A 72,089-nucleotide genomic window follows, 5' to 3' on the forward strand; every position below is an offset into this window, starting at 1 on the left:
CAAAGTCTATTCCTAGGGAGCTATCAAACCTGTGTGGGATGGGACTTTGGGCAGCCGAACTGGCAGGTGGGGCAGCTCCCACTCCCTCGCCACGTAAATCTGGAGGAGCCCAGGTTTTCTCACATGCCAAGGTCCAGCAGCTTTCTAGGGTGGGGTAGGGTAGGTGCCTCCAGGGAATGCTCCATCCCCTGAACATCTGGATGGCAAAGAACTTGGCACAATCCTTGCCTCCCCAGGGAGGCTTGACATCCAGTAAACCAACTGGTTTGACAAGCAATTAAACCTGCCTTAACACAACGAAAGGCGTTAGCAGGACACTGTCTTACTTGGCCATAGCATTAAGGTTCATAGAAAGAATGGAGAATCGTAGCACCCTGGAAGTGCACAGCATCTCTCATATCCAATTTATCTAGGAGTTTCTCCTGTAATATATTTTGTTCAATGTGTTATTTATTTATTTAAGACAAGGTCTCACTCTGTTGCCCAGGCTGGAGTGAAATGGTGTGATCATGGTTCACTGCAGCCTTGACCCTCTGGGCTCGAGTGATCCTCCTGCCTCAGCCTCCCCAGTAGCTAGGACTACAGGCATTTGCCACTATGTCTGGCATTTTTTTTTTTTTCGTAGAAATGTGGTCTCACCCAGACTGATCTTGAGCTCCTGGACTCAAGTGATCCTCCCACCTCAGCCTCCCAAATTGCTGGGATTACAGGTTTGAGCCACCAGGCCTGGCCTTGGTCAACTCAGTTTATGCTTAGAGACCTCTGAGGGTAGGACAGTTAACCTATTGTAGGTAGAAAGGTTCCGATTTTCAGAAATTTATTTCTTTATTTCCTTCTGATTCTGTCCCTATCATGGAATGTACTATTGAGCCAGTTTGGCAATTTCTCTCATACTAGGTCTGACTTTAAGGCTGGGCTGACCATAGAGGAGGAAGACAAGATGATCACCTCTGTTGCACTGGAACATCAACTTCTGTTAATACATTCCAAATCTGTGTTAACATCTTCATCAGCCAGATATCACCTTTGCTTTATATTGACCATTCTTGTTGATTAGGACACTGCTGGCTTTTTTTTTTTTTTTTTTTTTTTAGCTCTTGTATGTTCCTGTTTAGTCTTTTTTTCTCCAACCTATTTTGTGTTTTCAGTTTTTTCTTCTAAATCAAAGTGGGGGTGTTTTGCATCTATTTTTGAATCAGTTTTAAGGAGATGTTGCCATTATTCCAGTCTGCTAAATATGATCAGACCCTGGTCCTTTCATCATTTTGATTGCCTTATGGTCTTCCTGCCATCCACGAATTTGTCTACCCAACACAACGCTGCCACCTTGGGGATCACATTTCAACATGAGTTTGGGTGGGAACCAACCATATTCACACATAGCAATGGGTCACGTTTCAACTCCTTTTGGGGAATTGTGAAATTTGAGGTGGGTTAATGTAGAAACCAGATAAGTAACTAAAGCCCCCATATGGAGAACCCACTCCTTGGGATAACCCAGAGCCTCCTTTCATGAGAAATTCCGCCTGGCTTGGTAATGGACTCATCTAAGTACTAGCCAAGGGTGAGTGGGTTTTCTGTGCATTTGCTCCAGATGCTCACACCAGGTCTTTGGTGTAACTGTGAAGTGCATGGGAGGGGTGTTTCAGACTCCTATCTTCTTTCCTCCAAAGTCAAACAGAGGGTGGGTTCAAAACTTTGCCCTAACCTAGGGGTCTACATGAGAGAAGCTTTTCAAGAGCCTTTGGAAGCAAGCCAAAGAGGAAGAGCACCAAAGGGGCTCTTTCCTGCCTAAATCTATGCAAATTGGTGGTTTGCCCTCCAAACATGAGTGTTTATCTCAGTTTCCTTTTTCAACTGATTGAGAGATTGGAAGAAGCAGAGAAGTGGTGACCCCACCTGCACTCTGCCCCTTCGAACTGCTTTGCTCCTCCAAAACCTGGAATTTTGACTCCATCACCTCTTTTCAAAGGAGGAACTCAAAAGCCCTGGTCTGCTTTGCTCCTTGCCCAATCCTCAGAATGCCCTCCCTGCATGCTGTTCCCAGACCTTTTTTTGCGCTGAAGTTGATTTCTGGTAACCAACTGAAGTTCTCTTGGAAGTAAAAATCAGAGGCCACTCTCCTTAACCCCTCTGGAAATGAAACACAGCTAAATACATTGATGCTCACCTGAATTTCATTTCTATCATCGAAGGTGGGGAGCACAGAGTCAGAATGTTAACGTCTGCAAAGTTTGGGTGAACACCAGGTACAACTGTTTTGTTACAGACAAGCAACTGGGTCCAGAAGAGAACAAGGAATTTGCCTCGAATGATCTAGATGACCACTCAAAGGGCTTATTTTGAAGGTTGCAGAGTCATAAGAGTTGGAATAATCATTCCAAAGCTCAGAAAGCTTGCTGCACAGGCCAGATGATTGTGCAGCAGCTGCAGTGCATTCTAGCTTTCTCAGGCACTTTACATACGTTATCTGCATCTTCACAAAAATATCTAAGGCCACAGTGGTTTCTCATTCTCTCTTTTTTTTTTAAAGAAGTTACTGACCTAGTTAACGAATCTGATGAAATCTAAAACTCTTTCCCTCATAAAAATTCATATATATAGACAATAATATTCAATTTTAAGGGCATCTTAAGGTGCCTTTAAGGATTCATGGACTCCAGGCTACAAGTCCCTACTTTAAGTTCAGTATTATTATTTTTCATGTAGAAAATGAGTAAACTGAGGCTCAGAGAAGTTACATGCTATACCCATGCACAGTATGGCAATGTGTGCCCTGAAACAGATTGACTGGGCTTCAAAGAACTATTGCTTTCTTGCCCAGAATACACTGAGATGAAATGTCACAGATGCCAGAAGGCAAATATTCACTCATTCTTTACTCGACTAATATTTTTTTTAAAAGACATCTACTAAGTGTCTGGCATTGTATAAGAGATGGCCCTTTGAAGCTTACACAATGTCTTGCACAGCTGATAGCCAGGTTACGTATCTTCAAGAGACAGCTTTCAACTGGGAGCATATGGCCTGCTTTCCCACAATTTGTACCTTCAGTAAGAGTGGACATACAGTAGTCCATAGTGAAGGAGATAGGGGTGGTTCCCCTACCAAGGACTTTATTGTCTGAAAAGAAGTAGCCAAGGAACAAAATCAGCCAGTACCCAGAAGCATCCCTTCTAAGCTGACATGCAAGGAATTGAGATCACAGGGGGATGATTAACAACTGATTTTTTAAGAGTAAAAATTTAGGTTTTTGTCTCAGAGTAGTGTCATGGTTAAACAGTATCTCTCTTGTACCTTGGTGAGAGGTGATGGGTCTGGGGACCACATCTTACCTGGTTGATCCTTTCCTGCTACTCTCTGGGGTATCCAAGTGACATGTGGTTGAAGTAAAGAGCAAAGAGCCAGCAATGGGATTGGAGGTCCCCACGAGGAGCCTGAGTCTGGTAAGAGAGATACTGTCTAGAACAGAGCAAGTAACCCAGTCTGGTTTGTACAGGTGATGGGATGGAATGGCCAGATTCCTCTCCTTGCTCCATTTATTGCCCAACTCAGTGACCTCTGGCCAGTCTCTATAGCAGCCTGGGCTTCTGTATCTGATCTTATTATATCTTTCCTGATTTCTGGTAACCAGGCTTTTCTCTACCTTTCTTCTGAGTCACTGAGTTTCTCTTTTGGGTCTCTGCATTGGCCCTAGGATGACCTAAAATCTAGAGCTCTTATAGAGAGAATGCAACTCTAGTTTACTCTAGTTAGTTGAGCTCTGCCCTAGTATTCATGAAGATAAAGCTTAGGAAATCATCCACCTTGGTGAAATACCATAAGGAGTTGTGGAATGGTATGGAGCAGAGTAGGGGGTGGGTATAAGGGCACACTAGGACAATTAACTGATAATGTCTAAGCAAGGAGACTGTAGGGGTGAAGTACTGGATTGTTGCAATAGTGGTTGCGGTTCTGGCCATTACTTTCAATGGCAAAAACTGCAATTACTTTTGTACCAATGTAGTAATTCCAAGTATTTCCATTCTAAGGGATCATTTGATGAGGTTCCAACCTTCTTGCACATTAAGGGCCTTGCATTCTCGTCCTGCCTCAGCCACTACGTCTGTGTGATATTGAACATGTCACTTCTCCATCTGGGGATTCCGTTTCTTCATCTACACCATGAATGGGACCTTAGGATTTACTCAGCCTGCTTTCTGCCCTAAAAATCTAGACTTCTCTTTGAGACTTGAGAGACAAAGCATCCAAAATGACTTTCTTAGTTTGAGGTATAATTTGCATACAATGACATGCTGTTCAGTGTGCTGTTGACTCAAATTTCGACAAACACATATACTTGTGTAACCTCATTTACCAACCAGGACACAGAATGTTTCCCTCACCACAAAAAGTTCCCTTATGCCAATTTCCAGTCAGTTCTCCACCCCAGAAGCAACCACTGAATTGATTTCTACCACTGTAGGCAAGTCTTCTATGAAATTCTAAAATTTTATATAATGACATTGTACACTATGTTCTTCTGTGTTGTCTGATTCTTTCACTCTGTATATCATTTCTGAGATTCACATATGTTGTTTTATGTATATAATTTATTCCTTTTTTGCAGAGTAATATTCCGTTGTATAAATATATCACAGTTTGTCTATTTTTCTGTTGATGAACATTTGGCTTCTTTCCAGTGTTTGCCTGTTATGGGATAAGCTGCTATGAACATTCTTTCATAAGATTTTTTTTTAGACCTACATGTTTTCATTTCTCTTGGATAAATAGAGTAGAGAGTAGAATTGCTGAGAGTAGAATTGCTAGGTCATTAGGTGGATATATGTTTAACTGTTTGAGAAACTACTCAGCAATTTTCCTAGGTGATTTTACCATTTACACTCTCACCAACAATGTATGAGAGTTCTAGTGGCTCCATGTCTTCTCCATCATTTGATGCTGTCATTATTTTTCTTTTTAGCCATTCTAGTGATTTTCTCATGGTTCACAATAATTTCTATGTGCATTTGCATTTCTTCTGCTTCCATTTACTACTGAATCAAAAGCACATTAGTATCGAAATCATCTAAAAGAATCAAAGAGACTATAAATGCTTGTTGAATACTGCATTCTTTTGCCAATGTGTGGTGTGCCAAACCATGCCTCATTTAATGAATCCATTCATTCCAGATAATTCCACTCCATTTCTTTTTGCAAATATGTACTACTTGCCAAATACGTATAAGCCTCTGGTACTAGATTCCTGTCAGTATGATAAGGAAGAGTAAGACTTGTTTTGTGCCTTCAGGAGCCTTAGAGAAGAGGTAAACCCTAATATTAGGTTGGTGCAAAAGTAATTGCAGTTTTTGCCATTAAAAGTAATGGTAAAAAACTGCAATGATTTTTGCACTGACCTTTAATATCAAAGACGTTGTATTGTGACTACAGTGAAACCTGAAGGGTGTTCTCCAATTAAAGAGGCGAGTATTGGGAGAGTTCTGAACGGGGGTAAAGAATTCCTGCCACCACAATCAAGGAAAGAGACAGATGTGATTTTGAAAACTTGCATGTAAAGCAGTATTAGTGAATCCTGGTTTAGAGGCACCAGAAAAAGGTAAAACAGGGAGGTTAAAATCTGAATGCATCTCCCCATTTTCTCAACTTGGCAGGCAGTGGGCATCCTTAAGACATGGCATACTTCGTTTCACTAGTGGAGATTGGGGCAGCCAGTCCAGTGAGTTTCAGGATTGCACCAACAGGCTGGTGCCTGGGAGATGTGCAGGAGCTGGCTTGTAAAATGGGCAATGGTGTCCCAGGGGTTGAGTGTAGAACATGAAGAGACAGGAAGTGGTGGTGAGGCTTTCTCTCCAAAGCCTTGGCCTGAAAAGCACATTCACTATCTGCGGGAGGAATGCCTGGGTTGTCTTTGAGGCATACCTCACAATACCCAATTGGAGGTTTCTGTTCTAGGTGAGGTCAAGTGTTTTCTTAGGCCCCGGAAGAGTCATAGTTTTTGGAGCACAGTGAAGAGCCCATTACGACTGGGGAAGTGCTAGATAAGGTTTCTTTCTCTGTCCTGGCTGGAGTCACCCTAGTAGAAAAACCTAACAGAGTGGGCCTTTCGGAAAGAACATTACATTCTCTTCCTGTTTTCATGATAACTGAGAATGGTGAGCAGAGGCAACCGCCTATTCCTTCATTACCATCTTCACCTCTATTAAGTACTGTATGCAGTACATGTACAAACTGCTGGGGATATGGAGATGAAAGTTGTGGCCCTTAAGTTTAAAGTTTAGTCATACAGAAAGATAAAATGATTATTGGAATACAGGGAAAGAAAGCACTACAACATTGTATTAGGTCATTTTTGCATTGCTATGAGGAAATACCAAAGGAATTTGAGGAATACTTGGCAATTTATAAAGGAAAGATTTAATTGACTTACAGTTCTGCGTGGCTAGGGAGACCTCAGGAAACTTACTATCATGGTGGAAGGGGAAGCAAACACATCCTTCTTCACATGGCGGCAGGAGAGAAACAGCATGGGGGGACCACCCCCATGATCTAATCACCTCCCATGAGGTCCCTCCCCTAATACGTGGGAATTACAATTTGGATTACAATTCAAGATGAGATTTGGGTGGAGACACAGAGCCAGACCATATCACATATACTTGGAACTTGGGCAGGGACACCTAATCTAACTTGTAGGTATCAGGGAATATCTCTCCCAATAAATTCTTCTTAAACTTAGATGAGAAGATGGGAAAGGTTAGCTAGTAAAGGGAGAAGTGCATGCCTATACTTGGAAGAAAAAGAAATCCTTGCATTATCAGGGTATGAGCTAGAGTGGTTCACTGGGGCTAGAACATAGACTGTGAGGGGGATGCAGAAGTTTGAAAATCCTGATCCTTTGGAGCCACTGAGCTGGGTAGTCACACTTGTCAGTTTCTCTGAGTTTCTTTTGGGATAGCTGTGTATGTGTTACAATGCAGCTCAGTGTGTGTGTGTTGATTCTATAAATTCTGCAGCTGCAGGCTCTAGCAATTCTGAGTGAATGCAGTCCATTAAGTTCTGTTCCCCACAGCTAATGTTAAAGGTCTATTTTCTGCTGCTGGGCAACACCTAGTAGCTTTTTCTTTTGTGCAAAGTGTGGACTAACCTCTGAGGACGAGGAGGAAAGCAAAAGACAAGGGGTCACACAGAAAGTCTAACACAATTATCTGGGTTGCTACAGGGTTAGGGAATTGGGGCAAGGATATTCTATTAGAAGTTTTGGTCTTCATTTTGGAGGTGTCCACCAAGCCAGCTCTCATTCATGCCAGTAAGTAGAAAAGACTCCATGGGCTGAAATGTTGAGGGTCTTAAGAGCCTACAGAGAGCAAGGATTTAAACTCCCATGATAATACCATGCCAAAATGACTTGTATCCAGGCTAATCAGAAGTTAGCCCAAAAAGCTAGTCTGTCATAGGTAGTCCAGTGGTAAAGCAAACTTCAAATGACACCTTCATACATTATTATGAATAACAAGGCAGAATGTCAACACATCCAGGTTAAAGGTAGCTTATTAAAAAGGAGGTGTTTGGTGCAACCTGCCATACTGGGAAATTATGACTCAACTGTCTAGAGACCATAGCACCTGGAAGCTAGAAGAAAACAGGTAGCACTGTAGGAGACAAAGTCTGGCTGTACAACCCTAGTTCCTCTGAGGATGAGGGTCATGTTTGGATCTAGAGCTGGATTATGACCAACCACAAGAGTTGAGAGAAAAGCCTCTGTTTTAGTTCATGAAGTTCTGGACTTCTGAGGGAACAGTGATGAAGTGGGACTCCAGGAGTGGACAGGAAATCAAGGTGTTAGCAGAGAGGAACAGTATACTCCCTTTCAACTGTTCTACTTCTCCACACTTCAAAAACTCTACTCTTCGATGGAATGGTCTCAGGACCATCTTATGTCCCTACAGCCATATTATAAGAGTTACTGCAGCCCTCTCTCTCCTTCCCTCTTCACATCTAACCAATCCCCAATATTCCAAAGTCTTGCTGATTCAACCTCATAAGTAGTTTATGAATTCACTATCTCAGTTATAGTGGCCACAACTCAAGCCCTCTGTTGCCTGGACCATTCCAGTGCTTCTCTAAATAGACTTCCTGTCTCCAATTTTGGACTCTTCCAGACTAACTCATGATCTAGAGTCAGATACTGTTCTAGAATTTGAATCCAGTTCTGCCTCAACATGACTTAAACCCCTGACATGTGTAGAGGATATAGGTGAACTTCCATAGCTGCAGTCACAAGGTCCTCTCTGATGAAACCTGGCCCACTGCTTCAGTCACCTCAGTCACAGCTCCCAACCTCTCACAGCTTCTTCACCACACCAACTGTCAGCTGTTCCTCACAAGCTGTTCCTCATTTGCAACACTGGGGAAACCACTGAGTCTAATTCATCTTTGTGTTCTTATCATCTATCCTAGTCCCAGCAATGGGGTCAACATGTAATAAATAACTTTTGAATGAGGGAGTGACTATGTGTGGAACTCATCCTTAACCTAAACTCATGTGGTTGTTAAAAGACTTTACAGACAGGAGTTCCAACTCCCTCCCTGTTACTTTACAGTGATGTGACCACCTTCTCAGCCTCAGTACCCTTATCCGTAAAATGGTGACAATAAATGGATTATTATGAGAATTACACAATAAAATGTCTGCAAGCTGTCACCATGGTGCTTCAAATGTGCTCAGTAAGCAGTCCCACTACTGTCATTGTTATGATCATTATCATTATTATTAATAATGATTAACTATTATTAATAGCAGTACTCCCTCTTCAGTTTTATTATGGGAGCTGTTCACTCCTGTTTTGGGCATTGATTTCCTCATCTTGATATCATGGAGTTGAGTGGGGACAGCCCAGTTCCTCATCATCAAACAATAGAAATGCACTACTCCCTGAGATCACATGTATGTCTGTCACTATTAAGGGGTGTGAGTGATAGCAGGCATTTTGAGGGTGTGTGTGGAAACCAAAGGAAGAAAATAGAGCAAAATACTGACTCTAAGAAATACATAATATATATTGTCTGCTCTGTGTGTGTGTGTGTTTTCTGAATGTGTTACATCTAAGCTATAAAAGTCTGGCTTTGGTCTCTGGTTTAAATTGGGGCTATGACCTCATTATCTGGGGTTGCAGGCTCCAAAATAAACCTTACTCCATAATTTAGTGAAATTCAAGAAACGATTATGTGTAAGAATCTCAGGAAGATCTCATTCTATTTCCATGTATTTCCATATCCAAAACAAACACAGTAATGCCTCTGAACATCCCAGGTGTCCACCGGTGTGGGGGGACATTGGAAACTCAGAAGTTACTGTTGGCAGTTTCTATCAAGGCCAACTATACTTAACTTGTCAGGAGAGGTTGAAAGATTTACCCAATTTAAATCCCCTTCATGGCCTTCTGGTCTACTGTTGTTTTCTGACCTACCGCAGACCAAAACAGTCATTTCATTTGTCAAATTCATGTTTGGCTGTTGTGCAAGAAGAACCCGCATTATGCAGCAAAGATCTCCAGAAATGATTATAGCAAATCCCCTGTTATTGTTGGTTGTCTCTTGTTTTTGCTCAAAGCCTATCTCAAACTTCTTCTCTATCTTTCCTTTTAAGTTCTCACAGTGTCTGATCTAAAATAAGTGGACTCTTCTAGGTTTGTGAAATGATAAATGGGGGTTGGTTTATTTTATTTTTTTAAATGGAAGGAATAATCGTGGGATTCAACTTGTTGCCAGGGATTATGCTAGATACCTATTACGTTGTAGGAGTCTCACTTTATCATCATGATAACCCTGAAAGAATTTTACCTCAATGGAGAAACTGAGGTTCAGAGAAGTTATTTAACTTCATTAATATCACACAAATAGTGAGCAGTGGAGATGAAATTAAAAACATTTCAGAGCTTAATCCAAATTCCACACATTGCATTACCCTGACTTTTTTTTTTTTTAAATACCTCCGGGAATTTTGTTTCCCAGTCACAACTCTGAATTTGTCCACAGTGGAGAATATAGTCAGGGAAGAAGTTACGGTGGTAAACGGGAAGGAGATAGAAAGCACCCCCGTCTCTCTATAGGCTGGGAAGACATATTGGTGGGTCAGAAATTAAACAGTATCTGCTCCTCATCAAAGAGAAGAGCTTTAAGATTGAATTAGAGCAAGCAGCCTGTAGACTTTCCTTTTAGGGTTGTAAAATTGAATGTTCTTTATCTTAAAAATATAAAATCTATTCAATTACAACACAGAAGGTAAAATTTCTTTCCAAGTGTACCCAGAGATTATTGAAAGAGGAGAATCCTCTTAAAATCATCACGCTCTGGCATTTTGAATAAGCACCCTTGTTCACCATAGGCGTGGTGGTACCCCAAGACTTCTTTTGGGAACATGAAGAGTCTCCCTTGAGTTTCAAGTTTGCTGCTGCCAAATCCGGGTCCCTCCTACCCAGAAAAGACCTCTCCCAGTTGGGATCAGTGTGGATGCTTCTGCGCCAAGAATTGCCGAGAAATTCAAACAGTTCCAGAATCTGGAATAGCTACAAATTAATTGCATTTAATTACACAAGGCTAGATCATCCAATATCTTCTAGGTAGTTTATGCTTTCTTTTGGGTACTGATGTATAATTTAAAGCATAAATAATGTGAATTTCCCTTTTGGAAATATTAACTAGTGCAGTGTTCTACCTAATGGAGGTTGTTATTTTACTGTTTGTGAAATTAAATTTTCCTATCTGCATTGAAGTTGTAGGTATCCAAAGAATCACTCTTGCATTAGTAGAAGGTATTTTGCCCCTAGGAATCTGAATACTCAAACTATGAGTACAGCTACAAGTTCTAAAATATTCAAATACATATATAGCAATAATTCTTCCTCCCATTAAAGAAGAGAACTAGACCAAATAATTGTCTAGACTTAAACCTCCTTTTCTCCAAGTCATTTTGATGTTTACTCTGTTTACAGACCAGTGCTTAAGAACTGCCCTTCTCTATCAAGCTAGCCCAGGCTCAGTATAACTTACAAACAGTATAATTTGGGGTTTGCAAAATCCCCAAATCTATAAAGAGGATGGATCAGCTGAACAAAAGGTATAGTTTAATGGAAGACTACGGGTTCTGTAGCTCACTTGCCAATATTTGTTGAGGGGCCCTGGGTGGAACCCAGCATATCCCTAAATCTCACATTATCCTTTTATAAAAGTAGAGGATTGACCTACTTAATTTCTAAGGCTCCATTAGGGCTAAGGTTCATGTATCCATGGCAAAGTATAGAAGAACTCTGAACTGTTCCAAATATAATAGGCTTGGAGTAATGGAGAACTCCAAGGGCAGGAGGTAACCATTAAAGAGGAACATCATGTAGTGTGAGGAGGCATCATTTCACACTAGAGAGCCCTTGGTTCAAGCTTTGTCTCTGCCACCTACCGATTTTGTAACCCTGAGTAAGTTACTCAACCTCTCTAAACCTCCAGTTCTGTGATAAATATAAAGCCCTTGGTGCACTTTTGAGGCAGAATGAGCTCTTATTAATTGCTAAATCTAAATAAAAATTTAAAAGAAAAACTGGCGCATAGCTTATCCTAGATGTTTGTCTTCTGGGGTCTGTTTATTCTTATGTCCTCTCTTCTCACTCTTCTTTCACTTTTTCTGCTAAAAAGGTGACATCTGCTTAGATTTCTGTTTTTTTGTCCACAAAGCAGTGCCATGTATTTGCTAATTCTTCCAAGTAGGGCTATCTAAGTTCAGAGCACATCTCTCCTTGGAAATTAATAGGGACACTTGTTTATTATTATTGTCTTCAAACTGGTCTCCCCACTGCTTGTAGCCATACTTTCCAGTCTATTCTACACACCGTAACCAGATGGTCATATCCCTTCATAGTGCAAATTCTTTAATAGCTTCCCCACTGATTTTATTTATTGATCAAGCCAAAATTCCTAACAGAGCCCTGCTTATTACAGACCTTGCTAGTTTCATAAGACTCACTCTGTATCTTTGCTTTCCTCAATGAGGAGTTTTATCATGGCATCTTAAATATTGGCACCCTCCAGATATATCTTTGTTCACCATTCAAAGCCCACCTCAAAATCTTCTTCGTCCTGGAAGCCCTCCTTGATCTCTATTCTGACTCCATTCATCCAATACAAGATCACGTCTTCTTGGTAAATGTTCACATAAGAAGCCTATGCTGTCCAATTATTTTCATTTTTATTTTTTTAACAATCATTACAATTAAAATGTAAAAATTAGGCTCGACACAGGCTCACATCTGTAATCCCAGCACTTTGCAAGGCTGAGGTGTTCCAATGGCTTTGGGCTCAGGAGTTCGAGACCAGCCTGGGCAACATGGTAAAACCCTGTCTCTACAAAACTTAGCTGGGTGTTGGTGGCATGCACCTGTAGTCTCAGCTACTTGGGAGGCTGAGGCTGGAGAATCACTTGAGCCCAGGAAGCAGAGGTTGCGGTGAGCAGAGATCACGCCACTGTACTCCAACCTGGGTGACAAAGTGAGACCCTGTCTCAGAAAAAAAAAAAAAAAAAAAAAAAAAAAGAACAACTATTGGTACAACCCGTAAGTTGATGTTTATTCTCTCTTCCTCCCCATATAAGCTTCAGGTCTAGGTTGTGACTACCTTTTCCACTATTATATCCACACTGCTCAATATAGTTAGTGCCTGGCACATAGTGCATGTCCAGTAATATTTAATGAATAAATAACTGGCTCTTTGAATGACAACATACACATCTAAAATGAAGACAGTTCATCCTGGAATTGTAAGATGTGGAGTTCAATGCTCATAAATTATTTAAAAAGTTAGATATTTGACAGGAACAAAATGATCCTGAGATCCTGAGAGGCTCCAGGATGTACAGTTGTTGAAATGTCACCTTTAACTCGTGAGTATTGATTTACAGTTTGCTTTCTTGGGTACATAGGATTCTGTACTAGCAGGGGAAAAATCAAATTTCTGCATCTCAGTGAAGGAGAAGTCTAAGTCACATTTGGTATCATCTATCGGAAGGTTGTGGCGTGTGTGTGTGTGTGCGTATGCATATTTAAGGGTTTTACATTGGCATTCTTGGTGGTAAGAAGAAAAAATACTTAAGTTGTATATTTTTTTCGTCAGAGATTAGTTTTGCCTATTTCAAAACTTCAGTTGAATGGGATTGTACAGAGTACTGCTTCATATCTGGCTTCTTCTATTCAGTATTATGTTTTTGAGGTGGATTCATGTTGTGGCACGTTTCATAGTTTGTTACATGTTATTGTTATATGGTATTCCATTGTATGTATATGTCACTAATTGTTTATTCATTTCTTTTTGATGGACATCTGAACTCTGTATAGTTATTTATTATTGTTGGTGAAGCTTCCATAAATATTCTTGTACAAGCCTTTTAATGTACATATGCTTTCATCTCTTTTGGGTGCACATTAAAAGTGGTATTGCTGGGTCCTGGTGTAGGCGTATGTTTACTTTTATGATATTGCTGGACTGGTTTCCCACTGATCCTACCATTTTGCACTCCTTTCAGGTCCACAGCAACATCTGGTGCTGTCAGTCTCTTTTGTTTTAGCCATTCTAGTCAGTGCATGATATTATCTCATGGTTTTATTTATATTTTCCTGATGACTAATGTTGAACACTTTTTCGTGTGCTTTTGACCATTTGAGTATTTTTAAAATTAAGTTCTGGTTTGAGTTTCCTGTTCATTAAAATAACTGAGTCATTTATCTTTCAAATATTGAGGTTTAAGGGTTGTTTATACATTTATATATTTTGAGTATCAGTCTTTTTTTTTTTTTTTTTTTTTTTTTGAGGCAGTGTCTCATTCTGTTGCCCAGGCTGGAGTGCAGTGGCATGATCTCAGCTCACTGCAACCTCTGCTTCCTGGGGTTAAGCAATTCTCCTACCTCAGCCTCCCGAGTAGCTGGGATTACAGGTACCTGCCATCACGCCCAGCTAATTTTCATAGTTTTAGTAGAGATGGAGTTTCATCATGTTGGCCAGGCTGGCCTCGAACTCCTGACCTCAAGTGATCCACCTGCGTAGGCCTCCCAAAGTGCTGGGATTACAGGCATGAGTCACTACGCCTTGCCTCAGTCTTTTGACTATTTTCTCAACGTTTATGTCTTAATATGCACTTTATAATGTATTTTGAAAGGCAGGTATGCTTAATTTTAATAAAGTCCATTTTGCTATGTTATTTTTCCTTTACGGTTGGTACTTTTTGTGTCCTAAGAAACTTTTGATCACTTTAGTGTTGTGAAAAAATTCTCTGGGATTCAGTATAGAAGATTTTTAGTTTTATATTTTACATTGAGGTCCATGGACCGTCTGAAATTAATTTTTTATATGGTGTGAGATGTAAGTCAAGTTTCATCTATTTTATATATAGACAAATTCCTTCCCCAATAAATTGCGTTGGTCCATTGTTGAAAAATCAACTAACCATTTAAGTGTGGGTCTATTTCTGAATATTCTTTTTTGTTATATTGATATATTTTTCCAATGTTACACTACCATGACACACTACTGTGATTATGTTCAGCTTTCTACTGTCATAAAATCGAGTAATAGAATTTCTTCAACTTTGAATCTCTTCCTTTTCAAAATTGTTCTGGCTGTTTAAATTCTTTTGCCGCTGGATGCGGTGGCTTATGCCTGTAATCCCAGGATTTTGGGAGGAGGGGTGGGTGGATTATTTGAGGTCAGGAGTTTGAGACCAACCTGGCTAACATGGTAAAACCCCATCTCTACTAAAAACAGAAAAATTAGCTAGGCGTGTTGGTATGCGCCTGTAATCCCAGCTATTTGAGAGGCTGAGGCAGGAGCATTGCTTGAACCTGGAAGGCGGAGGTTGCAGTGAGCCAAGATGGCACCACTGCACTCCAGCCAGTCTGGGCGATGGAGTAAGACTCCATCTCAAAAAAATAAAAATAAATAATAATAAAGTCTTTTGTATTTTCACATAAATTTTAAAATCTAATTGTCAATTTCTACAAAAGTGGCAGCTAGAATTTTGATTGAAGTTGAACTGCATTTAGAAAACAATTTTCAAAGTATTAGCATCCTAACTGTATTTTTACAATCCAAAAATGATTTACTCTTCATTTATTTAAATTTTTACTTCTCTCCAAAAAGTTTTGTAGTTTTTTAGCATAGAAGCCTAGTACATACTTAAATAAATGTATATCTAAGTATTTTATATTTTGTGCTATTATTTATATTTTTGTGTGTTATTGAAAAAATTTTAAAAATGTTATTTTAAGATCGATTTCTGTAAACATATGGAAACACAATTTATTTTTATATGTTGACTGTATCCTGTGACCTCAATAAATTTATTTATGCACACTGGTAGCACTTTGTTACATTCTTTACAATTTTCTACATACATGATGATGTCATCAGCTAATAAAGGTGGTTCTACTTCTTCCTTCCTAATACATTTGGCTTTTATTTTTCTTGTCTTATTGCACTGTCTAGGACCTGCAGTAAAATGTTGAATAAAATTTATGAGGAAAGGCATCTTTACCTTATTCCTGATCTTGGGGAAAAAGTGCTTAGTCTTTTATCTTAAGTGCAATGTTAACTGTAGTGTTTTCCATAGATTCCTTTTATTAGATCGAGAACATTTCCTTCAACTCCTACTATGCTAAGAATTTCTATCATGAACAGGTTTTACACATTGTCAAAGTGTTCATTCACTGAGTGAGATTACTATATACTTTTTCTCTTATATTCTGTTAGTATGGTGTATTGTATTTTCAAGTATTAAACCTACCTTACATTCTTATAACAAATCGAACTTGATCATAATATATTATCCTCTTTGTTGCCAAAATATCATCAAGTTCTATTTCCTGGTATGCTGTTAAAGGTTTTTCGACCTGTGTTAATGAGGATTATTTTTTCTTGTAATGTCTTGGTCTGGTTTTGCTATCAGGGTTATGTTGTCTTCATAAAATGACGTAAAAATAGTTCCTTCTTCCTGTTTTCTGAAAGCTTTTATGTAGGAGTAGCATTATTTCTTCCTTGCAAGCCTAATAAAATTTAACAGGGAAGTTTTGAAACTGAATTTTCTTTTGTGATAGGTGTTTATGAATTAAAATTCTTTAATAGATATGGAATATTTGAAACTTCTGTTTCTTCTTCTATCAGTTTTAATAATTTGTATATTTTAAGAAATAGGTCTTGGTATTGGTAAAAAACTCTTTACAATATTCCTTTGTTATCTTTTTAATGTTGGTAGTGTTTATAGTGTTTTCATTCCTTATATTCCTAGTAAATGATTCCCCTTTCTTTCTTGACTAGTGTAATTAGGGGTTTATGAATTATATTAATATTTTCAAGGAATCAATCTTTTGTTTCCTTGATTTTTCTCTGTTGTTTATACATTTTCTTTTTCATTTATTTCCACTCTTTCTATTGTTGCCTTTTTCCTGAACACTTTAGATATAATTTGCTATTATTTTTCTAGTTTCTTATGGCAGAAATTTAGGTCCACACTTTTAAATCTTTCTTTTATGTTAATATAAATACTTAAAGCTATAAATTTCCTCCTATACTATGCTGCCATAAAAACAAATGAGACAATATTTTTCACAGCACCGTAGATGGAGCTGGAGGCCATTCTGCTACGTGAACCAAAGCAGGAACAGAAACTAAACACGTTATGTTCTCACTTATAAGCGGGAGTTAAACATTGGGTACATATGGACGTAAAGTTGGGAATAATAGCCACCAGCCCTACTTGAGGTTGGAAAATGGAAGGTGGGTGAGGATCAAACAACTACGCTTGTTTGGGTCCTACGTTTATTACCTGGGTGACAAATAATGTGTACACAAAACCCCCACGACAGGCAGTTTATCTGTAGAACAAACCTGCACATGTATACATGAAACTAAAATAAAAGTTAAAAAAAATTCTTCTCGCGTCTATAATCCCAGCACTTTGGAGGGGCGAGGCAGGCAGATCACGAGGTCAGGAGATTGAGACCATCCCGGCTGACATGGTGAAATCCCCTTTCTACTAAAAAGACAAAAAATTAGCCAGTTGCGGTGGCGGGCGCCTGTAGTCCCAGCTACTCGGGAGGCTGAGGCAGGAGAATGGCGTGGTCCCGGGAGGCGGAGCTTGCAGTGAGCTGAGATCTCACCACTGCACTCCAGCCTGGGCGACAGAAGGAGACTCTATCTCAAAAACAAACAAACAAACAAACAAACAAACAAACAAACAAAGACCGCTTTAGCTGCATCCCACAAATTTTGATGGGTTGTGATCTCTTTTTGTTCAGTTCCAATTATTTTTCGATGTCCCTTATGTTTCCTTTTTGACCTATGCATTATTTTGAAGAGTGTTGTTTGATTTCAAAATATTTGTGGATTTTCCAGAGTTTTTGGTAATTGACTTCTAGTTTAATTCTTTGTGGCCAGAGAAATACCCTGTAAGATTTTAGTTTAAAAAAATTCATTGAGACTTTTTTCTTGCCCCAACACACATACCTACTGTTAGAACTATTTCATGCCTACTTGAATATAATGCATATTTTGAAGTTGTTGGATACTGTGTTCTATAAACATGAAGTCGATTTCACTGATAGGCTAGACTGATTTTTCTGCCTACGTGCCTTTATTAGTCTTCATCTCTAATCGTGAATTTATCCATTTCATAATGAGTGCTGTCATTTTTGCTTCAAGTATTTTGAAACTCTGTCATTAGAAGCACACAGATTTAGGATTGTTATGTCTTCTTAGTAAACTGACCTATTGATTAACATAAAATATCTTTCTTCACGTTTAGAAAAACTTCTTGTCCTAACATCTACTTAGTCTCACATCAATATAGGCACTCCAGCTTTCTTACGATTTGTAGCTGTATTATTTTTATTATTTTATATTTAACTTGTTTATGTCATTATATATAAAATGTATCTTTAGTGAAAAAACATATAATTGTGTCCTTCTTTTCCATCTAGTCTGTTAAATTCTGTTTTTCATTTGGAGTGCTGAACCCATTTACATTCTATGTAAAATTGGCATGCTTCGGTTTAAGCCTACCACCTTGATATTTGTTTCTATTTGTTTCTTTCTTTCTCTTTTTGTCCTTCTTTGGATAAAATGAGTAATTTTTTCAGATTTTTTTTTTTTTTTAGTATTCTACCTTTTATTCTGTATTGGTTTATTACCTACATCTCAGTGTTTTATTTATTAATTTCCATGTGTATGTATGTAGACATATATATATGTGTGTGTGTGTACATATATATATTTATTTATTGAGGTTCCTGTTCTTATATTTACAGTACACATGTCTAATTTATCATTGTATACCTTCAAATACTATTTAAAAACTTGATGTAAATATAAGAACTTTAGCATGGTTTATTTCCGTTATCCCCTTTGGCTATTTGTTATTATTGCCATATGTTTCACTTCTAAACCTATGATAATACTGAAATATACTGTAATGAATTTTAAGCCTTAAATTACATTAAAAACAATAAAAGTATTTTATTTATATCTACCTATAGAATCACACTCTTCATTCCTTTATGCATAACTGAGTTCATATCTAATGTCACTTTCCCTCAGCCTGAAACATTTTCATCAATATTCTCAGAGTGCAGGCCTGATGAAAAATTACCTGAGTTTGCATTTGTCTGAAATTTGTGTTGTTGTCATTTTCTTAATTGTTAATGAGTATTTTAACTGAATATGGAAATCTAAGTTGAAATTTTTTTTCTTTCAGCCTTTTAATGACATCATTATTTTACCTTTTAGTTTGCATTTCTTTACAAAGACTTTGGATATTCTTATTGTTTTTCTTATATAATGTGTATTTTCATTGTTTAACGCTTCCTCTTCTGGTGTTTTAAAATTTTCTTTGTATCATGGGTTTCAGCAATTTGATTATGATGTGTCTTGGTTACAGTGTGTGTGTCTTTGGCTATCCTGCTTACGGTTTAGTGAACTTCAAAAAATATGAAAAACTTCCATCATTATTTCTCCATGTATTTTCTGTTCCCGTCTCTTCTCTCCTGCTACTGCTTTAGTCACATGTATATTAGACTGCATGATACCCCACCACAAGTCACTGAAAATTTGTTCCATTTTGTTTTCAGCTTTGTTTCCTATTGTCCTTGTGTTGGATAATTTATATTGTTCTGTGTTAAAGTTTCTCATCATTTTTTCTGCAGTGTTATTAAGCCATCTGCTATTAAGTAGTCTGTTATTAAGCCATCTAGCAATTTATCTAGTGAAATTTAGATACTGTATTTTCACATTCTAGATTTTTAGATACTGTACATTCAAATTCTAGGTACTGTATTTTCAAATTCTATAATTTCTATTTGTTTCTTTTCTTATAGCCTCTATTTCTTATAGCCTCTATTTCTTATAGCCTCTATTTCCACTCTTTCTCCTTCTCCTTCTTCTTTTTGACAAGATCTCACTCTATCGCCCAGGCTGGAGTGCAATGTCATGATCTTGGCTCACAACAGACTCAACCTCCTGGTTCAGATGATCCTGGTTCAGTCTCCCAAGCAGCTGGGACTACAGGTCACAGGTGCACACCGCTATGCCTGGCTAATTTATTTTTTTGTAGAGATGAGGTTTCACCTGTTGCCCAGGTTGGTGTTGAACTCCTGGGCTCAAGCAACTCACCCATCTCAGTCTCCCAAAGTGCTAGGATTACAGATGTGAGTCATGGCGCCCGGCCTACTTCTTTCTTGAGATTCCTTATGTTTCCTCTACATTATTCTTTCCCTTTATACTCGTGAACATTGTGATCGCTAATGTTATGTGTCAAAATTTTTTTTTTTTTTTTTTTTTTTTTTTTTTTTTTTTTTTGAGATGGAGTCTCACTCTGTTGCACAGGCTGGAGTGCAGAGGTATGATCTCAGCTCACTGCATCCTCCTTCTCCCAGGTTCAAGCGATTCTCCTGCCTCAGTCTCCTGAGTAGCTGGGATGACAGGTGCATGCCACCACACCTGGCTAATTTTTTCATATTTTCATTAGAGACAGGGTTTCACCATGTTGGCCAGGCTGGTCTTGAACTCCTGGCCTCAAGTGATCTGCCTGCCTCAGTCTCCCAAAGTGCTGGGATTACAGGCATGAGCCACCACGCATGGCCATGTCAATTTGACTCAGCCAAAGAATGCCCAGCTGACTGGTAAAACATTTTTGTACGTGTCTGTCAGTGTATTTCTGAAAGATACTAGCATTTGAATCAGTAACTGAATAAAGAAGATTGACATCATAATACAGTTGGGCATCACTCAGTCTGTTGAGAGCCTGAATAGAAAGTCAGAGGAAGGGTGAATTTGCTCTTTATTTCTGAGCTGGGACATCCATCTTCTCCTGCCCTTAGACACTGAAGCGCCTGATTCTTCAGCCTTTGGACTCTGGCTGGGACTTACTGTTGGTTCCCCTGGTTCTTGGGCCTTCAAGTTTGGACTGAAACTAGACCATCAGGCTTTCATGGGGCTCCAGCTTGCAGATGGCAGATTGTGGGGGTTCTCAACCTTCCTAATCATGTGAGCCAATCCATCCTGATAAATCTCTAGGCTGTTGGTTCTGTTTCTCTGGGGAATCCTGAATACAAACATATTTATAGTGACTCTTTTAAATTCTTCTTTTGCTAATTTTATTATCTCTGTCATTTTGTTGGAGTCTGTTTCCATGGACTGAATATTCTCCTAGATATGAACCACATATTTCTGGTTCTTCAAATGTCTAGTAATTTTTGGTTGGATACTGGATTGTATGGATACTAAATTTTGAGTGTCTGAATTTCCTAGTCATTCTTAATAAAATCTTAATACAGTGTTGAATTTTGTCTTATTGGGCAGTTAACTTACTTTCAGATCAGCACAATACTTTCAACCCTTCTTTTAAACTCCATTAGGGATCTGGAATAACCTTGACTCTAGGGAAGCCTTTATCAGATACTTTTGTCTTGTGGCCCTTCAAGTACATAATATTTATCTATATTTAAAATATTATAAATTAAAAGTAAAAATTGTAAATGTTTATTAGGTGATTTAAAATGGCAATGATAAACCCCATTTCACAAAAAAATACAGTTTTATGAAAAGCAACTATATCAAAAAATTTGTGAGATTAGTTGTAATGCAGAATGTGAAACCATATCAATAAACTTTTCATACTATGTCATGTTAAAATACATTGGTCTATCTTGAATCCACAATAAATATCTAATTTATACATAATTTTGTAACATCATGTTACAAAAACAACATCATGACCCCAAACTCTCATCTCAGTCTCCCCAACTGAGCTGGATTGTGCTGTTCTAGATCCTTCTCCCTAGTTTACATTACAAAAAAATGTGTCCAGGTGGAAAGCCAATGGAATCCTGCACTGCTTCTTGTAACAGTGCTTGGGGATAATGATTTCCTATATTTTTTGTCTACTGTTACAGTTGCTTCTAGTGGGAGGGCTTCTCCCATCTTCTCCAGAGTCAATATATTTTCTAGGAAGAGATATGGATACCTACAGAGAAGTGAGAAAGTATTTCTTCCCACCTCTACCATGGGTTCTCTTCTTCTAAAAGAATAAATCCCTAGAATGCAGCGCTCTACAGTTTACAAAAGGCCTTTTGTAATTATTCTCTTATTCCGTTTGTATCACGTGGTTTCCATTTTGAGCCTTAGAGTGCAGCGGCAGGCTGAGGTCACAGAGCTAGGTCAAACCTGCGGTATGGAGTGGAGGAAGCTAGTTGTGTCTCACTGCTCAAGAATAGATCTTTCCTATGCTCTCACCAAAATAAGTTTGTAGGTCAGCCTTCTTTATAAACAGCTGAATAGGGAGGGAAGGCCAAGGTTGACAAGAATCAATTGAGCTCTGCCCCAAGCCAGTTGCAGTGCTGGGCCCAATGATACAGAGACGAAGAAGATAAATATGACCAGGATCTCAGGTTGGTGGAGCACTGGTGAAATCATTTTGATTTATATAGATTTATTTACTCAATCGACACATTTACATTTGGACTAGAGAACTGTTTCCTCATCAGTAAAAAGGGCATTAATAGTCTCTTATTCCAGCGAGATGCTGAGGTTGGCTTGTACTGGAATGTCAGAGCTGATTATTAAATTTTCAGAAAATGTTCGGGTCAATTATTAAGCACAGTCATAATTAAGGACTAAATTATACAAATTTATCATCAAATCAATCACATTAAAACAAAGGTAATAAATCCTGAAGACTCAAAACTTTCTAATTATTTTACATGTACCTATATTATTTGGTTTATTTACATCTATTATATCTGTATAGTAGAAATATTGTGTAATATGGAGCAGCTGTGCATCCTTTCTTGCCTCCATGTTCAGTGACATCAAGTTAGCAGCTTGAAATCAGTGGTGATGGAAATATTTACACCATGGAAATAGGCAAATCAGGGCTTAATTTATTGTTATTTTAATTCTCTAGACTTAAGCATGTGTTAGAAATGATGTTAATGATGCATATTAACCATAAAATTGTGCAGTGTCTGCAAATAACAACTTGAGCAAATATTATTTTAGCATTTCATCGCTATTATCTAAGCTAGCAAAGAATTCACTCATGCCATTAATAAATAAGTGAAGTTCCAGCATTTCACATTTTCACTTTCACCTTACTCACTAATGAAAACAAAATATCAACAAATATTTATGTTGGAATTATCCTCACCTGTCCTTCACAACCACAGTTTGGCTATAGATATAATTATTTGACCAAAAAACAACAAAATATTCTTTAAGAATCGAGGGGCTATATGGAATTTACAAAAAGGAGTATTGAATATTTAAGTGGACTTTTTGTCCTTTATATCAACAACAGTTACAATAAATGTATGTATGCAAATATATGCATGTACTATCTCCCTCCCTTCCCCCAAGAACCAGTTGTTAAACATTTACCAGCACATGGCTGCCTAACTCACATCATTGTTAAGATTAGATTAAGAGTGCCTTCAGAGTGCTTACCTTTGCGGGCAGCTATGCTAAGCTGAGGATTACCATTAGCTGATGTTCCAGGTCTTGACTCGTAGGAGAAAAGGAAAATCCTATGGAGGAGGGTCTCTGACGGCTTTGAAGGAGGCAACGAATGGCCACATGTCACCCTGAGGACAGCCCAGGCTAAAGGCTCAGCTTGAAGAAACGCACAGAGGTGGCAAGGCCAGCTTGGAATTGGTTCTCCCCCTAGGTTGGACAGAATGAAGGTGGGAGAAAAAGTAGGGAAAGTTAGATTGAAATAAGTCTCTCAATAGCCTTGAATTCCAAATTGCAGAGGTTGTACTTGTGTCAGCAGGTGGTGGGGAGCCACTGAAGGTCTTTGAGCTGTGTTTTGTGACAGTTAATATGGCAGTCTGGGTAAGATGGGTTGAAGAAGAAAGAAACTGGAGTTGGGAGAAGATTGTTACAAGAATCCGGAAGAAAACAAGTGACATGAGCCCAACTAAGTTAGTGGTCATCAGAACAGAAAGGATGTTAGTAATGGAAGAAATATTTCCATGGTAGAATGAACAGCCCTTAGAAAAATAATCATACTTTTTTTTTTTTTAATTTTTAGTGTTTTTTTTTTGTAGAGGTTTGAGTATGTGGGGAGATGTCAGTGGATCAGAAAAGTATGAAATGAAGAGACTGAGGGAGAGTATTTACGCCAAGTCCCAACTCCCCACTTCTTTCCTTTGCAGGATTTGAGGTTACTGGAGATGTTTTTTTGGTCAAGCACTTACTTATTTTAATTAATGTACATTTTATTTACTATTTACTTTTTCATTTATTTACTATTTTCTTTCTAGTGGCTTGTTAGTTTAAAAAAAGAAATAAGGTTTTTTTTTTTTTTTTTTTTTTTTCATAGTGGAAATATTTAAAGAATGCTCTCTGTTTGTCTTTCGGTATATTCTGGCGAGGTGACTTTAGGCCGTAACGACTTGTGTGTTTGGGTCATGTTCCACCACAGGGCTTTCGGGCTTTGACTTGTTTATTTGGAATACAGAGGAGACATTGTAGAGACCACTTAATTCTCAGGAGCTATTCGAAAGCAGCCAAACACATTTTAAGGAAAAAAAAAAATGTATTCTTAAAAAAAAGATTTCTTTTTAGACACTGTAAATCATTAGAATATTCAAGAAGTTTTAGAAGTTTGTTTATGGGCAAAAGGTCCTAAAGGGAACATTCTCATAGGCTGTATATGGACCACAGGCTCAACTCCACAACTGGCAAACTGACATTGCAGCTAAGCTGGTCAAAGAGAGGACATATCTCTTCCTTTAAAGATCAAGATTAAGTTATTTTCAGCAATATTTTTGTGTGTGTGATTACAAAAGACATGACTTCATGTTGTCAAATAAATCAAACAATACACAGGTAGACAGTATAATACAGGCATTTGGAGGACAAATTATAGTGTCAGGATACCTGGGTTTCCATCTCTGCAACTTTCTTGTTCTGTGGCCCTGGGCACACAATTTCTCCAAGCTTTTTTCCTTACAGTAACATAAGAAAGAAAACAGAAATTAACTCATAGGATTGTGATCATTAAGTGAGAGGACATATGTAAACTCATGGAAACTTGTCCAACATGCCTTATTTTGTTGTTGTTCTATTTTGTTTCGTTTTCAGCTTTTAGCAGGCTGAAGCCAAGTTTTTTAGTTTCTGTCACTAGCAATAAATGGAAAAGTGGGATGGGTCAGCAGTAGGGAAAAAAAAAAAAAAAAAAAAAAGCCAAGCTATCCAATTTGAAAATTCACAAAATATCTGAATAAACATTTCACTGAAGAGGGTGTATGGATGGCAAATAAACATGTGAAAAGATGTTGATCATCAATAGCCCTTGGGTAAGTACAAATTAAAACCACAGTGAAATATCATTACACACCCATCAGAATGGCTAAGATAAAAAATAGGGACAACACCAAAAGCTAGTGAGCAGGAAGAGAAACTGGATCACTGATACATTTCTGGTGGGAATGTAACATGACCATGCCATTCTGAAAAGCAGTTTGGGAATTTCTTATACAACTTACTATGCAATTGTCATATGACCCTGCCATTATTCTCTGGGATATTTATACCAGAAAAATGAAAATGTAAGTTTACACAAAAACCTAACACATGAATATTCAAAACAACTTTATTCAAAATAGCCCCAAACCAGAAGTAACCCAGATGTCATTCAGCAAGTGAATGGTTAAACAAACTGTGGTACGTCAACAGTATGGAGTACTACTCAGCAATAAAAAGGTATGAGCTATAGATACACGCAACGACTTGGATAAATCCAGATAATGATGCTAAGTGAAAAAGCAGTCAATTCTGAAATAATACATATTCTACAATTCCATTGATGTAGATTTCTTAAAGTAAGAAAACTGTAGAAATAGAAAACAGATTAATGGTTGGCAGGGGTTAGGGATGGGTCAGGGAGGAGGGTTACAAAAAGGCACCCAAGGCATTCTTGTGGTGATGGAACTCCTCTACCTTGACCATGGTGCTGGATGCTGGAACCTACCTGTAAGATAGGTTGCATAAAACAAATGAGCAAAACAAGGGATATCTGGGAATCAATGAATTGTATCAATGTCTACATCCTGTTGTGATTTGACCTTATAATTTTGCAAGATGTTACCATTGGGGAAAATGAGATAAACTCTAAAAGGAATCTCTTTGCATTATTTCTTACAACTGTTTGTGAATCTACAGTTTTCTCAAAATAAAAAAGTCTTTAATTTAAAAAAGGAATATTGTAAGTTGTTAACAAAACAAAACTGAACGGGTTAACCAAGGGTTTGACTCAGTTCAACTTGCTGCACTATTTGTTTATTTAGGTGCTCACTAGCCAAGCACTGATTGGCCAAATTCCACCTCCTTTCTTATGAATGAGTCCAGTGAGTTGTTCAGTGGCAACACAGCCTAAATGTAGGAGATAGAAATGCTATGTGAGGAAACAGGGTTAAAGGTCTGGGCCAGAGTTGTGCACTCAGCACGTTTATTTATTAGGGACCTCTTTGCACCTCCATCGGGAATGGTAATCAAGTATGAAGACTTAGTCTTTAGTACCTTCTTTGGGAACATCACTCTGGGTTCTGGATGGCCTTTACAAGAATAGTCAAGACTTGAGCAACTCACATCTGCTTGGGAAATTCAAGCTTATTACCTCTAACTGGGGAGGCAGTAATGACTGTCATGGAAGAAGGAGACCTCAATTTAAGCAAACAGCTGTCTTTCCTTGACTACAGAAGGGTAAACAGGGCTCAAGTTGGCCCTTAGCGTACTGATCCATGGAAACATAGCTTAAACAGATTCTCTCATTGAGCACAGTGAGAAAAACACTCCGTGGCAGTTTCTGACCCTGTGCAGGTAACGTACGGAGGCAAAGTTTGTTTTGCTGGGGCCAGGCAAGACAAAGGGGCCCCATGCTTTAGTACCCTGCATTTTAGCCCTTTCCCAGGGCTGCCTATGCACGGCTGCTCTCTCTTTTTAGGAAAGCTATTTGGAGCCCCGTCCTGGCAGGGTTTGTGGTTTGTCCAGAGGAATCGCCTGTATCCTGTTCTTACCCAATTATCTGCTACTCAACTGGTGGACCCTCCAGTCAATTTCCCTTGGCACTGTGGGGTGGCTTACTATTAAAATTCCACAGATTTTTCTCCTGGCCTTTGCAGTGGGGAGGACTCGATTGCAGCACTGCAGGGCCGTGCAAGCTCGCTCACTGGCGACAGTCAGCTGTGATTTTCCATCAGCTGCATCTCATTATCCTGTCAGGGCTCCCTCCTGTCTATCGATGAGAAACAATGTGTAATCACTCCCAAATGATTGCAAATCACTCTGCACTCCTGTGTGAACCTTGGCCCACGACCACATGGCTCAGCTTGCCAAATGGTCCCTGGGCTGGGTCTGTGGAGCCCGCACTGCTTTCACAGAGGGGGCTCCAGGATCTTGGATCACAAAGGCCATGCTTTCTTCTTGGGATGGAGTGGGAGAGAAGGGGCTATGTTAAAGAGGGATATTGGCTAGTCATGTATTGGCTAGTCACAAACCCCAGAGAACTACAGGGTCAGATTCAGAATAGCTATCTCACGGAACTAATTTTCAAGATGGAGAAATGGCCATGCCTCTTCCTTTTATGGAGTCTAAAATCAACCAGTTGTTGGTGGTATAGACTCGAATTTTTCCGATAGAAACAGTAAAGCATACTGGTTATAGGACTCAGACACTGAAGGCACACAGATCCAATTCAAGTCCTGATTCTGATAGTTACTGCCTGGCGCTGGACCAGTTGCTTAATCTCTGTGTCTGAGCTTTGGTTTTCCTATCTGTAAAATGGGAAAAATATCAGTACCATGCATTTAGAGATGTTTTAATGATTAAATGAGATAATAAATGCAAAATCTTTGGAACCCACTGAATACCAATTGTTGATGTTAGTAATACAATTTAAAATTGTGGAAGATGCTTATTACCTAGTAACAGATATCAGCACCCATTCTGTATCCTCTTTCTACTGAAAGCATTGGGGAAACAATAAAGATTCAAAGGCTCTTAGGGCCCCAGTTGTCTGTTGATGCTTTCCAGGGAAGAGTGGCTAGGTCTTTGGGGAAGTTCCTTTAATAAACTATCAATGCCTGGACAAAAGTCCCCTTGAGTAGTGAAGTCATTAATGAAGACAACGGAATAGGAAGGTCATGATAATGCAGTGTAGACAGTAAGTTGTGTGGATGGTTGGAGCAGATTTAGTGCTCGGTGTCTAGGCTGTTTATTGGGTAGATTGCTTTGTTTCTCATTTTGTATTTATCCTTATCACAAGGGAGAATTTTCTTTGGGGCTCTAATCTCCTGAAATGTTTGTACTTCTCCTGAAAAGCCCTTTGATTTTGCCTGTTGGATGTTGCAAATCTTGGGATTGGCCATGCTTGCCTCTTTGTTTTGACTTCAGGGAAGTTCAGAGCCACATCTCACTGAGCAAGCATGGGTCACACCATGGTACATTTTGCATTTTTATCTCTTACCTGGTGCATGTTGGTTTTGCTGGTCATGGTTCAAATGTTTTTGTTTTGTGTTTGGTTGTGGTAGTGTTGGGTGAAATTCAGAGTGCATGGATGCCTGTGGCTCCAGGTTTCTCCACATCATGGTACCTAGTACAAATGGCTTGACACTTAATACAAGAAAACTCCAGAGGATATCAGCCAGTCAAGAAGAAAAACTCAACTGTTCCATTTAGCAGTTCCCTCCCTGGGAAGTTACTCCTCTCCCAGACCTTTATTTATTTATTTATATTTATTTATTTATTTATTTATTTATTTATTTATTTATTTTACCAATGTGCTTTTCATTTGGCATATTTGTGAACAACTGGGTTTTATTCCTTTAACTGCAATTGCAACAGGCATTTGTCTAATCTTTAAAAATATTTGTCATATTATGAAATCTTTAAAGTAGAGAGAAAATGCAGAGAATGATGTAACTTAGCCAGCGCATTCATCACTCAACTTTGTTAAAATGTTTTACTCTGCCATATTCACATTCATTTTTTTCCTAAATGATGCATTATTATAAAGATAGTTGAAATCCACTGAATTTCCCTCATTCCATTTTTCTCAGTCTCTTCTCAGAAGCAACTACCCTGAATTTGCTGATTATTAATCTAAGTCATAATTTCATACTTTTACTCAATATAGAAATACCCATAAACAGCATAAGAGTATTGTTTTTATATTTGAAATTTTATGTAACCAACAACTTATTGCAGTTTTCTTTTTCTGTGTAATATTTTGTTTGGCAGATCAATTCATTTTGATAGGTATGTATTTCTAGTTGATTTATTTTATTTGCTGAGGAGTATTTCACTGCATAAATATGCAATTCATTTATCTATTCTCCTATTGATGGACATCTGCAGGGCTTTCCACTTGTGGCTATTATGAACATCCTAGGTTATAGCACTACACATTCTAGTACCTGCACATCATACACATGTACAAAGCCTTCTCCAGAGCATATTCCTAGGAGTAAAATTGCTGGGTCTTAGTTATGCCTATCTTCAATTTTGCTAGATTTTGCAAAACTACTCTCCCAAATGATTATAAAAATTTACACACCCAACAAGAAAGTATGAGAATTTGCTTTGTTCTGCATTCTTGTCAACACTTGGTATTGTTAGACTTTTCAATTCTAAACTATCTTATGTGTGTGGAATGGTATCTTAGTGTTTATTTTCTTTATTATTAGTGAGACTGGTTATCTTTTCACTCACTCATTGGTCTTTTAGGTTTTCTGTTCTAATACTTGTACATTCATAAATTTTGTTCATTTTATTATTGCCTTCTATGCATTTCTTAATTAATTGTAAGATATTCTGCATATCATCCCTTTCATAGATAGTGTGTTGCTAATATCTTCTCTGAGGCCTTTTGACTTTGTTTTAAAGTATTTTGTTGTATAGAATTTTCAAGTTTTAATAAATGCAAAGTTATCATTAATTTTCTTTAAAGAAATAATAATACATTTCAGCAATGGTTGAGAAATCTACTATTACAAGGCATAAAGATAATACTCTTCTGTATATTCCACTAAATTTTTAGGTCTGCTTTTCACATTTAGGTTTTAATCCATTTGGAATAATTCTTTGTGCATGGAGTGAGAAAGTGATTGAATCTATTTATCTTCTTTTGGAAAACCAGCTGTGCCAGGACTATTGATTATGTAGTTCACTTTCCCTTTGCTGATTTCTATGGCCATTATATTCTACATTACACTTCTGTAGATGGTTGGATCTGTTTTGGAGTTTCCTATTCAATCCCGTTGGTCTGTATTTTCACCTTATAATGATGTCACAATTGCTATGGATTTCTAATAAACCTGGATACCTGGTAAGTCCCTTGGTTTTTTCTACTTACTCAAAATTTTCTTTATTACTGTCTCTTTTATCTCTCATATGAAATTTTAGTATTATCTTCTGAAGCTCCTTGTTGGGATTTTATAGGAATTACTTTGAATTTAAATATAGATTCATTTGGGAAGAACTGTCGGTTTGTAATCTGATCACCCATAACTATGATCTATATCTTCAGATACTGAATTTTTTTTATGACGTAAGGTAACATTTCCTATTTTTTTCCCACAAAAAGTGTACATTTTTGTTAGTTTTTTTCTCTACATATTTATTATTTGGGTTGCCATTATAAATCACACCACATTTAATAAATACATTTTGTAATTATGTGATGTCAGATAAATAAGAACACAATTGATTTTTGTATGGCACCCTCCTATTAGTTTCAATAGTTTGTATCTAAAATGCTGTCAAACATGTGAGTGGAATAGGGATATCCCAAAATGTCAAATTAGTTGCTTCTAGGTGAAGTGATTATGGGTGATTTTCTATTTGATTCTTTATACTTTTCAATACCTTTAATTTATGTACAATAGGTGTCACCTCTTTAATAATTGAGAAAAAATGAAAATGAATGATAGTAAAGATAATAGCCATCATTTAATTGGCATCCAAAACTTGTCAAGCATGTGCTAAATGCTTCATACACATAATTTAATTTTAATCCTGACAATAATTTTGCATAGAAGGTGTTGTTTGGCACATTTTCAAATGGGGAAGCTGAGGCACAGAGCAACTTACCTAAATATTGCCCAGTGAATCAAATGGTTCAGCTGAGTTTCATGGTAATATTTTGTACTCTGGTCCAACTCACAAGGACACATTCTTATAGTAAATTCTTCTTTGCTGCATTCAATCTGTAAAGGTCTAGATGATGCCCAGAGAAACAGTTTTCCAGAGAATTCATGGGGCCTCCTCTGCAAGTGGAAGAGGGGAGGCCAGGCTTGGCAGTGACTACTTGGACTAAGGATTTTGAAAATGAAAATTTAAAAAGTGTCAAAGGATGAGAGATGCCCAGGAAGGCCAGAGCTTTCATAAGTTCCTTAACTTACAACCATCCCTTACTCAGGAAAAGAAGCATTGACCCAGTAATTTACAATATTAGAAAAAATGAAGTCTATTCCTCTGAGGGTGAAGATTTTCCTTTGTCCTCAGCTTCGCTAAAGTTTAAAGATCATAAATATGACTTAAAGGGTTCAGGTAATCTAAGGCCACAACTGCGCTACGATACAGACCAGGAAACATGGGACGAATTAAAGTAACTTATTGCTTTTGTTACTATTTCCCCAGTGCATTAATAATCACCAGAAAGTTAAAATACAACTTTCAGTAATGTTATCCAAGTCTCCAAACCAGGTTCTCTAACCAGATAATCATCTAGAAGCTACCACTGGAAGAATCCTCAGCAACCATTATTACCAAGCACGAAATCTCACAATCTTACCGTATTTCCCTTCCAGCTTTTCTTCTTTTGTTGCCCCCACTTCCCTCCTTTCTTCTCCCCTCCCCTTTCCTCCTTCCTGAGACTGTTACTACTTTTGTAGGCCCTGGACACTTTTATGGGCCACTTTCTCCATTAAATACATTTAAAAACTACATTTTATGACTGCATTGGTATATGAATAAATATGATACACACAGAATTCAATAGTATATATTTGTTGTTATATTTACTTTTTTCTTCTGATTTTAAATAAAAATAAAGTCATGACATTGATGTGGACCCCTAAAAGTATCACAGTTCCTAAATATTGGGCCTCTTCTACCTAATGGAGAAGGTAGCTCCACTTCTTCCCTCTCTCCCTCCTTTCCTCCTCCCTTTCTTCCTGCCTAATTTTTTCTCTCCTTTTCTTCTTTCTTCCCTGCCTCCCTACCTTTTTTCCTTTTCCTTCCTTCCCTTTTCCTTCCTTCCTTCCTTCCCCCTTCCTTCCTTCCTTCCTTCCTTCCTTCCTCCCTCCCTCCCTCCCTCTCTCCCTCCCTCTTTCTTTCTTTTTCTTTTTTCTCTTTCTTTCTTTCCTTCTTTCTCCTTCCTTCCTTCCTCTTTCTTCTCTTCCTTCCTTCCTTTCTCTTTCTCTTTTCTTTCTTTTTCTTTCTTTCTTTCCTTTCTCTTTTCTTTCTTTCTTTCTTTCTTTCTTTCTTTCTTTCTTTCTTTCTTTCTTTCTTTCTTTCTTTCTTTCTTCTCTCTCTCTCTCTCTCTCTCTCTCTTTCTTTCTTTCTTTCTTTCTTTCTTTCTTTCTTTCTTTTTCTTTCTCCTTCCTTCCTTCCTTCGTTCCTGTCTTTCCTTCTTCTTTTCTTCTTTCTTTCTTCTTCTTCTTCTTTCTTTCTCTCTTTCTTGCTTGCTCTCACTTCCTTCTCCTCCTTTCCTTTCTTTCCTTCCTTTCTTGCCAACAGTTGGCATACTCACTAAGCAAAACATGTTTTCAGTTTCTTCTACACCTTGCTTGCAATCATTTCAGTTCTAAGAAATGAAGAAGACATTTTCTTTCATATTTCTTTGAAAAAATAAAATCTAACTATGAAGGTTTTTTTCTGGAATCTTAAAAGATTTTTTGTTGTTGTTCTATCATGGGTAGTTTGGATTATCTGTTTTTCTTTTTTTCAGCATCATCTGTGCACTCCAATTTATGAGAAACCCACAAAGATCCTTTGGCAGTGTTCCTAACACTGGCTCAACTTCTCGGGGCACTGAGCTGTCCTTTAGATTGCCAGGGTTTCTGCTGGCGCAGCGGATGATATGGAATTTTAAAAAATGAGAAGCACATACACTATCTTATCATTCAAAAACTAAAAGCCACTTGAGATACGTGGCTACCAAAGGGAGCCCACGCAAGCCTGGCGGTTTCCCTCTTACTACTCAGAGCAGCAGCTGGATTCCACAGCTGTTTTCCATTGCTCTTGGAGCATTGCACATGCATTTGGAAATGACCCTTAGGAGTCAAGGGGCCTTCTTTTTATTTGCTTGTCTAGAAGATAACTTTCCCAATATAGCACCAGAGTCAAAAGGAGGAATTCAGGGTTGGAAACTCAGTCTATACAATGGCCCGAAGACCTTGGGCCATTCATATTGCAAAACTGTGAATCTTCTGGGTCTGGTAGCGGGGGCCAGGGAGGGTTGAGCTTGGCTGTCCTTGGTCGTGGGCTGGTGATATGCAACATAACCTCAGAATGTACTCCAGGCTTGAGTGAACAGACAATTTAATATTGATTGTGACAGGCCTTCCTCTATGACACTTTCCAGCCTCATAAAGGACAATGGTTTTCAGTATACCTGACCCTGGATGCCAAGCACCTGCAGAATGAGACCTAAAATAAACTGTGAGCTGAAACCTTCGAGTGTGTGTTATTTATATAATGCAGTGTCTCACCATGTTTAACATCTTTTCATATCATGCAGGGGGGTGCTAGATAAGGAGAATCAAAATAGTCATCTTTTTAAGGACTAATGAGTGGAATGGTTCAGTAAATAATTTGGTGACAATCTCCTTCACCACTTTCCTTGATGCCCTCTTTATTCTTTGGTTCTTGGATTAACAGAGACTCTTTACTGAGCAACTACAAAGATCCAAACAGCATGCTAAGTCAGAGCTGCATGAGCACTGGACTTTAGAGAGCTGCAAAAATATTTACAAGTAGGCAACACTGGGCGCAGTAGTTCATGCCTGTAATCCCAGCACTTTAGGAAGCCCAGGGTGTATGGATCATGATCACTTGAGCTCAGGAGTTCAAGACAACCTGGGCAACATAGTGAGACATTGTCCCTACAAAAAAAAAAAAAAAAAAAGAGGAAAAGGCCAGGTGTGATTGTGACCACCTGTAGTCCCACGTACTAGGGAGGCTGAGGCAGGAGAATCACTTGATCCTGGGAGGTTGAGGCTGTAGTGAGCCATGATTGCACCACTAAACACCAGCCTGGGTCACAGAGTGAGGCCCTGTCTCAAACTAATAAGCAAAAAACCCAGTAGTTGTCATGATCTTAACTCATTGTGAAAAATCTGAGTCTCACAGAATTCATAAAAGACAGAGAAAGAAACATCTAGTTGATTGTTTACCTTAAATCTGTGAGATTGCTCGATTTCTAAATAAAATGTTTAGGGATCAGAAAAATTAAAGATATTTCCACTGCAGGGGGTACTTAAATAATCATCTTCCTTTTTACCTGGGTGAGAAAATTCTCTCCTAGAAAACTGCTAAAGAGTATGTACTTCTCCTTTTACTCAACGCAAAGTCCACTGGACTTGGAATTGAGAAGGTGGGGTAGGCATCCTGAATTTGTTTATTATGACCTGGTGTAGGTGTAGGTCAGAAGAATATTAAGAAACAGAACTCACCTCTTCTTCCCAGGACTGTAAAGATTGTCTTGTTCGTCCTCCCAGCAATGCTAGGAGGTTGGTATTATTGCTGTCTATTTAACAAATAAAGATTTTTGAATAAAGGGACTGAATAGCTTCTCTAGGTTACAAAGGCCATGAAAAAGGGGCCCAGGATTTGAAGAATATCAACATTGTCCATTTCCAAAACTTCTGAACCCTCCCATCTGATACCTTGCCTGGCACAAGTTACTTTTTAAGCCTCGTCCTCTTTGCCTGTGAAGTAGGAATGGCAATATCTCCTTTGTCCTGTTGTTGTGCTATTATGTGTGTTAAATACAGTATTCTACACAAAGATTCTCAGTGAAGTACTTGACACACAGCCAGTGAGTGATACATACTAATTGCTTTGAAATCAAAGTTTCATTTGCAAGTTGCTTTTGAATCTTTTGTCTCCAACAAGACTTCTTGAATCAAATGCAGACTTAACTAAAACCTGAGTACATTTTGATTGGAGATATATATATATATATATATATATATATATATATATATATGAAATGGAGTCTCACTCTGTTGTCCAGGCTGGAGTGCAGTGGTGAGGCCTCGGCTCACTGCAACCTCCACCTCCTGGGTTCAATCAGTTCTCCTGCCTCAGCCTCCCAAGTAGCTGGGTCTACAGGTGCACGCCACCATGCCTGGCTAATTTTTTGTATTTTAGTAGACACAGAGTTTTACCATGTTGCCCAGGCTGGTCTCGAACTCCTGAGCTCAGGCAATCCTGATGCCTTGGCCTCCCAAAGTGCTGGGATTACAGGTGTCAACCACTGTGCCTGGCTTGACTGTATATTTTTAAAACAGAGACCGCCATAATGGAGAGCATCTTGGGCAACACTGCCAAAACTTGTGCTGCATGTCTCCAATTAAAGTCTAGTTTTGTTGGTCCAAAGAAAATATTGCTTTCTAAATAACATGAATTTGATTTCCTTAAATGAACATTTAAATGATGTCTGCATTTTGAAAACAGCAAGGAGCTGTTCTTTGCATCTTCTAACTGAGCAATGTTTTTTTTTTGTTTTTTTTTTTAAAGAAAAAAAAACGGCCGGGCACGGTGGCTCAAGCCTGTAATCCCAGCACTTTGGGAGGCTGAGACGGGTGGATCACGAGGTCAGGAGATCGAGACCATCATGGCTAACACGGTGACACCCCGTCTCTACTAAAAAATACAAAAACTAGCCGGGCGCCATGGCAGGAGCCTGTGGTCCCAGCTACTGGGGAGGCTGAGGCGGGAGAATGGCGTGAACCCGGGAGGCGGAGCTTACAGTGAGCCGAGATCTGGCCACTGCACTCCAGCCTGGGCGACAGCGCGAGACTCCGTCTCAAAAAAATAAAAGAAAGAAAAAAAAAGAAAAAAAACCAATTTCAACTTTGCTTGAGATTCAGAGGGTCCATGTGCAGGTTTGTTTTCTGGTTATATTGCGTGATGCCAAGGTTTAGGATACAGTTGATCTCATCACCCAGATAGTGAGGATAATACTCTATAGTGAGTTTTTCAACCCTTGCCCCCTCCCTTCCTTCCTCCTCTAGTGGTCCCCAGTGTCCATCGTTCTTATCTTTATGTCTATGAGTACCCAGTGTTTAGCCCCCACCTAAAAGTGGCAACATGTGATATTTATTTTTCTGTTCCTGCATTAATTTGCTTGGGATAATGGCCTCTGACTACAACCATATTGCTGTAATGGACATGATTTCATTCTTTCTTATGGTTACATAGTATTCCATGTGTTACATACCATATTTTCTTTTTCCAGTACACCACTGAGGGGCACCTAGGTTGAATCCACATCTTTGCTATTTTCAATAGTGTTGTGATGAACACACATGTGCATGTGTATTTTGGGTAGAATAATTTATTTTCTTTTGGCTATCTACTCAGTAATGAGATTGCTGGGTTGAGTTGTAGTTCTGTTTTACATTCTTTGAGAAATCTCACTGAGCAATTTTTGATCTGAGCCAACAGAAATGTTGCTTATCTCTCTGTTCCCAACATCTGGGCAGCCCCTAACCCCTGTCCAACCCAGAGACAATTAGGGAGAAAAATTTTAAAAGATGGTTGCCAAACCCTAGGCCAAGAACTTTACAATTTTATTGGTTTAAAAGAGTTATTAAAAACAACTATTTCTGCGGTTCTTCAGGTGATGTATACAGCCAGAAATGAGAGCCATTCTACCAAACTGGTTTTTTTATAGCTCTGCAAAATTGCCATTTTTCCTCAGGTCTTTGTGCACACTGTTTGCTCTTCCCAGAACTCTGTTCCCTCTAGGCCTTACCTAGCTAGATCATATTCATCTATCAGTCCCAAAGAAATACTGCTTTTAATGAAAAATCTTCCCTTCCTGTGGTGAGCAGACCTTAGGGTGGTCCTGTGATTCCAGCCCTCATATTCAGAGTCTGCGTAATCCCCTCTTCTTGAGTTGGGTGAGACCTGTACTTTGCCTCTGGCCAATAGAATACAGCAAAGGGGAAAGGTTTTGCAGATATAATTAAGCTCCAAAATAAGTCAATTTTTAGTTAATTAAAAGACTATCCTGCCATCCTGGACCTGACTAAGTCAGGTAAAAGTCTTTGAGAGAGACACTGGGTCTTCCTAAAGAGAGACTTTCCTTGTGGTCTTGATGATGTAAGTGGCCATAGTCATGATGGAGAAGTCCCTGGGGGCAAGGAACTGTGGGCTGCCCTGGGGGCCTATGGGTTCCCTCCAGTCAGTGGCCAAAAAAGGCCAATACCTCCAATTTTACCACCACAAGAAAATCGATTCTGCCAACAACTCAAAAGAGCTTGGAAGTGAAAATTTCCCCCATTTAAGCCTTCAGATGAGAATGCAGCTCAATGGACACCTTGTTTGCTGCCTTGTGAAACCCTGAGCAGAGGACCCAGTTAAGCTGTACTTGGACTCTCAACCTACAGACACTGGGAGATAATAAATGTGTATTATTTTAAGACATTAACTTCATGGTAATTTATTATGCTGTGATAGACAACTAATACCTCTCCTTTATTCTCCCTCACGTATGTTTTCTTGGACTCCTGGAATTGTTCACAGCACTTAGCACAGTTTTTTGGTGTGTGTTTGAGATGGAGTCTCACTCTGTCACCCAGGCTGGAGTGCAGTGGAGCAATCTTGGCTCACTGCAAGCTCCACCTCCTGGGTTTACGCCATTCTCCTGCCTTAGCCTCCCAAGTAGCTGGGACTACAGCCGACTACAACCACGCCTGGCTAATTTTTTGTATTTTTAGTAGAGATAGGGTTTCACCGTGTTAGCCAGGATGGTCTCCATCTCCTGACCTTGTGCTCTGCCCACCTCGGCCTCATGTGTTCATTCATGCAATGACAATTATTGAGAATCTACTATATAGGTGTTAGGTGCTCAATGAAGTGCTAGGGTCAGAGTAGTGAAAAAGACAGCAAAGGACCCAGTGCTCACCAAGCTTACTATCTATCAGGAAAAACAGACTTTGAATCAACCTCGGATTTTAGTGGTTCAGTCTACATTTATTTTTGGATATGTAAGTTATTACAAATTTTTGTAGCTAATATAAATATCCAATAAATAAATCAGAAATAGTATCTATCTTTGTGCATGTTCTCAGTATTTTAACTTGGGTACACATGGCCACCCTGGCCACAAAGCATTATCTAGCTCCCAATGTCAATAAAATGGTAATGTTGAGAGACATCACTGTAGATGTAATTTTTGATGGCTGCATATAATTCTATGGTTTGAAAGGTTTTTGTTTGTTTGTTTGTTTTTGAGACAGAATTTCGCTCTGTCCCCCAGGCTGGAGTGCAGTGGTGGGATCTCAGTTCACTGCGACCTCCGCCTTCTGTGTTCAAGCAATTATCCCGTCTCAGCCTCCCACGTAGCTGGGACTACAGGCATGCACCACCATGCCTGGCTACTTTTTGTATTTTTAGTAGAGATGAGATTTCACCATATTGGCCAGGCTGGTCTCGAACTCCTGACTTCATGATCCACCCACCTTGGCCAAAAGTATTTTATTTAGTTAAACACCAGCCCTCTATTGTTAGATGTGTATAAGTTATTACAAATTTTTGTAGCTAATATAAATAACACCTAAATAAATCAGAAATAATGTCTATCTTTGTGCAAGTTTTCAGTATTTTAACTTGTTTCCTTTCCATGTTCTTCCTGTTTATTGAAATCATATGCAGTTATTGTAGAATCTTCAGAACATTACAAAATATTCAGAACATTTATAGAAACACAAGTGATTATCATCTCACCACTTGGAAGCAGCTATTTTTAAGCTTTTGGGCCATTTCCTTCCAGTCCTTTCTGTGTCACTAAGTTTTTCATTTTTTTCTATCCTTTTTCCACTTTCTTTTCTCTTTTCCTCATCCTCCTTCTACTATTATTTTCTATAGAGAAGATCATACTCTATGCCTAGTTTTCATTTTTTTTTTTTTGTTTTTCTTGCCTATGCTAGTGTATGTAATTTCTAGGATGATCCAAAATTTTCTGTGGACCAATAAGTCTCTACAAGGGGGCAATTTTATCCCCCAGGGGACATTTGACAATGTGTGTAGACATTTTAAATTGTCACAGTTAGTGACAACTAATTGAGGGGAGTGAGTAGGGGTTTTGCTTTTGACATCTAGTGGTTCGAGACCAGGGATACTACTAAACAACCTATGATACACAAGACATCCCCCGCCACAAAGAATGATCCAGTTCCCAGGGTCAGTAAAACATCAGTGTTGGAGACCTCACAGTACATGTAATTTTTGATGGTTGCATACTGTCCTATGGTTTGAAAGTTTTTCATTCAGTTAAACACCAGTCCTCTATTGTTGGGTGTGTAAGTTACTACAAATTTTTGTAGCTAATACAAATAACATTGAACACATTTAAGTGTTTCAAATTAACACAAAACATTAATATTCCTCTCTTTATCTGTAACCACTGAGCCAAATGAAAGCCATGGGTATTGTAAATGCCAAAATGATCATGGCTCTTCAGTAGGATAAGCCTCTCAATGCAGAGCCAGTAGTAATTCTTTATACTCACAAGGTTTATTATGTGTTCTCAACAAAAGATGATTGTCTAATGGTTAGTTATGTGAATAAACGCTTGTTGGCAGTGAAGGTTATTCATTTTTTCTCAACAACTTTCCCTTTTCCACAACTTTCCCTTTAGTCTCTTTTCATGAGCTCTGTTGGCCCCTGAGACTAGGAATTAGAAAGCAGATGCCGAGTCACATCGTCAATCCCTGGTACTCTGCCAACGTTATGGCGATGTCAGCGACATTGGCATTAGTGTATCATTCATTATAATAGATCAACAACTGGACTGGGTGTGGTGGCTCACGTCTGTAATCCCAGCACTTTGAGAGGCTGAAGCGAGCGGGTCACTTGAGATCAAGGAGTTCGAGACCAGCCTGGTCAACATGGTCACAACTCCACCTTTACTAAAAATACAAAAATTAGCCAGGCATGGTGGCACATACCTGTACGCCCAGCTACTTGGGGGGCTGAGGCAGGAGAATCACTTGAACCTGGGAGGCAGAGGTTGCAGTGCGCTGAGATCATGCCCCTGCACTCCAACCTAGATGACAGAGTGAGACTCTGAAAAAAAAAAGAAAATAAGGAAAGAAAGAAGGAAAGAAGAAAGAAGAAAGAAAAAGAAAGAAAAAGGAGAGAAAGAAAGAAAAGAAAGAAGTAAAAGAAAGAAAGAATGAAAGAATGAAACAAAAAAGATCAGCAACTATAGGACAGAAAGACATCTGAATAAATAGGATTTGAGTGGTTTATTTTACAGATGAGAATGGTAAGGGCCAGGGAGAAAATGCCTCCACGAGAGCCACAGAGCTGATAAGCGAGAGTCATTCCTCTGTGGCCAGAACTCTATGGCTTCCAAGTGAGTAACCCTGCAGAGGCCTCCTGGGGCTTTTCTCTGTGGAAGCTGGAGGAGCTCTGGACGTCTGTATAGAGGCCTTTAGATCCCACTTGGCGTAGCCTGAACTGCAGACCTGGTCCCCAAAGCCCAGGATTCTCCTAGAGTCAGCCCTGCCTCCCCTGAGCCAAGGATAGGCCAAAGTTTCATTTCTCAAAGTGTGGTCTTGAGTTATCTACATCAAAATCCCTAAGACTCTTATTACCTTCAGATTCCTAAGTCTTACTCTAAATGCACCAACTATTTTATATCAGTTCCCTAGTAGATTCTCAGGCACACTAAAATCTGAGAAGTATTGGGTTACAAAAGGGGTTGACACTTTTTTTTTTTCCTCCAAAGGGCCAGATAGTAAATACTTCAGGCTTTGTGGACTGTATACTCTCTGTTGTAAAGACTCAACTGGACACTGCACTTGAAAGCAGCTATGGGCAATACATAGATGGTCATGTCTAGATTTGGCCTGTGAGACATAGTTTACCAGCCTCTGGTAACCAAAATAGCTTGAAGCCTGAATTCTTATGTCGGCCTCATTTATTCTCATTTGACAGAAGGTGACGCTCTTTGAGACACTGGCTACACATTGGGAGGTCTGGGAAGGATTGCAGTATTGGCTCAGATCTAACTGTATAGACTTGGCAACTCCATTCCATCACTAAGACTCAGTTTCCCTATCTTGTAACAGTTGACCTCTCAGCCCTCGGTCAGCCTCTCTGGTATGCATGTCCCTTGACTTTCTCTTGCAATTGATGGCATCTTAGAACCTCAGGAGCATTTGTCTACTGCCTGTCCCTGTGTGTTGGACAGAAAAGGAGGGCAGAGGTGGCTTTGGCCAGCCCAGGCCTCACTTCCCAGCAGCTTCCCTGAGCACCTCCTGGCTTCTCGGCAAAGGCTAGAGCTCAAAAGGCCAAGAGTGAGTCACAGGGAGGGGGTGCCAGGACTTGCTTTGCTCACTCCCCCTCTGCAGGCTCTGCCTTCCAAGGCACTGGGCTGGAGGCCCTGGCAGCGTGGGAGGAAGGGGCAGCCCTCTTCCCAGCCCCACCTGTATGCCACCTTGATGGCTCTCAACAGGCGGAGTCTGCTGGGCTCCACCCATAATCCTAAGTCCTCTTCTCTATTCTCATCTGCCTGTCTGTGTTCATCATGCCCAGCAACCATGGGTAAATACCCATATGGACCAAAGGGATCAGATCTCAGCTTTCTTTCCCAAACCCTTCTCTCTGTACCTATCTTCCCTGTATAGAAAATTCCTGCTTATTTTTCATGTGCTACCACTTTCAAGAAGCCTTCCTGGGTTGCTGAAGAGGCTTACTCCACTCCTCGGCGATGCTTTGGTTACCCTCACACAATCTACCCTTTGACCACTTCTCAGCACATGGACTGTTGATGGTGTTGTTGTTGCTACTGCTATTGTGAGTCTCTCACATAGGCAATGGATGCTTCCACGGCAGGGACTGAATCTTACTAATTTTTATATCCCTTGACCTCAGCGCAACTTTCACACACTAAGAGCTTAATCAATGCATGTCCAACTTATTTCATAAAGGTAGATTTCATTTGGTGCTCAAAAGAAAATTAAATAAGGCTTTCTCTACCAGGTAGCAAACTTATGGAACTTATTATCCCCAAGAAGTGGACCAATACAACTATTAATGCTTTACAGAAAAAGTGAGATACTGAACGCCGAGAAGATCCGAATGGATTGTGATCAGTTTTAGCCACTTTTGTGTTCACTTTACTTCTCTTTCTTCATTACATGCTTCTTTCTCCTAGTGGTGGATATCATCCAAATTGTTTATCTTGAGTCCTCCTTTGCTTTGATTTCTTTGTCTTTATAATTGAAAGCCTCAAATTTGAGAAAGTCTCAGGATCTCTTAGCTTGGTAAAAGTTCATATTTCAAGGTCTACCCTGAGAGAGTGGGAAGTAGTAGGGCTTGGGTGGGTCCTGGAGATGCATTTATAACAAGCTCCCAAGGGTACCTGCAGGCAGGTGGTCTGTGCATCACTCTACGTGTCCCTTCCTGGTTGATTAACATTTTTCTTTTTTTTTTTTCAGTGCCAGTTCTATGCCCATTACTGCTGTAGGAACTGAAAATAGAGTGGAGATCCAAAGAATGGTCCTCCCTTCATGGGGAATGCATGCTGCCCTTCCCTTCACTGGATCTTCCACGGCATCATTTGAAGATCTCCGTGGTTAGGCTGTCCTGGAAATTCCTACTCAATGTGTTCAAAAGGCCATTTCTTATTCTCTCTCGACATATCAGCTGCCCTCCACCCTACCCTGTCCTTGACTTTCCTGCGTCCATCATGGTTCTGGTATTCTTCTTCCTCCTTCTTCCAGTTGCCCACTCTCTGTGTTGTCTGTGCATTATCTACTCTAATCGTGCAGGTATCATGCCTTTTTGATTCTTCATTCACATCACTTGTCTCTTCTCATGTCTCTGGTTAATCACAAACAAAATCCTTAGAAGTTCATGCTAAAAGCCTGCAGAAGACACTTCATTTGCTTCCCTGTCTGCCGTCTTTTCTTATTTTAATTTATTCAAATTGATCTTCGAGTGCTGTGTTTCTGAAACTATGGCAAGCACTAGAATTATCTGGAAGTCCTGTGAAAATGAGATTCCCTGTTCATTGCTCAGCAGGGTCACCTGAGGTTCGGCAACCTCACATGCTGAGGCTGGTGGTTCATGGCGGTCACTTTGAGAGGCAGGTCCTAGAACACACTGTTTTTACTTTGTAAGTCTCCTTCCTTTTTCTCCTTTGGCTGTCACCCATCAGCTTCAACCCTGAAATTTAGAGTGGCATTTAAAGCTTAAACCTGGCAGGGGTCTTCTCATTGAATTCTCCTCCTTAGATTCCTTTCTTTGCTTCACAGGTCTCCTTCCAGCCCAGTTCCCCCATCTTTGCTTTTGCTACCTTTCACATCAGAAATGTTGTCATCTTTCCCTTGATTCTTTTATTCTTTACCTAACTAATACGGTTTGGCTGTGTCCCCACCCAAATCTCATCTTGAATTGTAGTTCTCATAATCCCCAGGTGTCGTGGGAGGTAATTTAATCATGTAAGCGGCTAGTCTTATGCAGTTCTCGTGATAGTGAGTGAGTTCTCATGAGATCTGATGGTTTTATAAGGGGCTTTTCTCCCGTTCGCTTTGCACTTCTTCCTGCCACCACATGAAGGAGAATTTACTTGCTTCCTTTTTTACCATGATTGTAAGTTTCCTGAGGCCTTCCTAGCCATGCTGAACTGTGAGTCAATTAAACCTCTTTCCTTTATAAATTACGTAGTCTCTGGTATGTCCTTATTAGCAGTGTGAGAACAAACTAATACACCAACCTTCAAGTTAAACTAAAGCTCTATCTCCTCTACTTCCCTAGGCTACAAGTATCTAGCCAGTCTCCAAATTCCCAACACACCCACTTCCTGGTGCATTCCTCTGATATATCTTACTAGCTGCCAGTTTAATGGTGTGTTTACTGCCCAACTAACTAGACTGAGCATCTTGTGACCAAGACTTCATATTATTTATATCACACTCCCTGGCACACAATTAATATTAAACAAATAACACCACTAATAATAGTTGTTTTCATATTTTATCGATGGAAATCAGGGCTTTTGGTTGAGATCACTATGTTTTTTGGAGAAATCATCAAAGGTACTTACATTTTCCTATACACACGCTTGTCCTTCTGCCAGAAATACTCCCTGTATGCACAACTGTCCTTTGCGTGGTTAACAATAGCTTATCCTCTGGGTCTAAGTTTAAAACTCCCTTCTTCAGAGATGTCTCTGACCATCCAGATCAATCTATTTCTCTCTGATATCATTTGCATAGCACACTATACTCTCTCATAGTACGAATCACACCTGAAATTAGTAATTTTACTCTCTTCTCCAACTATTTGTATTGTAAGAGGATGATATATCCTTGCCTGTTATCATATGACCTACAGTTCTTTTCTATGGGAAGAGTGTATTTCCCCACTCCATTTAAGTTGGTTCTGGCCATGGGACCTTATTTAGCCAATGAACAAACACAGTGAAATGCACCATTTTTAGTCATCTCTAGTTAAACACCTTACTGGAGGAGTAAATTCTGTACCAGTGGTTCTCAACTAGGGCTTGATTTTTCTTCCCATGGGACAATTGGAAATATCTGGAGATCTTTTTGGTTTTCACATCTGGGGGTAATGCTGCTGGCATTAGTGAGTAGAGGCCAGGGATGCTGCTAAATATCCCACAATATGCAGAATAGCTCCCCACAAAAAAGAAGTATCCAGCCCTCAATGTGAATGGTACCAAGGCTGAGAAACTGGGCTATACACCAATGTCATCTGAGAAAAACTCTACTCCAAGTGGGAAAATGAGCTTTGAAATAAACATCCATTCACTAGTTTAGTGTCCTGGATTTTACAATCTTTCTGAACCTTATTTTTTTTTAATCATTTGAGAAGTGTGTATGATAACTCTACCCTCAAGAAGATGTTGTAGAGATTAAAGAAAATATTGTAAGTAACGCGACTGGCATATTGGTCTTCAAGAATGCTAGGTCTGTCTCCTGTCCTCATTGATGCTATGTCAAGATTTATTACACACAATCAAGTTTTTTTTCAGAGTCTCGCTCTGTTGCCACGCCTGAGTGCAGTGGTGCGATCCCAGCTCACTGCAACCTCTGCCTCTCGCCAGGTTCAAGTGATTCTCCTGCCTCAGCCTCCTGAGTAGCTGGAACAACAGGTGCATGCCAGCACGCCCAGCTAATTTTTGTATTTTTAGTAGAGACGGGGTTTCACCATGTTGGCCAGGACAGTCTTGATCTCCTGACCTCATGATTCGCCTGCCTTGGCCTCCCAAAGTGCTGGGATCACAGGCATGAGCCACCATGCCTGGCCCAATCAAGTTTTTAATCCTCTAAATAACATTAGGATTTGTGCTAGTATCTTTAAAAAATTACTCAGACCATGGGAGCAGGGATTGGGGGTAGGGTTTCTATTATTTGTGCTGCCTGACTAATTCTGGAGACTTGGACCCAGACTTTGGTGGGTTGAATCCAAAGGTCCAGAGGCTTTGTTTGTGTTCCCCAAGAGGGCAGGCAGCAGAGCCCATGTGTTCTTTAACTAACTGGGTCTTTCTGTTTGCAATGGCAATGGGAAGCAGGGAAAATTCATAATAATTCTTACAATGATTATGTGCTGCGATCTTTAGCCGGAATGATCCCTTGGAATGAAAAGCTGATACTATCATGCCTTTGCTTACATCCCTTCAGTGGCTTGTTTTCCTTGGAGCCTGTAAAATCAAAGTCCAAATCCTTCCCATGACTTAGAATGGTCACAGTCTGTCTCTTGCCCTCCCTACTCTAGTGTCCCCATATTGTCCACGGATCTCAGAATATGTCATGCCTTCTCTAGTCTCAGGGTCTTTGCACAGGAAGTTCCCATGTGATAAAATGCTTTTTCCCCTTCTTTTCACCTTTATAACCTCTACTTGTCTTCCTGTTTTATGCTATAGTCTCTGTCAGAGAAGACTTTCTCAAATCCTCTAAACAAGTCAGGTCATTTCACCCTGTATTTGTACCATGCCCATTCTCAGAGCTGATGGCAATCAGTAAAACTCTACACCTCACTGTATGCTTACCAGTTAAAACACTGAAGACAATACTTTTGTAATTGTTGATGATTTATTACTGCTCTGAGCCCCCAGTGCCAAGCCCTGGCCACACTGGCCCTCTTTGGAACATTACCTTTTGCCCACTCCCCATTTCTCCAAAATCAAGCAACTAAAGGTTGTCTGGCACCATAGTGGACTTTCAGACCCCTGATGTGAGGTTACAGCCAACATTCATTTGGATTGGCCCATATAATCCCCGCTCATATTTCTGCCTTAGGATTATTTGTCTCATAATCATGTTATCGAGCAGTGATTATTTGTCTTTTTGGAAACATTCTAAAATCCAGAAAGCAGGGGTGAGTTTTAGAGTATAGTGGACCTGCAATCTGAAATACACAATATGCACTTCTGTTAACTGCTTCTGTTATTTATTCCTGGCAACTCCATGTGGTAAGAGTTGTCCAGTCTTTCTATTTCACAACTGAGGCTTCAAAAATAAAAGAGATCCATGTTGAAGGGAGAGGTAAAGAAGAAGACCCCGAGGACCATAGCCCTGGGGCTGTGTTATCCCAATGCCATCATCTCAGGATATGATGGGAGCTGCTAGGTGTAGAGATAGCTCCTCTTTGGAGAAACCTCTATGAAATGGTTTCAGGGAAGGTCATTGTGGTTATGTCCCAGAAGATTTGCCCTGCAAGTGAAACAGAAGTTTCTCATGGAGATGTGGAGGGGGCTGCCCTGCTGTATCAGAAAGTGGATAATCTATGGAACCAAACCCATTATAATGAGATAGGGTTGAGGCTGCTGTTGTATCTTTACCCATTGTAGCTTCCATTTGTATGGTAGGCAGCTGCTAAGATGGCCCCAGATATCACTGCCTTGCGATAGTCCTGTCTTTGTGTAATCTACTCCCTGTGAGTGTGGACTGGATATTCTGGCTCTCTTCAGGTAAACAGATGATTGAAAAAGTGATGAAATGTCACTTCTAAAATTAGGCTACACAGAGAATGTGGTTTCGGTTTTGCTCACTCCCTCTTACTCAGGGATACTAGCTGCCTCTTTATGTACTGCCCTATGGAGAGGCACACATGTCAAGAAACTGAGGGAATGCCTTCCAGCCAACAGCCAGCCAGGAGCTAAGGTGCTCAGTACAGCAGCCTCCACAAGACTGAATAATGCCAACAGCTATTTGATTGTGCTTGGAAGAAGATCTCCATTTAGTTGAACCTTCAGATGAGACTGCAGCCCTGGCCAGCAAACAGATTGCAGCCTATGGAAAGACCTTAAGGCAGAGGCACCCAACTGAACCACCCAAGGGCTCTGACTTACAGAAACTATGAGCAGTAAGTGCCTATTTTTCTAAACCACTACACTTTGGGGATGGATTGTTACACAGCTATTGATAACTAATAGAGTTTGTTATGTCAGTATTTTAGTCTGCTTTTTTAGCTGCAAGATAAAACTAACCCTTTCACGTAAACTATTTCAACTCTACAGGTTCAGTTTTGACTTTATAGTTAGCTACTAATGAACCTACACATAAATAGTCAGGTTCCCCTAACATAGAAGAGAGGCTTACTATGTATAGGATTATGAATTGTGAATTTCTAGATATAAAGACTTTGTCTCATTCATTTCTGTACCCCAGGGCCTAGACTAAGCTTTATCCTGTCATAGCTATTTAATATCTACGGGTCGATTTAAATGATCTAGTTACCGGATAGCTATTATGACCCATGTTTTACTGATAAAATAAGAGAAGTACCTAGAGTTTAAGTGATTCAGAGAAGGTCATGTGAGAGGAGTCAGGGCTTTCACCTAAATTCTCAGGCTGCCATCTGTGTATCCCAGAGCTTCCTTAGTGGGTAAAATAGCCCATTGCAGACTAGAATGGCAATGTTTTCCTTCCATCGCAACATACTAGCTCAAAATAAGCAGGTGGCCTTTTTTTTTTCTTTTTAAAGAAAAACAGTGTTTTATTAAAGGATTGTCTTCCAAAAAGGCTTCGTTACTCCTTTTTTTCCCTTTAAGTATAGTGAAATGGCCTCTACCTTATTTCGAATGGATTTCTGGGATAAAGTTCTTCAGTGATAACATGTTTGAAGTAAGTAACAATTAAGTTATCTTAGTCCTCACTAATAATGTTCGTGGAGGAATTGGTGTTTCTTTCTGAGTTAATAAGAAACATTTGCAGCCAAACCATAGGACTCTGAAGATAAAGCAATTGGCAAGAAATGGTATGTTTAAATACCAGAAAATAGCCCATATCCAAACAGGTGTGCGAGAAAACAGTATAAATAAACTGCTCTGTATGCAGTTTAGCCCAAGCAGAATTGTGTAGGAAACTTTCCTCCTATTCTGGAAAAAATATAACCAAACCAGGCCGCTTGTATCCTCCTTAGACTGCACAGCTGGAAAAACAGTCCTTGTTCAAACAGCCGAAAGTAAAAGTTGTTTTATTTTTTTTTTAATGGCCAGATAAACAAAACCTTGCTAGAGGAATGACTGTACTTGTGCAAATATGGCCTTGAGCTAGCATCTTGTGAAAGACTCACCTCTTTTCAACCTTTAAGAAATATGCCTGCTTCTTTGAATTCACGATGGTCACTTCATGTTGTGTTAGGATATTTTTAAAAAATGTTTCTGTTGGTACAGTTGTCTTAACCATCTGGGCACTTGACTTAGGGCATTAAGAATATATATGCCTAAAAGAAGTGCTTGGTTTCTGTAAGATCTGCTATGTGCACAGGAAACGTGGTTTAGAGCTCAAAGGGGTTACAAAAACTGTCCATCTTTTTATGCCATTTCTTGCTGGCCAGGAACAAAGGTAAGACAAGAGGTTGGTCCATGCCAGAAAGTCTGAAAGTATGTGGGTTAAATGTTTCCAACTGGGCTGTTTGGTGTTTGGGATCATTTGTTCTTTGCCAACCTGTGCCTAGGGGGGAAAAAAGCAAAAACAATGGAGACGTAGCCTAAGGTTCCTGGAGATATCTGGTATTTGACATGCCTCAGTGGTGAGAAGCATTTACGGTGTAGTGAAAAGTAAGTGGTCCTCTGCATTCCACAGTCCAAACCCTGGCTAAATCTGACTAACAGGACAATTACTGCTTCTGAGCCTCAGTTTTCCATCTCTAAAATGGCCTTCTATACACATTTATGAGACTATATGCAAATACATAACTTGTTAGAGGCAATAACACGTGAAGATTACATGCAGTAATACACATGTAATAACATAAATTATCTTATGACAATTACATGCAGTAGCATGCAGCGGCTGTCACACACTGTGTGCTCCATAGATGGTGTCTTTTATTTGAATGGTTGTTGCTGCTGTCCTCAAGGAGTTTCTCTTTTGAATACATCCCTCCCTCAACAGACACAGGCCTAGATCTTTCTGTCTTTGCCCTGGAATGATTATCTATAGATACTGTGTGCAAAGTGAAATTATACCAAGTGCTATAGAAATAAAAATGACTGAATCGAGGTCAATTGGTGTGGAAGTTAGGAGCATAGGTTCTGGGCCAGGTATAGTGGCTCATGCCTGTAATCCCAGAACTTTGGGAGGCCAGGGCAGAAGGATTGTTTGAGCTCAGGAGTTAAAGACTAGCCTGGACAGCATGGCAAAACCCTCTCCCCACACACACACACACACACACACACACACACACACAAAGCTAGCTGGGCAGCCGGGCAGGGTGATGCCTGCTTATAGTCCCAGCCACTTGGGAGGCTGAGGTGGGAGAATCACTTGAGCCCAGGAGGTCAAGGCTTAAGTGAGCTCTGGTAAGTGCATTAGGTTGGTGCAAAATTAATTGCAGTTTCAGGCTCTAGTTTTAAATGGCAAAGACCGCAATTACTTTTGTATCAACCTAATACCACTGAACTCCAGCCTGGGTGATGAAGTAAGACCCTGTCTCAAAAAAAAAAAAAAAAAAAAAAAAAAAGGTGTAGATTCTAAGCTCAGACTTGCTTGAAATTCTGGCTCATTTTCTTTCTATCCAGGTAGCCTTGTTGAGTCTCAATTTTCCTACCTGTAAAATGACAATAACAGCAGTATATTCTTTATTCTGTTTAAAATGAAGAGCTCAAGGGCTAGCGTGTACTCACATGCCTTCTTCGCGAGTTCAAGCACTCAGACTTCAAATGGTATCTTCCGGAGCGTCTTCAGCTGGATTCTGTCCTCTTCCTCATTTGTCACTCTGCTGGCTGCTCCAGGTTGTTCCAATCTATAAATAACCATTTCAGAGCCAGACATCACTGACTGATATCTCAATCTCTAGGAACAAAGATTTTGACTTGTGTCACACTCAGGGGTTCAGAATGATGGTAACCCAATTCCGGCTACATCCAGAATGAGATGGAAATCCAGCATCTACCTAGGAGCGGGATTTTCTCTAAGTAACTACGGTGGATCGGGATAAAAGTTCTCTTTTCTGTTATTCATAAAAGGCAGGGAAAGAGAGTCAGAGTTATGGCTTATGGTGTCGCAAGAAGGTCTAGTATCATTTTAAGGATCTCTCATTCTCTCTCTTTCTTGCTCTCACTCTTGTTCTTGCTCTTGCTTTTTCTGTTCCCTTTCTCTCCCCGTGGCAAGTATTATAAATAGGTCTCCTTCTTATCTGATCCTCCCCTAAATGTTTTTCATTTGAAAACCACAGTTAACTTTAGATAAATGTCAGAGATAATCTCAAATTTGTGTGTAATATAGGCCCTAGTTCTAAGAAAAACATGACATGTCTGGAAGACCTTCTTTTGGCCTTTGTTCCTCTGCTAGTACCACGGCCAATATCTCTGACTTCCCGCCCTTTATCTGAGACTAGGTTGTATCTTAAGTCTCCTAACCCCCTTTTCCAGAAGCAGAGAAACTGCCACCTTCTAAAGGGCTCTTTTCTAATCCAATAGTTTCCCAGGAAAGATTTTAAAGCTGGAAAGGGGCTCAGGGGACCGAGGGGTGAGTTCACCAACACTGCCCACCTGAGCAATTTGCAGGATGAAGTGGCCTCTGTCTTCGGATTCTCACAGGCCAAGCCCCCTCCAGATCCACGTATAGATAACTGCAGTTGTAAATGTTGTGCAAAGGCTGCTGTACAACCCATTTAAATAAGAGGCTGTTTTTCAGAACCTGGGCCACATTTGTCCTGGCCTGAGTTAAGAGGTAAAGAACATTCCAATTGTGAGCTTGGATGGAAAAAAAATACATTTGAAGTTTTTTCTGCTAACAAGGTATGCAGAGGACTCAAATTCCAGTAAACGAAGGTTAAAGACGGGCTGATTTGCAGAATACGGTCATCACCCCCACCCCTTAATTTTTCCATAAAGTTCCATAAAAAGCCACTGCACTAACAAACATTTTGGGAAGGGAACAAGCTCCAGGCCAAGAAGCCACAAGTTTAAATGGGGGGAAATCTGAGCCCTGAGGCACAGTTTCCTGAGCAGAGTCATTACTCAAGAAGGGATTAGGCATTAACAGAACTATCCCAACTCAGCACCAAAGCTAAGGCTTCTCTGGTGCCCTGGGACAGTGCTGGTCCAGAGAAGAGCGCCAGTGTCCCCCACTGGAGTTACACCCTTCACCTTGACTTACAATGTGAAATGAGAGCACGTCTCCGAGACTCAGCTCACACCTGAAAAACACCTGAAGAAAAACGTCTTGTTTTATTTAAAGGATGAAAAGAAAATGCAACACAATGCAATTGCAAAAAAAAAAAAAAACTCCAGCTGGACGTGTTTTAAAAAATTTATTGTTGTGGAACACAGAAAAATTAATGCTAAAATGGATACAGAAGAGTAAAGTCCCCCAAGAGAGCTAGGCCAACTGTGAAGAAGAGGAATATGGAGGAGGGGCTTATCCTACAAAATGTTGACCTCCTACAAAACCATCATCGTAAAATTGGTCTGCTTCCGGCTTGAGAACAGAGACCAGTGAACAGAACAGAGGCCTAGGAGACAGGCCTCTTTATAAATGAGGACTTGAAATATGTTTAACGTGGTTTAAAAATCACAGGGAATGGTTAGATTATTTAGTAGATGGTATTGAGAAACTGGTTCACCATATGGAGAAGAATAACATCTATATTTTTTTCTTTCTTTTTTTTTTTTGAGACGGAGTCTCGCTCTGTCACCCAGGCTGGAGTGCAGTGGTGCTATCTCGGCTCACTGCAAGCTCCGCCTCCCGGGTTCACGCCATTCTTCTGCCTCAGTCTCCTGAGTAGCTGGGACTACAGGCGCCTGCCACCACGCCCGGCTAATTTTTTTGTATTTTTAGTAGAGACAGGGTTTCACCGTGTTAGCCAGGATGGTCTCGATCTCCTGAGCTATGATCTGCCCACCTCGGGCTCCCAAAGTGCTGGGATTACAGGTGTGAGCCACCGTGCCCGGCCCAATAACATCTATATTTCTATAGTACACAAAGGTGGACTCCAGATGCATATGATATCCAGTATGAGAGGAAAGCTTATATGGTTAACAAAAGAAAATTCAGAAGAGTGTTTTTACAATGTAGAGGTAGGGAGAAACTTTCTAAAGAAGACCTAAAATTACCAAATATAAAGCAAAAAAAAAAAAAAAAAATGAGTGTTTGATGACACCAAAATTGAGGATTTCTTTTTAACGAAAAATTGTAAAGATGAAGTTAAAAATTAATAAATTGAAACACAATATGTGCAACATTTACAACTGACTAACAACCAATATAGGATATATGAGGGTAACCTGTAAGTTAACAAGAAAAGGATCATAAAATCCATCAGAAATGGGGCAAAGGGCTGGGTATGGCAGTTCATACCTGCAATCCTAGCACTTCAGGAGGCCAAGGTGGGAGGATTACTTGAGGCCAGGAGGTCAGGATCAGCCTGAGCTGCATAGTGAGATCCAGTCTCTACAAAAATAAAAATAAAAAGATTAGCCAGGTGTAGTGGTGTGCACCTGTAGTCGTAGCTACTTGAGGAGGCTGAGGTTGGAGGATCGCTTGAGCCAAGGAGTTCAAGGCTACAGTGAACTAGCATCACACCATACACTCCAGCCAGGGCAGCAGAGTAAAACCCTGTCTCTTTAAAGCAAAACAAAACAAAACAAAACAAAAAAAGGGCTGGGCTCGGTGGCTCACACCTGTACTCCCAGGCCGAGGCGGGCGGATCACCTGAGGTCAGGAGTTTGAGATCAGCCTGGCCAACATGGTGAAATCCCATTTGTACTAAAAATACAAAAATTATCTGGGTGTGGTGGTGGGTGCCTGTAGTCCCAGCTACTCAGGAGGCTGAGGCAGGAGAACTGCCTGAACCCAAGAGGCGGAGATTGCAGTGAGCCAGGATCACACCACTGCACTCCAGCCTGGGTGTCAGAGCGAGAATCTGTCTCAAAAATAAAAATAAAAGTAAAAAAAGAAAAAAATAAGCAAAAATAAACAGAGGCAAAGAATATGACAGGTAAATCACAGAGGTGAAAACCCAAATGGTTCACATAATAATACAAAGCTCAAAATCAGGGTAAAGCAAACCAAATTCAATGAGTTATAAGTTTCTACTCATCAGATTGGTAAAAATGGGAAAGCTGGATAATGCCAGGACTAAGATGTGAGAACACATGACTCTTCACATCCAGTTCTTAGGATTATAGAAGTGAAACCGATCTAAAGAATAAACTCACAAAAATTAAGCATCTATGTACACTAGAATCAGTAGTTCCCTTTCAGAATATCCCAAAGAATCCTCACTTGGGTCCACAAGAGGGAATCTAAGAGGATTTCATGCAGCCAAGACCTGTGATTGCTGGGCCAGAGAGGCAACCAGGGGGTCCTTAGCTGCAGAAATGGGAAAGTAAATTGAAGAGGTGCCCTTTATGGATTACCATGCAGTAGTTAGAAACAATTATCTGGAATCACTAATTAGCAGTATGTGAAGTTTTTTGAAAATGCAGTACTGGGTGAGAAAATAAGAAAAGGCAAGCAATCAGGGTTGCTTGGAGAATTAAATGGCAATCAAACCTTTGATGTAGCAACTGGCACAAAGAAGAGTTTAGATTCTATCCACAGGTAGGTGGAGAATTAAAAGGGTCAGTCCACCCTGACAAAAGACTCAAGACCGTAGAGATGGGAGTGAAATTTGAAACTATTCGAAAGAGACTTTGTGGACAATCTGCTAATAAATTTTCTTTCCTGAATCCTTTCTTTCTCACTGGGTAGTGGAATCTAGACTTTCACAAGAAAGAAAACTCAGAACATGAAACACTGCATGTGTTTCATGCTAACAGTCTAATAGTCTAACATTCTGGCTAACAGTCTACCTGTCCTGGTGTTCCTTAGGAGATTCGAGAATTGCCCTAGCCAGGTGCCGCATTTGCTAAAGTTGATTCTAAGGAGTTTGTTTATGTGGGTTCAGAATTCTTCCCTGTCTCCCTTGACTCCCTGATATGTAGTCTGTGCTAAGTGACCAGGGATGGAATTGTACTGAAAGTTCTTTCACCGTGGTTTGTTTAACAAAATCTACTGAGTAACACTTCATACAGGGTATGGAGGAGACAAATGTGATTGGATAGAATGATATTTTTTCCCTTTCTTCTTCTTACCATATATATACTTTTAGGAGTACCCATTATTGCTACTATCTGCTACCAAAATGTCGGTGACCAAACTGTAGAAATGGAGAAGGAAAACAGACAGCTTGTCTAACATTCTTGCTCTGAAAATCCCAAGAGATGAGATTCCATCTCTAAGCAGGAGGCCAGGGAGTCCTCTCTCAGTGCAGGAGGCGGCAGGATATTTTACTGTATTTGCGATCAGGGGTCACAGAGAGGGGCAAGGAGCTGGATTCCAAGAATGGAATCGAATCTAGCTCTCTCCGAAGGAAATCCAGGGTTTGGAAAACTCCCAAGGAGCAATAATTCAACTGAACTAACCTGATGAACCATTTTCAAATGAGTATGGAGAAATATAGTCAAACATTGAACAGCTTCCTAGAATTGAAGCAACTGGGCAAAGGTGCCTTTTATTAGACCTTTGCAGTACACCCAGAGAACCGGTTAGAGTGCCAGGCTCAGCTCCATCTGGAAGAGAGAAAGACTGGATTTTATTCCCCAGTAGAAGGTTCTCTAGAGCAGTGCATACGTTTTTCACTTCCTTATAATTATTTATTCAGAACTGAAATATCAGCACATCAAAGTCAACTCCATGCATTGAGTAGCTACTCTCTGCCCATCATCTCCTGGGGCTTTTCTCTATCTTATCTCATGGAATCCTCCCCAGATGCTTCAAGGAAAAGATATGACTCCCCATTTTTTTAGAAGAGGAAGTCTCAGAGAGGACAGACACATTTTGAAGGCCAGATAGATTTTAAAAAGCAGATCTGGATTCAAATCCAGACAGCTGAGTTCCAAATCTGAAACTTTCTTCAACCCACAGTGCCATGACCAGACCCCTCCTTCTAAGGGATGTCGGGCAGCCTAAGGGGTCCCATGAGATTCAGAAATAAAGGGAAAAATTGTCCTTTCCTCACCCATTTTCAAGCAAAAATGCCAGGGGAGCAGCCGTGTATTAAAAAGGAGTTGGGGCGGAAATACTGATAATAAAGATAGTGAACTTTCGTTGAGTTACCGGTCAAATATTGTGATAACTGTTGGGTCTGAACCACATTCCTATGAGCTGGCTCTATTACTGTTTCTATTTTTTTATTTGGGGGAATTAAGTTTCAAAGGTTAATTAATTATTTAAACTCAAAGAACTAGTACTTCTTGGAATAGATCCTAAATTGGTCTGACTCTCAAATCAGTGTTTTAAAAATACTACTGTAAACTGCTTTCTTGGAATATGGCCATGTGAGTTAGGCGTGGCAGCTATCGTGGTGGTGTTATGGTGGTGGGAACAGCAGTGGTGGTGTTGTTTTCATTGTTCTTGGTGGTGGTGATACTAATGATGATAAGTAATTGGTGAAGTTAGTGGTCCTCGGTAGTGGTGTGATGGTGTTGGTGGTGGTAGCAGTGGTGCTGGTGGTGGTGGTGTGGGTGGTGATAATAGTGATAATGGTGGTAGCAATGGTTGTAGCAGTGATGGCAGTGTTGGTAGTGGTAGTGACAGCTATGGTGGTGGTGGTGGTGTGGCAGCAGGGCCAGAAGTAATGATGGTGGTGGTGGTGGTAGTGGTGGTGATGGAGATGGTGTTGGTGGGAAGTGTGGGAAGGGCATGGTGATGATGGTGTTGGTGGTGGTGATGGTGGAGGTGGGGATGCGGTGATGGTGGTGGAGGTGGTGATGGTGGGGAGGGAGTGGTGATGGTGGCAGCAGTGGTGATGATGATGGTGATGGTGGTGGTGGTGGGAGAGGGATGATGATCATGATGGTGATGGTGGTGGTGGTAATGGTGGTGGTGGTGGTGGAGGCGATGGTAAGGGAGGGGATGGCAACTGTGGTGGTAGTGGTGTGGTGGTGGTGGAGTGCTGGTGGAAACAGCAGGGTTGTTGCTGGTGGTGGTGATGGTAATGATGATGGTAGTGGTGGTGGTAGTGGTGGAGGTGGTGGTGGTGGTGAGGGTAGGGGTGGGGTGGTAGTTCCCATGACAGTAGAAGTGATAACAGTGATGAGGTGGTGATGATATTGATTATGGAGGTGGTAGCTGTGGGGGTCTTTGTGGTGGTGAATTCAACCTTCCATATAATATCTTCTTTTGAGAAATTCTGAAAAAAGAACACTTCTGTTTTCTCTGTGCCTTTAAAAAGTCAATTCATTTGTTTTTTTCCATAGGCTTCAGGAAAGAGGCACTGGCCTTTACTTCTCCACCTCGCTTCACTTCCATGTTGTTGACAAATGTTGTAGTTGCCCAGGATCAGAGGGAGAGACAGACCCTGTGACCACTTCCCCAAAGGCGGCCTTTGGCCACTCCGTGCACTGGAGCACATGACCCTCTGCCTCGCCCCTGCCACATTAACCAGGTGACTGTCTGCCAAGGCCCAGCCCAGTCCAAAGGGAATTGGGATTCAGAGTCCCAAACAAGGCACTGATTAGCTGGTAATCAGGGAGCGATTAGCAGGTCGGGTCACCTGCAGTTCATTGCCCATTGTTCCCTGCAAAGTCCTGGGATATTTGCCACACGGGCTGGCCAGTCTGAATGTCTGAGGATTCCGATGCCTGCAGCTCTGCTGTGTAGATCTGTGATTAGGAACAAATCCTCTGTTCTCTCAGCCCATCCCCCGAAGGAGGCAGTGCGGTGGGTGAATCCCCTTCTCTATTCACACACAAAGGATTTGGGAGAAGAATGGGCTGCTTAGGAGCTCAACAGTGACAGAGAGGTGAGGTCCCAATAATGCACTGAAGAACTGAAAGCAAATTAGCACATTCCTCTTCCTGAACCATGATGACTGAGAGTGGAGGAGCCCGGCAAGTCCACGTCCAGACTGGGTTTCTACTGTGATCTTGAGATGTGACCTCAGACAAGATTTTTAACCTCTGAGCTTGTTTACCTCGATTTTAAGAGGGTTAATAATAACACTTGCCTCTTCGGCCTTTGAAGTTCAGATTTAGAAAATGAACATAAAGCAGTTAATACAGTCTCTGTAGCGCGTGACCAATATGTGCTATCACCATTACCATCAGTCATAGTAATATCAATATTTAAAATATCATAATTATTTGAAATACTTTATTTAAAATATGCCTGTGTAACATCACTTCTAAATGAGAGATAGCCCCTTTTTAGGAGGCCCTGATAAGGATGAGATGAGATAATTCTTGTAAAGCTTTCATCACAGGACCTAGCATGTAATTAGCACTCAATAAATCATAGTAATAATGGTGATCACCGTCATCATTGTTTGTACTAAGTTGAATGCAAAAAACTATTTTGTAGCATTTTTCACTATATTGTAGCATGTGATCATGAAAATTTAGACAAAGCATTCTTTTTTTAAGCTAAAAGGAGATTAATGAAATTATTCATGGCACATTCACGCCATTGGACATTGTTCAGCTTTATAGTCTGTGTGCCTTTCCACCACCTAAAGATCTTGCTAAAATTCTCATTTGACAAATCTGGGGTCAGCCCAAGATTACACATTTCCAGTGCACTCCCAAGTGATTCCAGGGCTACCAGTCCATGGACTCCACTTTAAATAAACAGGATGTACACTTTTACAATAAAAAATGTGTATACACATTTATACAGAAATACAGAAAAAAAATTCCTAGGCTATACTCAAGATGGGGGACTGTGTTTTTCACCCCCTTCACTAAACTGTACTATCTTTCCCAGGAATTTAATAACAAACATCTAAAGAAAACATTTAAAAATGCAATAAACTTTATTGATGCAAGTTCTTCCCTTCTCTTAAAGTTTGTCACACTGCCAGGTTTTCCAGCACATCCTTTGCCAGGTCTGCATGCCTGATGCCATGATTTTCTCCTAGAGCCACACTAGGCCTTTTCAGCATCCTAACCACAAGGAAATCACATTAATGTGTGTTCATTCTGGAGGCTTCAGCTCTCCAAGGAGCAGGTGGGCCTCAGCTCAGATATAGCTGCTGGCCAGAGTTCAGGGCCCAGAGCCGTGCAGGCCAGCCAGGTGCAAGATGGGCAGTTATTAACTCAGAGAAGCCCGGAGAGTTTCTAAAGTCTGATTCAGGCTGCACTTGGAAAGGGCGTTCCAGTTAACATGGTGGGGTGCTTTCTATACTTTAAAGGAGCTCAAGGAAGTCCCTTGTACAAAAGAGATGGCTCCACTAGCCCTTCCTCTAAGGGGAGGCCTGAGAGCGGACACTTGTGATCTAAGGGTAGGCGGGCATAAGGTCTTTTCTTCCATTTGAGTCCCCTCAACAGAGACTGGGATACTTACTTGGGTACTTGAGCCCAGTATTGATCTTATTCTCATCAGACTATTTCTGTCACTGAGAGGTTGACAGAAGTCTGAATGAGCATCCAGAGACAGAATTAGATAGAACCTCAGTTGAATTTTGACCTTGCCATTTAATAGCTAAACTGCCTTAGGCCTAAACAGTGACTCTGTTTCCTCGTATGGAAAGTGGAAGTGGCAATGCTCTGGTGTCTCCAGGATTCAAAATTATGGAGTTAAAGATCCCAGTTTCTAGTTAGGTAAAAGCGGGCTTGCAAACGCCAATACTAGTAATTATTATTTTTATTCGGTGTTCACCATCCTTTGCACCTTAACATACACCTTGTACCTGCCTAGATGAGCCCCCACCCACTGCCCACCTGAGATCCCTAGTATGGCGTCCCATACCAGGTAAGTTCAACTTACTTGAACATAAGTTCAAGTACGTTATTAGAATGCTTCTCCAATTTAGTTATGCATCCCTCTGTGTATCAGGCAGTGGCTAGAGGAAAACAGATACCTACAAAACCTGGGTGGTAGGAGGAGAGTTTACTAAAGGGGTATGTAACTGAGGTGAGGGCAGGACTTGAGGAATAAATAACAAACAGTAGCATGGATAGGGGTTGAGGCGGTACATTCCCACCCAGCTTCTGGCTTTCAGTAGAGAGAACAGCCAACTTGTCAAGAAGGGGGATACCAAGGAATAAATAGCCCGACCCCTGTCTTCCCACCCTCCTGTGTCCTCCTCATGCTTTTGCCAAGATCTTGGCTTGGGTTCTCCTCTGACTGATTTCACCCAACTTTCCGATATTGGCAGGCAATCTTATGTGCCCATGTTACACTCTCATGATAAAACTGCATTTCCTGAGGGGACACCAATGGATACCCCTCTGCCTGCCATGCAGCTGAGAGGCTAAATGTATGAAAAGCAACACCATGCAAGTCATTTTGAAACTGCTCTGGAACCCTCACGGGGCCCTCCATTCTAGACATCCAGTCCCACTAGCGATCTATGAAACCCACTAAGAGACTTCCAGAAGCAGATGACCTCTAGAAGGAGAAAACTTTTTTCCACGCTTCCATGGAACAGGAAGATGCCGTCCCTTTGGTGGAGCCCAAAGGGAAGCCATATAGTTGGCAAGAGACACTGTTGCTACCATCTATGAAAGGTGCTTCCTGGGGTTCCAGAGGAGGGTGCAGAAGGGGAACAGTGAGTCTGGAGGGACAGACGGAACATTCCTGCAATGCTGTCAATCCATATCTGACCCTCAATTCATGAAACCTTCCAGACAACCCACCCTGACAGATCCCTCTCGTCTTAAAGCTCTCACACACCTTTCTTTTAGCATTTAACATTCGTAACCTCAAATGAATGATTTCTACCCATGAGTCATTTCCTGAGTAGACTGTCAGATCCTTGAAGGCAGGAAGGCAATGTAATACAGTGGAGAATATCCTGTGTCTTCAAATAGTTACGAAGATTAGAAAGGCAATCTAAGCAATATCCTTAGCATATTACCAGGTGCACATAAAAAGTGATGAATAGACAGATTTATGACTATTCATTATTTTTTTATTCTTCCTATCCTTCACCATGCTGAAGATACACCACTATTACACACACCTCCAAAAAGAAAACTCATCATTTCTTATGTATCTTCTATGGGTCATTTACTATGGAGAAGATCAAGTACGTTATTAGAACGCTTCTCCAATTTAGTTATGCACAGAATCCACTGAAAGTACAGAAAAAAATCTGATATATTATTTTTAGTATGACGTTTCTAAAAAATATTTGGAAAGTAAAATTCTGTTTTACCTCCCAATGCTTATTGCTGCTAAGAAACTATAAAACAAAATAAATTAATACATTTAATGCAAACAAAGCTATATACATTTTACTTAAATGCAACAGATGATATAGTTTTGATGAAACTGATTCAAAACTTACTACACCAAAACGGTATTGAATGCTGCTGTACAGGTACATTTCCATTCACCATGCCTACACGTGGTTTGATGACTCACGTGTCCTGTCATTGCTCCCCATTTACACTGGGCACCATGATGTTATTTGGCATTGATTTGACAGCAGTGGATCATTTTAACTTTATTTCCCTTTTATTCTTTTTTCACTAGTACAGCCAATCAAATTAGTATTAGATCTTGCAAACTTTGTCTGCAACCGACATTAAAATGCAATGGCGGTTCTTTAATGGGTCTTCCGGATATTGCAGAAAATGCTTTGTCAATTTTACTTTGGATTATCATTGCAATGAGAGCACATGGTTCAAAAGTTCCAGCAGCAGAGGCAGTTTTCCCACCCTTCCCCTGGAATACGGCATGTGGTACAGGCATTTTGAATCACAGCTTGTTTCAGGTGGGTATTTTTATCTGTTTTCTATTGGAGGACATTTAGGCTTGGGGGTGCGGCGGGGTGTTCAGTCACTTACCCAGGTTCACTCACCCAAAAGTTTGTGTTTCTACATCCAGTCTTTTGACTGATTGGTCTCATCTTTGATTATTATTGAAGATTAATGCTACATTGACACAGATTGATGATGAGAGATGAAGGGGATGTTGAAGAGATAGAAAGCAAATAGAGAATGAAACATGCTTGACCAGAGATGGTAACATAAACCCTGTCCATGGTGCCCTGTTGTCTTGGGTGCTGCTGTGTTTAGGTCAGGAGCAGTGGGAAGTCTGGAGCCATATGGAAGCCACACAGCCACACAGATGAGGCAGACTTCTAAGTGGGGCCACTCTTGGGACGTCCATGTTGAGCTCAGCAGCAATCAGACCTTGATGAGTTGAAATATTGAAAAGGAAAGTTCTAGGTTGCTCGTCATCATTTAATCTATGCACCTAGTCCTTGGAATTTCCTATTTCCTGCTTTGGGCTGAAGCTGGACATTCTTTCCCAGAATCCTTTGTGTCAGTCAATCCTTTTGGGATTCAAAGAGTTGTGGGAATGGTGACCTTAGTTCACATCCACATTCCACTGGGAGAGCACAAAGCTGGGGCCCTCTCTGCCTCCAGGAAGTAAAAGAGGCTGTGAAAGAAATGTTGTCAACCAATGTTCTTACTACAGAAAGCCAGGAGAGGTGCTGTTCATCCTTCCAGCTCCAAGTGATAAGAATTTAGGAAATAAATAAATTCGGTAACTTATAGGCACATGTGATAAACTCTCTCTCACCAGGATCTGATAGACTAGTAGTTAATACAATTTTTGCATAGCTTGCATTTCCTGATAATACAGATGGATCTGCTAATAAAATTCCACTTTCCTTGTAGCAAAGTTAACTTTTTGTTATTCTAGAATGGCAGATTGAGTCAGTGAAGTTTCGGGAATCACACACACATCAGGTAATGCCATAACAAAAGTCCTTTTTGCCTGCAGTATATTTTCAGGACAATGAAACCATTCAATCATTGCCCAGAATGATAATTATCTTTTTGGACACATGACCTCATATTCTGAATCTATTAAGCACACAAAATCTGAAAATGAGTGGTATTAGTGATTCTATTGAAATGGATGCAAGGGAACTGAAACAAAATAAAGCCAGCTTTAGTTCTGTAATCCCCGAAAAAAATTCGTGCTAAGAGGATGGGTGACTTAGGACACTTAGACAAGAAAAACCATCACAGAAAAATAAAACAGTAGATGCACATGTGTTTTGCCTTACTAGATGTCTGAACTTCATTGCTTCAGGGCACATCAGCTTGGGGTAGAGGTGAGGAGGGGAGTTGACTGAAGTGTAGGTAACAATTGTGATGGCCTATGACCGAATTCCACAGTAAAGTGATTGGTACCCCAACCTCTCCTCTGCTCTTTCTGTTTTTTTGTAATCATCCTAGATACACTTTAACATTTTCTGCAGAAGCCAACTGACAGAAAGATCAGCTACATCAGAAACAGCTGCTTCCAGTAGTCTCACCTTCATTCTAGGGGCAACTTCATCCAGAGTCTTAGAACACCATTTTTTAAAGACCCAGGTGCAAGTCACGCCAAGGTGGGGTGTATTAGAAGATGTGAGGTCATCCAGGGTAACTTTCACAAACTTTCTTCACTGACACAGACCCATTAGTGATCCAGGTAAGAATACAGGTTACTGGCATCTCTCTAACATAAGTCAGCACTCTGCCTTTCTCCAACATTCTCTGCAGAGAAACGTGAATCTTAATTCATACTATATTCTTCATATGAATCTTCATGTCCATGTCCTGGTCCTCACATTCCATGGCTCCAGAGGTCATTGTTTTTCTTTCTCCTTGAAGGACTAAAAGTGGATTATCAGGCAAATTGAAACCTTGGGCAAGTCCCAGAAATTCTAAGGTGGGAATGCTGATAAAGTGTCTCTACTGTCCATCTTTTACCCCTCTCATGCCCCTTACCTCACCCCCCTGGAGACCCAGATTAAAAATGCTTCAGAGCAGGAAACCTGGTTGATGGATTGATCAATCAACCAACAAGTATTTATTGAGAGCACCTAATTCTCGCTCAGCAAATGCTGAAAGGAGCAGATAGTGCAGTGACAGGTAACAGAGGACTCTTCAAAGTCAGGCAGAGGACTTGAAACTGAGGCTCAACTCACTGTGTCTTCATTCAAGAGACAGCAGTTGAACACCCACACACAAGCTGTACAGCATGCTTGGAAATGGGAATAAAAAGGGCAGATTAGACCTCTATCCCACGGAGTTTATAGTTTATCAGGGTAATAATTCTTTTAAGCACTTAAAGTTAATGTGCACTACGACTGGAAAACAGACTGCTTAGGCAGCTTACGGTGGTCAAGAAAGTGGGGACATGTAAAGTTGTTTTAGCTTTTTGAGGCCTGGAAGGATACAACCACACAGTGACTGGGTAATGTGATTTTGGGAGCAAGAGAGATTGAAGAATGGAGAGAGTAGTGTCCTCCCAAAATTCACGTCCTCCCAGAACCTCAGAATGTGAGATTATGTGTAAATAGGGTCTTTGCAGATTTAATGAAATTAAGATGAAGTCATATTGATTTAGGATGGGTAATAAATCCATAAATCCAAGGACTAGTGTCCTTTTAAAGACACAGACACAGACAGAGGTAAGAAGGGCAGATATCGGAGTGATATGGCTACAAGCCAAGGAACGCCAAGGATTTCTGGCCACCAGCAGCTGCTTGGAGAGTTGCATGGAATGTATTGTTTCCTAGAACCTTTGGATGGAGCACGGCCCTCCCAACACCTTGATATCAGACTTTCAGCCTCTAGAGCTACAGGAGAATAAACTTCTGTTGTTCTAAACCACCCAATTTGTAATAATTTGTTATAGCAGCCTTGAGAAATGAATGTAAGACACAACTGACTGGAGTGAAGAAGATTCCTGGTTAAAGCATATATGAGTGCTACCCTGGAAAATGAAGGCCAAGGTGAGAAAGAATGGCAAGTTTTTATTTGTATGGTTGTATACAAGATAATAGCTGAAGGCCCTAATGAAATAAACAGAATATGTCTTTGCTTGTTTTATAATAAACAAGCCACCTAAAGAGCATGAAGAGACAAAGATTAAACTTCTCAAAGAAGGTCTCCGCTTATGGAACAGAACAAAAAAGAGTAAGCAAGGGAGAAAGTGAAGGAGTTACTGACAATATTCCATTGAACTCAGTAGATATTTATCAAGTCTTGCGTATTCCATACCTCTAAGGAACGCACAGTGCGAGTTGGGGGTAAAACTAGAGAATTTTAATCCAAGGGATATAGGCAAGGATTGAAGTAAGCTGAATGAATAGAAACAGTGAAGACAAAAAGAAACAAATGTCCCAGTCTAAGGATGATCAGGATGTCTTTGCAGAGAAGATGACATCTGTAGGGAGGATGAAAGGATCCTTCAGGGTTGGACAGAAGGCAGAAGGGCAGAACAGAGAAGAAAGCCCAGAGTACACCATTGTATCTCAATGCTCCTTGAATAGTCGCTATGTCTAATCTGGTGCCTTGTATAGCACAAAAAGGCACACAGAAATGGTGGAGTGAGTGAATAAATGAATGAACTATGGAAATGACCCAGAAGCCAAGAGAAGAGAGCACTTTCTCAAGGAAGAGGGGATAATGAACATTGTAAAAAGACAGAGAGAGGCTGAGAAAGACAAGTATGAATGTCAAGAAACCAATAGGTCAATAGAACATTGAAGAGATAGGAGCTTAGGAGAAGTCAGAGGCAATTCCTAGGAGTTGAGAAGAAAGGAGTGAGCCACGAGGAAGAAAACTTGTGCTGACGAAGGCTCAAGGAGTACGGCTGAAAAAAAAATATGGGAGAGAGGTTAATAAAGAGTGTTTGTGAATTAACTCTGGAACAGAAATTAAATACCACATGTTCTCACTTGTAAGTGGGAGCTAAATATTGAGTACACATGAACACAAAGAAGGGAACAATGGATACCAGGGCCGTCCACTTGAGGGTGGAGAGCGGGAGAAGGATGAGGATCAAGAAACTAACTATTGGGTACCATGCTCATTACATGGGTGACAAAATAATTTATATGCCAAACCCCTGCAATAATTTACATGCCAAACCCCTGCAACATGCAATTTACCCATGTAACAAACCTGTACTTGTATCCCCCAAACCTAAAATGAAAGTTGGAAAGGAAAAAAAGAGTGTTAGATAGGAAGATTGTGTTTGAAGGTAAAGGATGAGGAAATTTGAGGATGCTAGAGACAGGAGTCATACAGTTTCTCAGGAGCCAGGGGTGGAAGAATAAATGAAATAACCAACATGTATTGAGCACCTACTATATGCCAAGCACTAAACTAGCTACTTTCAAAAACCTTTTCGTTTAAATAATCTGGAAGCTACACTTCATGGGAAGTGTTAGTTTTAGAAAGAATAATGGATTTCCCTCTAATGATGGGAGTAGAGGAGACAAATGAATTTTATAAGCACATGCGTTGAAAGAGGTATCTTTTCATTCATCAAGTATCTACTGGGGATGCCCTCTGTGCTGGACACTGTATAAAGGGCCTCAGATATATCACCTAATGGAAACTTTAGAGCACCCCTAGAATGTTCTATCATGATTCTCATCTTAGAGACAAGGATTTAATAGATAAGCTCTGTGAAATGTTTGCCAAATTATTTCAACATGCAGGTAATTACTGGTAAAACGATTCAAAGCTGAGTATGTCTGCACAAACAACTACATATGTCTCAGCCTCAGTTTCTACATCTGTATAACTTTTCCTCCCTTGGTTGTTGTGAGCTTGAAGCAAGGAGAAAGTGCTCACTAAAGGACAGGTCTTGTTTTTAATCTTACTTTATTCATTTGGAATGAGGCCATTGGGTCCTCACTACACCCTCACCCCTCTACCAACATTCCCCATTCTTTTCAGGATTGAAGACGTCCTGGAGCCCCCAAACAGGTGTCAGCAGCATCACCACATCGGATCAATCTGTAAGCTTGGGCACGAGATGTTTACTCTTTGCTCCCAGAAAAGAAGCCATGTTGGGAAGGCTAGCTAAATACAAAACATAACCCAAAAGCAAAGGGCGTCTCTGAAAGGGATAATGCAGACCGAGACAATAGTTTCACAGATCAATAGGAAACCTTGAAAGGTCCACTGATGAGCTAGACTGCAGGGGTGCTCCTCTTCTATAAAAGGAAAATAAAAAGGATCAGTAAGAAATGAAAACTGATATTAGATGACTGTGATTTACTTTCTGCTACCAAGGGATCTTCTCCAAGCTGGGTCTCTGGTCAGACTTGTTCATTCCCTTCCAATCCCCTATGATGAGATCCCAGGGTGGTGGAGTAAGATAAATAGACATGGAAACAGTCTCCAAAAATGGCTGCAGTAAGGCCATACAGCATACCTAACATATCTACTGGTTAGCATAAAAACAAGTAATTTGTCTGAATGCAATGTGTTGGGTGTCAGAGGAAAAATGTATGCCTTAAACCTCAACCCATCACCCCCCACTCTTCAATCTGTACTTATGTCTGTGTTTCAGCAGTGTGGCGAATTCTAAGTAGTTTTCTGGTGCATTTCAAGGATTCATCTACCAACTCTGTGATCTTGGGCAAATGCTTTACCTCTCTCTCAGTTTTCTCATCTATAATTATGTCAAGATTATCATGATAAAATAATAGAAATGATTATTGTCACCTTCCTCATCCCTATCATTATCACCCCATCACCACCCCAAAAACTAATGTCAAAATGGCTGAATGCCCACGCGGCTTTATAGGAGGAGATTTAAGAGCCAGAAAGACCAAATTTATTAGCGAGGTTGTCTTGAGCAAGCTGTGAATCTTGTCTGATCTTCATGCAATTCATCATGGACTTGGACAACATCTTTTCTGGTTATTATGAAGACTGGAGAAGACACGTACATCCCTTAGCACAGTGTCTCCTACATAATGAGGACTCAGTATGGGTCCTTAGTCTTTGCCCTAACTCTAGTCTGTGACAGTGTTAGACTAACTTCTTGGTGAGCCCATACTGACCACTGGGAGTCCAAGTTGACTCTGAGAAAACCAAAAGAAAGGCAAACAAAAGGATCTATTTGTGGGAGGGAGAGGGGATGGAAAGCCACATAGTCTGGTTCAGTACGAGATTGAGCGAGGTCTGGGCAGTTTCAGGCCCCCTGGAGAGAGAACATCCCCCCAGCGCTACCTCTCCTCCTTTCTCCTGCTCTAGTGCAGAGCACACAGCTTCGCCCCTCAGCTGATTGGCTGCCTGTGGGCAGTGCAAAGAGATGTAGGGCTTCTCCTTCCAGCACACAACACTGGCTACTGGGGGGTTTCTGTCTCCCCCACCCAACCACCTCCACCCTCACCTTGCTGCTGGAATTCTGGGGTCCCTGCATTCATGGTGCAGGATAGCAGGGGCCATGGATCAAGATGACTCCCCTCCTGCCATATGTACTGATTCATTCAGCACTAACTGAGCCCCAGCTGTGTGTCCACATCTTGCTGGACAGCAGGGGACACGAGGCAAATGAAACAAAGTCCTTACCCTGAGACCATACTACACTGAGCAGTCATCTCGGACATCACAAAATGCCCTGCTCCCTACCACTTCATTTTGACTCAAAGGGAAAACTCTTGAGAATTTACAATTCTATCCGATTTTTTTTTTTCAGTAACTCCTTAACATCTTTTATCCGCGAAACTCATATCCTCCAAAACCCACCCTGAATCCTGCACACCTCACTCATTTTCCTCACGCTCCTGAGCCTTTTCCCTCCACACTCTCCCCTCCTGGTTTCGTGTTCTGCAGTATCTTCTTTCCCATGTTATACTTGGATTTTACCCCTTCCTCTTGTCTATGTTGCTCAGTGGCCAGTTTTCCCCAGTGGACGCTGGGGACATTCTCTTTCTACATCCCTGTTTATCTCTACTCTGAATAAGTCAATATGCAAAAGTCTGGGTGTCCAACTCATCCCTCCCAGAAGGGATTCTCTTTAGCCTGACAGCCTATTATACTTGTTGTGGGTGGCCTACAGTGTGTCTGGTGAGGCATATGCAGACTATAAAAAAGAAAAAAAATTGGCAGGCCAGATCCCTTTTTTTCCTACTATCTGACTAATAAGAGATTCTTTCACTATAATATTTCTTCTGCTATTCTAGTTGTTCTTACTACACTCATTGCCTGATTCCTCTGGGTTCTCTCATATCTCCATTTTGAATTCCCTTGTAGGCACTGTGTTTTCAGTAAGTGTTTGCATTTTGAACATAAAGAAAACCTCTGTGTGTCCATTTCTTTCTCCTCCACTTTTCTTGACACACTAATTAGAAGTGGGAAAGGGACTGACATCTGTTGAATGCCTCTATGTGCTAGATGTTATAAAACACTTCCATGGATATATCTCATGTAGAAGAAATTAGCCTCATTTTAACAGTGAGGGAACTGAGGAGAGAAAGCTTCAACCATGTGTTCTAGCTCACACAGAAGAACATGAAAAGCCTCCAAGACTTCATGCTATCTGTCCCTTGAAATGTACACATGTGGCTGACATATGCAAACACATGCAAACCCAGGCAGTGGGCCCATGTGACATTCATTATAGAAAGTGTTTCTTTAATCATCTCTCATTCCTGACTCCCACTGAGGTCCTCATAATGGGTTTAGAATTACTGTCTTCTAAGTGATTCTGTGTGCAAAGTTGTACAATGAAAAGGGTACAAATTTGAGCAAATCTAGGGCAGAGAGTAGGCCCAGAATGGCTGAAATCAAATCCCAATTCTTATTATTTGGGTGACCTCGGGTTATGGGGATAACAGGAACATCTTCCTCATAGGGGTCTTTCCTCCTTACTGCCTCCTCCTGAGGACTGAGGATGAGGATTATTTAGGTAGGTGTGTGTAAATCACATAAATCCTTGTTTTAGCCCATGGTAAAGCTATCCAAATGGACAATGTTGATTTTATTATCTGTAGTCTTGTTGGCCTTTCCACTTGTTAGCCGTGAGACCCTTGGATACCTCTCTTGACATCTCCGAACTTCATTTTTCCTGTTGGTAACAGAGGGGTAATACTTCCCACATCGAAGCTTTGCTGGGAACCTCTGATCAGATAAGCCATGTAAAGCCACTAACTCAGGGACTTGGTTGTAGCAAGTGCTTTCTTGCTTAATACATGCCAGTTCCCTTTTCTCCGAGAGAGCTCAAAGCACTGCTATTCACTTAGGATCAATGGAACAAGCAAGAAGAAGAAAACAAAGGAAAAAGCAAACACTGGGGGCTACATCACGCTGAAGATCAGCTTCCTGGGGGCAGTTCCTACCAAAGAGTTGTCTGTCCTGAGTAATCAACTGGAGTCTCCCCCACCCCTTTCCCAGGTGGTCCCCCAAACTGGTTGGTGAGTGGTGCTGCAGATGTGGCTTCCTTATGGGCGATGGTGTTGATGGAAAAGATAATTCATGCCTGCGTTGAGCTTTCTCTGAGTCACTCCAGAGCCCAGTGATGAAGGAAGAAAACACCCCTGATCAGTACCACATTTCCAGATTTCATTATAATTTTTAATTCTTCAATGTTGTTTTGAAGAGCAGCATCAAGCATGCATAAGTTTTTGGAGACAGAGAAAAATGTAAGCAGCCACCCTTTGAGTTTGGACTTGAGGACACCCCAGATCCTCTGAGAGATCTGTCTCCTTCCAGAAGCAGTGAGGTGCACTGTTGCTGTGACATGAGAGAGTCCTGCCCCCATGCTCTCTGGAGACTGGGGCTCTCCCTGTTTTATGCAGTTGGGCTCTCTGGACATCATGTGCTTGAGTTCTGCATCTTTTCCCAAATTCTACTCTTTTCACTCTTACAATCACCAAGTTCTGTCGATATTATTACTCAAATGTCTACTTGTCTCTTTATGACTACCACCCGTTGCCAAGCAAGCTCCCCTGAAGGAGATCAACGACAACAATCACCAGGCCTCCCAGCAGCCAGATGGAGCTATTCAAAATGTAATGTGAGCTGGGCACAGTGTTGGTGCACACCTGTCGTCCCAGTTACTAAGGAGGTTAAGACAGGATGATCCCGTGAGCCCAGAAGTTCAAGGCCAGCCTGAGCAACATAGCAAGACCCCATCTCTTTAAAAACATTTTTTAAAGTCAAAATGTAATGCGAAACTCACTCCTCCCTGTCGATCACCTTCATTGTCTTCCCATTGCTTCCCAGGCATCAAGTCTCTGCCCATCCTATAAAACCATCTGTGTTCTCATCCTCCCTCACTCCAATTCAGCTTTCCAGGCTTCTTTGTTTCCCCACATATGCAAATATTTTGTATACTCATGATCTCTTCATCTAAAACATTCCTGGAGCCTGGACAGCTCCTCCCCAACCCCTTCATGGGCTGGTTATTTTAATTCACAAATATCTTGGCTTACCTGTCTCCTACCCAGAAGCCTTCCTTGAGAAGGCTACCTCAGGATACTGCTTTTTCAATTGCCAATTGCTATTCCAATTCTCTCATAGTCACATTATTTCTATCTGCAATGTGATTATGAATGAATTTGATTATTTGCTAGATTTTAGTCTGTCTTCCCCACATGACTGAAAGCTCTATGATGTTTTGTTCGCTTCTGACTACCCATTACAGATGGCACATAGTAGGCACTTAATAAATGTGTGTTGAATGACTGTACAAATGACTGCTGTGAAGTCTTTTGCACCCATGTGTGCATTTTTGAGAATGGAGGAAGGATATTCTGCAGCTTGGATTGTTCCCTGCTAAAACCCTTCAATGGCTCCCCATTGCCCCTTGGCTCAGCTCAGTTTGCAAAGCTGTCCAGGAACTGATTCTGCTTTCTTTCCTCCTCCTTTTCTCCCATTTCAATTTTCTACTCCTTCATTTGTGGCCTGTGTATAAGTATATGGATGCCCACTTGGGCTGGCCCCTTCTGTTCTGAATTCTCTACCTTGCTGACACCAGGATCATTTCATGTGAACCCCCCTCCAGAGAGCCTTGTCTGAGCCTCCATTTCATCCTTTTGGGTGAGCTGGGTACCCTCTTTTTGTGCTCCCTGCACTTTCTCCCTTAACCCATAGTCTCCCAAATGGGACAACTCAAACTTCTTTTGAGTAATTTGGAAAAAAAATTAATATATTTATTTTTTAAAATTTACACTTTTGTTCACTTTACAAGTTGCATAAAATACTAGCATGCCATTGCACATGTATTCATTTGAAAAGTGGGACTCTAAAGGTATGTAGAGAGTATAGGTTCAAAAATGTATGACAAGGGTTCGTGATCAAAAAGGTTTGGAGAGCACGATGATATTATACTTTTCATACTGCATGGAATTTTCTGGATTTTGTCTGTCTCTTCAAGATCTTTCAAGGAACTCTTGAGAGAAGACACAGCATACACAGCCGCAGGTCCTCGAAGGTGATATGGGGATGGTTTTAGATGGTGCACAAAAGGAAGGTGGCTAATGCCTGCTGAGAACTCATTGCCCTTTGAATTCTCTTTTATTCTTCCTCATTTAAATAATGGGGGGTAAAAGTCTCAGCGGTGTGTCAATATGTTTCTAATATCTCTGGGTACCACTTGCTAGTTTCCCTTTATAACAGGGAGAGCAAACTTTAGGCTCAAGCCCTTGAAAATGCCTCTTATCGATATAACCGAAACCCAACAATTCAGCTTTATTTTCATTGCTCCTTTCCATGTGTGGTCAGTAATACTGGACAATATTTAAAACAATGTATAATTTTTCTCTTGCTAACCATGCAGAGTTTCTTAAAATAAATTTATAAAATCTTAAAATAAATTTATAAGGAGCGAGTAAATTTTTAAAAATAAGCAAATTATAATACAGGTGAAACTAGATGTTTCAATCTCATGTCAGTTTGTGTAACACAAGGGCGACATAGTCAACATGACCTTTGAAACATAAAGACCCTGTAAGATTTTTGACTCTGGGCATGGCTAAATGTGTGACTACTGCAAAGTTCTTCTCTGAATCTACTGTAAAAGGGATAAAAATACTTACTC

The 72,089-nt window shown here is 40.4% G+C and overlaps 1 long non-coding RNA gene across 1 annotated transcript; it reads right to left on the minus strand.

The window, feature by feature from the left end:
* Positions 1–22,505: 22,505 nt before the first annotated feature.
* Positions 22,506–50,919, minus strand: LOC140711756 (uncharacterized). Its single transcript, XR_012093048.1, has 3 exons — positions 50,795–50,919; positions 49,928–50,046; positions 22,506–23,241 (listed from the first exon to the last, which is right to left on the minus strand). It is a non-coding gene; the product is annotated as an uncharacterized lncRNA (long non-coding RNA).
* Positions 50,920–72,089: the final 21,170 nt, after the last annotated feature.

Source organism: Chlorocebus sabaeus, chromosome 5 (genome assembly GCF_047675955.1).
Source record: "Chlorocebus sabaeus isolate Y175 chromosome 5, mChlSab1.0.hap1, whole genome shotgun sequence".
Lineage (NCBI taxonomy): Eukaryota > Metazoa > Chordata > Mammalia > Primates > Cercopithecidae > Chlorocebus > Chlorocebus sabaeus.